The 72,089-nt window shown below is 39.3% G+C and overlaps 2 protein-coding genes, 1 non-coding gene and 2 pseudogenes across 3 annotated transcripts; 2 read left to right on the forward strand and 3 right to left on the reverse strand.

Moving 5' to 3' along the window:
• Nucleotides 1–14,219: 14,219 nt before the first annotated feature.
• Nucleotides 14,220–15,931, forward strand: LOC101617400 (annotated as a pseudogene).
• Nucleotides 15,932–23,308: 7,377 nt separating this feature from the next.
• LOC101617113 lies at nucleotides 23,309–24,276 on the reverse strand (annotated as a pseudogene).
• Nucleotides 24,277–46,287: 22,011 nt separating this feature from the next.
• LOC101616818 (rho GTPase-activating protein 11A-like) lies at nucleotides 46,288–47,719 on the reverse strand (the record flags this gene model as incomplete). Its single annotated transcript, XM_045157002.1, has 1 exon — nucleotides 46,288–47,719. A coding segment is annotated over one exon (1,398 nt), but the record flags the coding sequence as incomplete, so codon positions are not given.
• An 11,529-nt stretch (nucleotides 47,720–59,248) lies between these two features.
• On the reverse strand, nucleotides 59,249–59,352 carry LOC123463150. Its single transcript, XR_006638757.1, has one exon. It is a non-coding gene; the product is annotated as a U6 spliceosomal RNA (small nuclear RNA).
• A 4,137-nt stretch (nucleotides 59,353–63,489) lies between these two features.
• Nucleotides 63,490–64,425, forward strand: LOC123462921 (olfactory receptor 4F3/4F16/4F29-like). The gene has a single exon (XM_045157248.1). It carries the CDS (start codon nucleotides 63,490–63,492, stop codon nucleotides 64,423–64,425), a length of 936 nt encoding a protein of 311 aa, XP_045013183.1.
• The last annotated feature ends 7,664 nt before the right edge of the window (nucleotides 64,426–72,089 follow it).

Raw genomic sequence — 72,089 nt, forward strand, 5'->3', positions numbered from 1 at the left:
TCCCTGGACAGTTGCTCTGTTTGCTGGAGCTGGGCGCTGATGGTTGCGGAGGGGTAGCTGCTGATGCTTCTGTAGTTCTCTGGCTGGTCTACATATCTACCTAGTGATCTGCTCCTCCGTTGTTCACTGTTGCTCTCTCTTCACATTTCTTGAGTTTGTGGAGAGCTCTGGTGTGAGTAGAAAATCCCCTCACCTGGCTTTTCCTGTGGCTCAATCTGACCCTGGTGGCTTTCTCGCAAGCTGCCACAGCTGCCACTGCCATGGTTGGCAGACCTTGCAGAGCTGCTTCTGTTGGCCTGTGCGGGCTCTGGATACTCTGGATCTCTCCTACTTCTCCACTGCTGTTTCAATTTCCTATACACCTCACTTTTTAGTAAAAGTGTGTATTTTGCTGAGTTTTTGCTTGGCTTTTTCCCCCCAGGCTGCTTTGGCCTGATACCTATGCTGCCAACTTAACTGGAAAGCCCTACAATAAAATTTCTTTTATGTTGTTTTCCATCTAGCAAAGTTTATAAAAATGGCTTACAAAGTTTTGGTACTTTATCTTTTTATTACCTGAAGACTAAAACTTATGGTTAAATTAATTAATTGTTTGATATAACACCTGATTTACTGCTTACAATTTAAGTTTTTAAAAAAATATTGCTCCATCTTTATATGTCTTCTTATTGAGAAAAGTCTACTTGTTTGATAAAAGACATTCTAATAAACAAAAAATGGGCCTAATTATACAAAATATTAAAAATAACAATAATGGGGCTGGAGAGATGGCTTGGCGGTTAAGTGCTTGCCTGTTAAGCCTTAGGACCCCGGTTCAGGGCTCGATTCCCCAGGACCCATGTTGGCCAGATGCCCCAGGGGCACATGTGTCTGAAGTGCCTTTGCAGAGGCTAGAGGCCCTAGTGTGCCCATTCTCTATCTATCTATCTGCCTCTTTCTCTCTCTGTCTGTCTGTCACTCTCAAATAAATAAAAAAAAATTATTAAAAAAATAACAACAATGATAATAAAAACCTCATGCTGTATAGACAATGCAGATAGTTCTAGTTCATTTGGCCAACTGGCGAAAGCAAGCACTGTAGGTCTTCAGCTCCAATCTTTTGCTCATTTCTTATTGTTGGAATTTCATATTCATTTCTTCTTGTTGGATGACTAAACCAGATGATGGTAAAGATGGTAAGCCAACATTTACTCAGCCAGGCTTTGTTCAGCCTCCAGAGCAGACAAATTTTCAGCTGGTTTTCTCTTTGCCATCTTGTGGTTTAGGGTTTTCTAGGCGTCTGTGTTGGTGGCAGCTGACTTTGGGTGTCATATCCTTGATTTTCCTTGTCCTCTTCATTGCCATCTTCTTGGCTGTCTTTGGCGAGGAGGACCCCTGAAATGAATACTGCATAATCATTGTCTATAACCCCCATACATATTCTGTCTCACTGGTTCATTGCTGCCCTGCACCCTGGTTGTTGGCACCCTCCATCACTGCTCCCTGTAGAGGAGGTGGTCCACAAGCTTAGGGCCTCTTCCTGTAGTAAGGAGGGAACCCTGCCCAGTGTTGTTGGGCCTGGCCTTTAGAAGCACTCTCCACCCATCCTTCTTTTCCCCACTCTCACTATTCTAGTAATTTTTCTGGTAAGTGTATGAGGTATATCATAGTGAAGGTCTGCTGCATATTTACTGCCTTGACCTGGAACTCCACCAGGACCTGTAGCATTTGCTGCCTCCGCACCCTTTTCTCCTCATCAACGTCAAACTCCAGTCTGCATCTCCTACACCTCAAAGGTACTTTCTGGGGTTAGTCTTCTTTATGGCAGTCTGGTGTACAAAATACATTTCATTGGTGTCATTCCTGTTGATGAAACCATATCCACTCCTTACAATGAACTATTTTACTATTCCCACAACCTTCCTTATGATGACTTTTTGTCCCTGCTGGCAGGCACCACTGGGGTGAGGCTGTCCAGCCATCACTGCCCATGGTAAAGGGCTTGGTGTGGGTGGTGCTGAGAAGGGGTTGGGTCTGGTTGCAATGCTGCTGGGGCAGCTGCGGCTCCCCTGGGGTGTGTTGGTAACTAGGCCTGCAGTGGTGCGGGGGCTCCTTAGGGCTCTTTGGGGACTCTCTGCTCCTGCTACCGATCAAATTCTATAATGTTTTACTATACCCATCTTCTTATCATCTATTTTCATTTAAATGATTTCTTGATAACCTTTATTATTTAAAAGAGCAGATGATTGTATGATACGGCTGACATTACTTATGCTGGGTGTTGGAAAATAATTGTTCATTTCCCCCCTTTCACTAATTTTGTCCTCATTTTTTCAATTTGCATATCATCTTTTATCCTTAGAAGTCTGTCATGTGGGTGCACATAGAGCAAGTGGATATTGAAAGTAATCATATTGCCATAGGAGTTATTTTCACCTTTCCATATTCAGTGGACTCAGAAACATATAGTAAGAATGAAAAGCAAGAAAATGTTTGTAAAGAATTTAAGCAACACTTGCACTTGCCATGAAAAAGAACACAGTAAGTAATGATTCTTGCTTGTTAGGCAAGCACATGTAACTTCAGGAATAGAGACTTACCAATTTTTAAGAAAATACACTTATTACATGCAATAAACTAATATTCCTTGAAAGTTTTCTATAATATCATTCTTTACACCAAACTTAGTTTCTTGTCAATATGAAAATTTCCAGAATAAATTTCCAAAACCTTATTCCATATCTTGTAGAATAATTTATATAGATGATATAAAATTAAGATTTTATGTTTAGGAGAAAGATCTTTTAAAGTTGACTATGCATATTTATACATAAAGTTGAACAATAAAAAACATACCTCTGGGCTGGAGAGATGGCTTAGCAGTTAAGTCACTTGCCTGAGAAGCCTAAGGACCCAGTTTAGATTCTTCAGGTCCCATGTAAGTCAGATGCACATGGTGGTGCAGGTGTCTAGATGTCATTTGAAGTGGCTAGAGGCCCTGGGATGCCAATTCTCTCCTCTGTCTCCCTCCTTCCCTCTGCTCTTTGTCTCTAATAAATAAATAGATGAAGATAAATCACAAATTCATATATATATATATATATATATATATATATATATATACATACATAGCTGCAAATTAGTTTGGTAATTGTTACTGAAATTTTGGTGAACTGGTAATGCTATATATGAGTACACACCCATATTAGCAGAAACCAGGGATTAAGGATAAATTTTTAAATTTGTCAGACATATTTGTATCTTTTTCTACTATCTGTTGATATTGTGAACTTGTCCTAAACATATTTGTTTTTCCAATTACAATTACTTTCCTGTATATGTAACACACTAAATTTTAAAAGCATGTGTGAGGGCTGGAGAGATGGTTTAGCAGTTAAGGCACTTGCCTGTGAAATCTAAGGACACACGTTCCACTCACCAGATCCCTTGTAAGCCAGATGCACAAAGGTGAGGCAAGAACAATGTCTCACATGCCCACTAGGTGGTGCAAGTGTCTGGAGTTCGATTGTAGTGGCTCTCTCAAAAAAAAAAAAAAAAAAAACAAACAAAAAAAAAAACCACCCAAAAAACAAAAAACAACAACTAAAAAGCATGTGTGAAAATGTCTAAGAAAATCTACACATAAAGATATTAGGCATTATTAGTATTCAGAGTATGTTAACAAATAATAGTATTTTCCCAATTTTGCTAGTGTATCTTGAAATAAGATTATTTTCAAAATAAAATATATATGCATACTTACATAATCACTATTAATTAAAATGATGCAATTTATATGTCATCCAAATTGAAATTCACTCAATGAATGAGTATACAGATGTAAGGATGTATTACACATGATGACTGCTTTCAAAGAATGTGAAAAAACTGTTTCATCCTTACCTTCACCTGAATAGAAGGTTTGTTACTATTTTAGAAGACCAGGAGGGATAAAAACTTCTACTGAAGCATGTTTGAAATTGTTTCCTTTAATGTAGTGGCAATTTTCACAGAAAGTGATCATGTCTACTTTAGAATTAATACAATTGAAAAATTAGGGAACAAAAACAAATTGAATTATTTTTAGGAGTACTAAAGTATTTGTTTCCCTCTAGATATAATGCCTTTTCATAAAGATTGCTTTTTGATAAAAGCACTAAACTCTGTAATATTCTTTGTATTTCTATTTGGCAATCATTTAAGTATACAGTAGGACTAAGACAATTTAGTAGATTTCTTGAGATAAATATTGATGAGGTAACACAAGTATCTATGTATCCTGTGATGTTGTTCTTTATTGTTGTTGTTTATTTTGTTTGTTTGTTTTTTGAGGCAAGGCCAACAAATTGACCTTTTTTGTGCATGTAAAAGAAAGAGAGAGAGAGAGAGAGAGAGAGAGAGAGAGAGAGAGAGAGAGAACACACCAGGCTGTCCAGAAACTGCAATAGAACTCCAGACACTTGAATCCCCTTATGCACATGTGTACCTGAGGTGGTTTGGTTGAGATGTCCCCATAAACTTAGGTGTTCTAAATGCTAGGTTCCCAGCTGATAGAGATTTGAGAATTGATGCCTCCTGGAGGCAGTGTATTGTTGGGGGCAGGCTTATAGTTATTAATATCCACTTTCCCCCTTGCCAGTGTTTGGCACACTCTTCTGTTCCTGTTGTCCACCTGATGTTGGCCAGCTGGTGATGTCCACCCTCAGCTCATGCCACTGTTTTCTTCTGCCATTATGGAGCTTCCCCTTGAGTCTGTAAGCCAAAATAAACCCCCTTTCCCATAAGCTGCTCTTGTTCGGATGAAACCTGACTGCAACAGTGTAGTTGCTACTAAAGAGTGGGATTGATGGTAGACACCTGCCTGTGTGGCTTTTGGCCTTTTAGAGCTGATTTCTGAGAAGAATATGGAAGGATTTGAATCTTGGCCTAAGAGATGCCTTGCAGTGCTATAAATACAGCTTGCTAGACTATTGTGGTCAGAATTGAAGGACTGAAATGCAGTAAGAACTATGGACTGAAATTTGGCTTGTGAGAGTGAGAAAGAGTTTTTCCTGGGCTAAGCTAGAAGCAGGTTGTGTCACAGATTTGCTGTTATGTATGTGTTCTGATAATTCATGCAGTGTTGCTTTGTGTAGAAACAGGCTGATGTGAGCAGAAGGATATGGCACAGAAATGACTTTTTTGGGCTGAAACTTCTGCCTGTTCAGCTGTAATTAAATGAAAGATAACAACCTTTGAGATTGGACTAGCTGACCTACACTGGGGTGACAGGAAGAATGTAGATTCTTTTGGAAAGGCCTGAGTGCTCAGTGAGTGTCCTGTTCTTCAAATTCTGCTTTATTCTCCTCTGGCCTAACAAATTGGCACCTTCCCAGGTATTGTGGAGTATGAAAAATGTAGGAAAGAGAGGGTCATTGAATTTGTGACATTGTCTTGTGTTTTGGAAATGGCCATGGGAATGTGAAACATGTTTGCTGGATGCCTGCATAGATACCTGATGGAGCTATGAGGATGAACTATGGGTTGCAGTGGAGATGCCAGGACCACGAGATGGCTGATAAGAAATGCTGCAAGCCCCAGTTCAGGTGTCCCAATAAACTTTGGTGTTCTAAATGGTAGGTTCCCAGCTGATGGAGATTTGGGGATTGATGCCTCCTGGAGGCAGTGTATTGTTCAGGGCAGGCTTATAGTTATTAATAGCCACTTTCCCCTTGCCAGTGTTTGGCATACTCTTCCATTCCTGTTGTCCACCTGATGTTGGCCAGCAGATGATGTCCATCCTCTGCTATTTCTTTGTTATCTAGTTTTCATCAATGAAATGTTTCTTTATATTGCTAAGTAGTAAATAGTCAGTTGTATTTATACAATACAAAATTCTATTCACTCATCTACTAGGTGACATTTGAGTTATTCCTAGTTTCAAAATATTACTAACAGAATAAAGGTATTATATTATTTGTATGAATGAATACTTTTAAACTTAAAGATTGTTTCAAGAATATAGTGTAACTTGGCACATATCTGTACATTCAAACACAGTAGCACTATGACATTTTGGTACAAGTTTATTTAAACATTAATTTATCATATATTAATCAATCATGACTGTTATCTACTTTTATCAATTATTTAGAGTTTGATTGTTTTATTACACTTTTCTCTGTGAGCCTATTTATTTTTGTATTTCTACATGTTTATTCCTGTATTTTAAAGCTATGATATTAGGGACATGCTAATTACATCATTCTAATTATTTGACCCTCTTATGTGAAGTAAACTTTCTCTGCAGTAACATGATATTTCTGAAGCTTACTTTTCATTCTATTAAAATATTCATTACTTTTGAGTTTACGACATACACATTTATCATATTTTCTTTAATTTTCTTATTTAAAACTAAAGAAAGTACCCTCAAGTGTGCCTTTCAGTAACTTTGTTGAACATAAGTTGAAGCCACGTGTGGTGGTGCATGCCTTTAATCCCAGTACTAGGGAGGCAGAGGTAGGAGAATTGCCATGAGTTTGAGGACACCCTAAGACTACATAGTGAACAGAAGGTGAACATGGGCTAAAGTGAGACCTTATCTCAATTAAAAAAAAAAAAACTGGAACATTGTTGATTAAAATGTAAGGAAACATTCTGTGCTCACTATTCTGTCCCATCAGTTTGCATGACTGCTTTATGGCAGTAATGTGCATTTTTATTACTACAGATTTACAGTATATTAGAAAGACAGGTAATATTATACCTACAGGTAATATTATACTTCCAGTTTTTGTTTTGATTCTTCAGGTTGCTTTGACTATACAGGGTATTTGTAGTTCCATTTGAATACTAGGATTCTTTTTCTCATTCTGTGACAAAAGAATAATAGAAATTCAGCAGGAATTGAATTTGTACATTTCTTTGAAAAAATATGGACATTTAAGCAAAATTGTGGCCTACAACTGATAAATGCTGGATATATTTTCAATTATTTCTTTCTTCCACTATTTTTTGCAATGATCATTCACCTCCTCAGTTAAATTTACTACTAAGCATTTGACACTTTGTAGCCATTAGAATTGTACTCTACATAGTGGTGTCTTCCATTAGGACATAATCTGCAGAGGCAGCTTACTTTTCTCTCAACTGGGATGCCTTTCAGGCCTTTCTCTTGCCCAAGTATTTTGCTGCTAGTACTTTTGGATAGTACTCTAATTTCCCCTACACCCTGGCATCATTCTACTGAAGGATGTCCTCAGTACACTTATCGGTAATCACTGCTGGTCATGATTGCACCAGTCAGTATCTGTTATGAGAGGCAATATCTCATACTATGTTTTCCTACCTGTGCATATGTATCTATATCTCTATCTATCTATCTATCTATCTATCTATTCAATATTAAAGTTTTTATTTTTTATTAAGTAGAAGCTTACTTGTATGGATGCATCATATGTTAGTTAGTACCATCATTTTCCTCCTCCCTGCCACTGAGGACTCTCCTCTGGGGGTTGCTAGTATTCACCCTGGGGTTGTGGGTTATGAGATGTGAGAGCATCAGTCAGTCATTGGGGGGGGGGGCAGTGCCTCCTGACATTCCCTTCCACTCTGAGGAGAATGAGGTCAGCATAAGTTCAATGGGATAAGCATTATGTATTAAGAGAGATTATGATGGGTGTAGACTCTTTTTTTTCTCAAGGCTGGTGGGAGCTTCTTTTTGGATTCCATGACCTTGGTCTCCATAGGATTCTGACTTGGTTCCCATTTCCAAGTAAGGGTTCCTTTCCACTGAGTGGCTCAGTCAGCCAATCAGAGTTACTCACCTAGGCTGGGTGCACAGGCATGTCCACCTTGTCAGGCTGGTTGTGTTTATATAGCAGTGTCCCCTGTAGCTACAAGGTTGTTGGCCACTTACCCCCAGCAGCTCATGTAGCACTTTCCAGCAGTGTAATGGCAGACCATCTGGGAACATCTTCCTTCCAGATTCCGGCTGGATCTCTCAATGTTCTGTGTCAGCAGCATGTTGTGTATTGAGCAATAGGGTATTACCTTCTACCTCAGGTGGGTAATCAAGTGCTTTAACAGAAACAAGTCTTATTTTGGGGACCTTGTAGGTTTCTCTGATCAACAGCTCAATGTGGATTGTAACCTGTTTCTGGTACTAAGAGTTGCAGGTCAGAGACAAATGTTTTAGGGTTAGGCTTTATCCCACCCTCTCCAGGGCCCTTCTTACCAGACAATCCCTGCATCCTCCTGTTGAAGGTTGTATTATTTAATCTGCTATCCTGGAGAAAGTTTTCTATGGGAAAAATTCATTTTGGATTTTTCTTTGTGTGTATATCCCCCACCCTCCCATTCCCCTTCCTAGAAAAACTCTCATCCCTATTTTGTGACCCTTGAGCTGTCTGTCAGGTATATCTGCAACTCAGGGTGTTCCAGGTTAGGAACCACAGATAAGGGAGAACCTGCACTGTTCATCTTTCTGTGTTTGTGTGAGTTACTTAGTAAGATCTGTTCCAAGTCTATCCATTTTCCTACAAATTTCATTGTATCATGTTACCTTACTGCTCAGTAGAATTCCCTTGTGTATATGAACCACATCTGCAGTATCTAGTCATTAAATGATGGGCATCTGGGTTGATTCCAGTTTTTAGCTATTGTGAATTGAAAATTAGCATGCTAATTCTCTCCCTGTTTCTGGGTCTCTCTCTCTCTCTAAAAATGAAAAATGGAGAGGGCTGGAGACATTGCTTAGTGGTTAAGGTGCTTGACTGTGAACCCTAAGGACTCAGCTGAAAATCCCCAGAACCCATGCAAGCCAGATGCATGTGGATTTCATTTGCAGTAGCTGTAGTCCTTAGTGCACCCATTCTCTCTCTCCCTCTCTCTCTCTCTCTCTCTCTCATAAATAAATAAATGGAAATTAAAGAAAAAAATTTAAATGGAGAGACTAAGGTTAGAGGAAGAATTGTTAATATGATAAAGGCTATACATAACAAGCCTATATTCAAGATAATGCTGAATAGAGAAAAACTCTAAACATTCCCACCAAGATCTAGAACAAATGGGACCTCATGAAACTAAAAAGTGTTTTGACAGCTAAAGAAATTGTCAACCAATTAAAGAGGCACCCTATAGAACAGGAGAAAATCTTTACCAGCTATACATCTGACAGGAAGTTAATATCTAAAATATACAAAAAAATAAAATATATCTTAGTTTCAGCTGGAGCCCTTTTGAGGCTGAAACTAAGAAAAATTGGCGAAACAAGCAAGGGTGCTGTTTTCCTGATGAACCAGATACCAGCACAAGGGGGAAGGAGATCAATACAGAGGAAAATCAACTCCTACCAAATCAGAAAGCCAGAGACCCAGAGGCCCCCAACACCTCATCACTGAAGCAGACCAAAAATGAACCCAACATGGCTCAGGGAAATTTTGTGGAAGAGGGAGTGGAAAGAATGCCAGAACCACATGTTGGGTCATTATATGCAAAGACATTTATCTTACCCATAACTATAGGCTAACTCCACAATGCACAACCCATATACCTCAACAAGGAGGGGCCATGGGAAGGGGGTAGGTCACAGATGAGCCTAATAATGGTGCCATACTGACTGTATTTACTGAATACAAAATTAATTAATAAAAAAATAAGTATACAAAGAACTCAAAAACTTAAGCAATAAAAAGGTAAACAACCCAATCAAAAATGGGCCATGGGCTGGGTGTGGTGGCACACACCTTGAATCCCAGCACAGAGGTAGGATGCTGTGAGTACCAAGGGCACCCTGAAACTACATAGTGACTTCCAGGTCAGCCTGAACTACAGCAAGACCCTATGTCAAAAAAACAAAAATAAATTAAAAAAAGGCCATGACACTTAATGGGTAACTTGCAAAAGAATAAATACAAATGGCCAACAAATAATTTTTAGTGTTCAACATTTTTAGCCATCAAGAAAATGCAAAATGAAATTACTTTGAGATTCCATCTCACTCTAGTCAGAATGGCTATGATAAAACGAAATCTAATTATGACAAATGCTGGTGTTTTGGGATAGAGAAACCTTTACTCACTATTGGGAATGCCAATGAGGAATGAGGGTCAGCATGCTAGGGGTTTCTTACAGAAGGTCAGGAGCAAATCAGAGAAGATATATTCACCACATTCTCTCATCAGAGTGAAGGGTTATTAAAGCACTAAGAAACTGAGGCAAGCTGGCCCTGACGAAGGCTTGGGAGCAAGGGAAAACTTATTTTTACTGTAATCACTTCCCCAGGCTTTGGGCTCAATAGAGAACATGTGTTACACCAAAAATCATTGTCCCAAGACCACTAAAACAAGCCTGTAACCTAGAGACAGACAAGTTTGACCTTAGATCTGGCCAGACCACCAAGAAAAACAAATCAGAAGGGGAAACAGCCTGGTTTCTAGTTTGTCTCCATCGTCTACATTTTGCTGACTGTTTACTCTCCCTGATTGTATAAAAACCCAGTTCAGCTGTGTCTGATCCACTGAAGCCTCAAACACAGGAGAGGATTTTGCACTCCTTCTCTGGTCTTTAATAAAGAGCAGTCTATTGCCATAGAGGTTTGGTTTTGTTTTCATTTCACATCGCCAGAGTTGGTTCTGGTCCCAATTCAGGTCCAACACAGAGGACACCAGGAATACCGCTATCTTTCAGAGCCACTGGCAAGTTTAGGGTGGCACATGCTGAGGTGGCATAATTCGGCCAGGAGCCTGGGCCTGGGGTGGTCACCTTAAATTCTAAACCAAATCTGAAGCCATCCAGTGACAGATTCCTTCAGTAATACTGCATTAATTCTATTTCTAAGAAACACATTTTTTAAGGTTTCCCTCCCACCATCCCACACCCACCCCATACTTGGGATTAAACCCAAGGCCCTGTGCATGCTAGGCAAGTGTTCTACTAGTGAGCTTATCACTCATCACCCAGCCCTCTTTTTTGTTTTGATGGTTTTACACCTCTGAATGCAAGCCATTTGATTTGATAAAGAAGTACTTGGTAGTAGACAGCATTTTTTATTTTTTTGTCTTGTGTAAAATAGCAGCACATTTCACAGTTCATTGGTTCTGGTCCTGAGGTGGAAATTGGGGAAAGGAAATTTAGAAGCCCAAATTATGTCCTGTACTACAGAGATCTTTGTATTGCTTATGTGTTGTCTTGTACTCACTTCTTTTTTGTTTTTTTTTCTTTTTTTAAGCATTGTTAGTATATTTATTTTTTTCTCAATTTTTATTAACATTTTCCATGATTATAAGAAGTATCCCATGGTAATACCCTCCTCCCCCCAACTTTCCCCTTTGATATTCCATTCTCCATCATATCGCCTCCCCCTCTCAATCAGTCTCTCTTTTATTTTGATGTCATGATCTTTTCCTCCTCTTATGATGGTCTTGTGTAGGTAGTGTCAGGCACTATGAGGTCATGGATATCCAGGCCATTTTATGTCTGGAGGGATCATGTTGTACAGAGTCCTACCCTTCCTTTGGCTCTTACATTCTTTCCGCCACCTCTTCTGCATTAGACCCTGAGCCTAGGAAGGTGTGATTGAGATGCTACTCAGTACTCCAGTCACATCTTTCCAGCACTATGATACCTTCTGAGTCATCCCAAAGTCACTGCCATCTGAAAAGAGAAGATTCTCTACCCAAAGTGAGAGGAGCATTAATATAAAGGTCTAAATATTAAGAGAAGTGCTTACTGGGCAGTTTGATAAGCATAGTATATACATTTTTCCAGACATCAGCAGATGTTACACCACTAAGGCTCATGACTACTCCTGTTTTAAGTTTTCAGTATCAGGGATGTGTTTCCCCACATGGAGCAGGCCTACAGTCCAATTGGAGGGCAGTTGGTTTCCACCATGACAGACGTGCCACTATTGCACCCGTTGGCCCATTTGGGCTGGCTGGCTAATTATAAGGCTTGCAGTGTCCACTGTTGAGTATCTTCACTGGTGGTATCTCTTTCTTCCATTGAACTACATGTAGAATGGCTTCTTCCAGCTTTCTGTCAGCTGGTCTACATGTAGGAGGTTATCAGCTCAGTTCCAGCAGGATTTATCAGTGGCCTTGCAGTCCAAGTATGTGAAGTCTTCAGCATTAGGGTCTTACCATCTATTCCTGGTGGGAAACCAAGGGCCTCGGCAATGGCCTATACTGTTTGGGGGCATCAGGGACCTCCCTGGCCAACAACTCACTGGAGGTATCCAATCCTTGGCACTGAAAAATTTCTAACAACAATCTATGGCTCCCTGAGTGTCCCATTGTCCGAAATGAGATCACTCTTTTCCTTTTCAAAGTAGGGCATCACTCTAGCCTAGGCTGAGCTGGAATTCTCTATGTAGTCTCAGGCTGGCCTGGAGTTTATGGTAATCCTCCTATCTCAGCTTCCTGAGTGCTGGGATTAAAGATATGCAATGCACAGCCATGCATAGGCTTTAGTATTGGTTATGTCCTGTACTGAAGTCTTTTGTGCTGACACTGTAGTTTTGGACTGTTTCAAGGCCATGATCTATATTGTAGTTCCTACTATAAACTATTTTGCATTTTCTTTTCATCTCCATAGCACAGCTGTAGGCATCTGTCTACTAACTAATGATGTTGATGTTTCTGTAAAACTTTCCCATTTCATACTCAAGGTCTCTGGCAGCAGGCCAGTGCTTTGAGCTCTGAGACTTTACAATAATAAGACTCATACAAGATATTATATATAACCTCTGTACCACCAAGAATCAGGGTCCGGGCTTTGGAAGAGATTCCCCTGAGCCCACGCTAATGTGAAAATTAACTGATTCTCCACTCAGTCTCTGATGCCAGTTTTGTGAGTTTCACTTTCCCGTATCAGCCCAGCACTCTGTCAAGCATCTCTGAATGAACTGCTGTATGTAGGAGCCATGGAGGAACTGAAGTCCCTTGGAAGCAGTGGGTCTTCCTGGAGGTGGCTATTGCAGGACAAGGGATACAGTTGGGCAATACCCAGATACCCTTCCTGACTTTTTCCTCTGCCTTACAGCTACCAGTGCACCAAGTCTCGACACTCTCACCCTCACTCCTACAAAGGGTGTTCTGCAGAAGAGGAAAGCCAGCCAATAGGGAAAGCAGCAAGAACATCCAGGCTGGGCCACAAATTCAGGTGTGGTGTGATCAGCAGCTGTGACTCTGCTCAGCCCACTCCCCATTCTCCCCACCTGAGTCACTAAGTGGGTGGTGCTTCATTTAGACACTGCTGCTCACAGCTGCTGTCTTCTTCCACAAGTGCTTATTTGTCCATCACATGTACAGTTGGCTCAACGCAGCTGGCTTAGTCTGTGCTCATTGATTCCAGGCTTGTGGTTGTATTTGGAACTGTGCACAGTTCTCCCACTAGCCTGAAAGAAGCAGTCCTTGAACTGTGCTTTTCTTACCAGAATGCCAAAGCATAAGGAAGTAATACCAAGTGTCCACTGTCATCTTTGCTGACCATCCATTGGCCCAAGCTTAACAGGGGAGCATACTTGTTACCATGCACAGGCCCAGGGCTACAGAGAGAGGACTTGGGACCAATCACTTAATAAGCATATGTTATCTTGCTCATCACTGTGACAAAATACATGGCAGAAACAATCTATGGAAGAAAAGATTCCAAAGGGGTCAGTCCATAGTTGTTTGGCCCCCACACACTTGGTAGCAGAAGAGTGTGATAGAGGAGTGTTTCACCTCACAGTGACAAGAACAGAAAACTGGACAGCAGAAAGGAGCCAGGGTGAAACATAGCCCCAGGGAGATATTTCTATGACCTTTCTCCAAAGGCTCCATTTCCTACTTTTCACCCGGTCCTGCCATCAAGTTATAAAGCCATCAAGGAATGAATCACTGATTAGGTCAGAGCCCTCAAGATCTAGTCATCTCTGGAAATGTCATCTCAGACACACCTACGAGTGTACTGTGATCTAGGTATGTTTTCATGTTTTTATTTATTTATTTGCAAGCAGGGCCTCCAGCCACTGCAAAGGAAATCGAGACACAGGCACCACTTTTTGCACCTGGCTTTACATGGGTAATGTGGAACAGAAACCAGGCGGTTATGCTTTCCAAGAAAGCATCCAGCCCCTAATCTAGGCATTTCTTAACATAATAAACAATTACAATTAATATCACAGCGGATGGCACACTTAATAGTGTGTTCTGACAGCTCCAATGACCAACCATTCCCCAAATCCCTCTCAGGCCTTCCTACTGTCTACAGGGATGATTAAGTTATGTTGCCAATTTGATCAGATGAGGAAAAAGACTCGCCTATGGGGTGTGTCTGAGGTGGTTTACAAGAAGGATTGTGAGGAAGGAAGTCCCTCCTCCACAGTGCGCGGCTCTTCCAGTGGTGGACTATATATAAAGAGGCCCCCAGAGAGCACAGGCCCTTCCATCTGGCTTCCTTGGCTCGCAGGTACAGTCATCTATCCTGTTCCAGCTGTTCGTGTGGGAGTGCAGTTTCCAAAGCCTTCTGACTGCACTGAAGACCAGAGGCTGTGCGGGAATCCATCAGCCCTTCAGCGCCATACTGGGACTACTGAGGCATCCAGCCTTGTGCATTGAGCCCACGCTGGGTTCAAGGGAACAGACAGTGCCTGTTGCTCTGCCCAGCTCACGTCCTTCAGATAATGCCAAACCGAGTCTGTCAGAAGCCGGGGCCTCTGCAGCCTCCACAGCTGCTGTCTTGGAGACCTTGCAGGCGCAGGTGAGCTGCTTCGTGTGCCTAGACCATCTGAAGGAGCCAGTGGTCATCGAATGTGGGTGTAACTTCTGCAAAGCTTGCATCACTGACTGGTAGAAGGATCTGGAGGGTCAGTTCCCCCGTCCTGTCTGAAGGACGACATCCCACTACCGCAGCCTCAGGCCTGATAGGCAGCTAGGCAACTTGGTGGAAGCTGCCCAGCCGCTCGGAGGAGTCAAGCGCAAGAGCAGGAGGAGAGCCGCCGCTGCTCCCAACACCTCGAGGCCTCGGCCCTCTCTGCCGTGAAGACCCGGCGGCTGTAAGTGTGGGATGTGCGGCTCCCCACGCGAGGCTGGACGTAGCCGCCGGGAGCCTTGGGGAAACTGCGGAAGCGCCTGGTGCCCCTGGAGCAGGAGCTAAAGGACGCCCGGCTGCAGATCCTCTGCGGAGAGGAAGCCAGGAGCTGCCGAGGCGAGTGCACAGCCGGCGACAGCGGGCCGCAGCGGGGTTCGGGGAGCTCCTGCGTCCGAGCGGGGCGTCCCGGCGCAGGCGCGTGCTTGCGGCCGGGCTTGGAAGCGCTAGGGGCCCGAGCACGCTGGACGGACGAGAGAAGGCAATGGCCGTGGAAGTGGCTTCCGAGTCCATAGAGCCGGAGAAGACCTTCCGCGGTTTTCCCCGGCAGTCCTTCGTCTTAAGGAAAATCCTTAAACAGCTGAGTATGGCTGCAGCCCTGAACCCCGAGGCTGCTCATCTTAACCCGGTGGCGTCAGGGGATCGCAAGAGCATCAGGTTTGTGGCCACCAGATGTCAGATCGTCCCCGACACGCCGCGGCGCTTCACCTTCTGCCCTTGCTCCTGGCTACTGAAAGCTTCAGCTCAGGGTGACACTACTGGGAGGTGGAAGTGGGTGATAAGACCCCCTGGGAACCGTGTGAGCCTAAAGGATGAGCTGGCTCCACTCCCTGAGCATGGCTTCTGGCGGCTGCAGCTTTGGAAGGGCGACAGCTACGCAGCCAGCGCTCTACCTTTCACCTCTTTGGACATCAAGGTGAGGCCCACGCGCATGGGTGTGTTCCTGGACTATGAGGCTGGCACACTGTCTGTTTACAACGTCACAGAGCGCTCACACATCTACACCTTCACCGACACTTTTACCGAGAAACTTTGGCCCCTCTTCTACCCAGGCATCCGGGCAGGTCGCAGGAATGCCGCATCACTTACCATCAGGCCCCCAACAGACTGGGAGTGACAGGATTGACTGGAGTAAGGCAGGGAGAAGAGTGGTGGGATTTCCTGATATAGTCTTCCAAATACACAGTAGCATTAGTGTTCATGACTGACCCGCATAAGACCTGCCAGCGTCTGAATACCTACTTATGACATGTTTGGCCAGGGGTCCCTAGAGACTCCCAAACCAACACTGGCTATGCTAATGCTTTTGGCCATCCCCAGAACCTTATCGCTGAAGAAACCACATACTTTGGTTGTAAGACAGAGATAACAAGCTGCAGCTGAGCTGGAAAATGCCTGTCTGCTTGCTAGTGTTCACAGTGCCAGGAGGTACTATGGAGGCTGCTGGAGGAGAAGAGCCATCAACAGGCTTACCTCGCTTTGGAATCTGCATGCTCAATATCAACCTACCAGGCAAGATATACCCACTGGTATAATAGTGGCATGACTCTTTTGGGAATAACTAACCACTATAAGATTGGATTCTCCATTGCAGAGAACTCATGCCTAGCACTTTAAACCTGATCAAAAGTCTATGGCTAGGAAGGTCACAGACACTAGGGGAAAATCTACCACTGTTTTGCTAAATTGATATGCTGTCACACTGCCTTCTAAATATTTGTGTTGTACTGAGAAGATGGCTTAGTGGTTAAAGGCTCTTGTTTGCAATGTCTAACAGCCTGAGTTCAATTCCCCAGTATGTAGGTAAAGCCAGATGCACAAAATGGTGAATACATCTGGAGTTCATTTTCAGCAACAAGAGGTCCTGGAGTACCCATTCATATTCATTCTCTTCCTCCCTCCCCCTCTCTCTTCAGCAAATAAATAAAAATATTTTTAAATGAATGCTTATGTTTATACTCCTATATTAGTGTTTCATTCTGCCATGGTCAGAGAAGCTTCTTTTGGTTGTAAGCACAGTAAACACAGAGAGTCATACCTGGTTATAACTGAAACTCTAAAAAAATATTTTATTTATTTATTTATTTATTTATTTGCGTTAGAGAGAGGCAAATAGAGAGAAAGAGAGATTGGGTACACCAGTGCCTTTAGCCACTGCAAATGAACTCCAGATGCATGCACCCCCTTGTGCATCTGGCTTATGTGGGTCCTGCAGAATTGAACTGGGATCCTTAGGCTTTGCAGGCAAATGCCTTAACTGCTAAGTCATTTTACCAGCCCATAGCTGAAAATTTTAATTCTACCTTAACATGTTCTGTCATATTGTTATTGCACTTGTTTTTTTTTCTTTATTTTATTTTAGAGAGAGTGATAGAGAGAGAGAAAATTGGCACACCAGAGCCTTAGCCACTGCAATCAAACTGTAGATGCTTTTGCCACCTAGTGGGCATGTGCAAGCTCGTATTTGCCTCATCTTTATGCATCTGGCTAATGTGGGAACTGGAGAGTAGAACATAGGACTTTAGGCTTCACGGCAAATGCCTTAACCACCAAGCCATCTCTCCCGCCCTTGCACTTGCTTTTAATTCATTCATTATGCAACTCAATTGTCCATCATATTTATTACTCATTATTTGTAGCTCCACTAGAACAGAAATTGACAATGATATGAATGTATTTTTATATTTTGTATAATCGTGTGTGTCATGTCCTTAGAATTATACCAGTTAGTAGGCACTCTGTGATTGGTGCATGAGGAAAATAAGAAAAGTGACAAGAGTCCCTAGAGTTCTTGTTTTCATGCCTGGATAGGTGGGAAAGTGTTGAAATATGATTATTCATGCTGTTTCAGTGACCTATGAGGCACCCATAAGGAGATATCAGAAGATATTTTCTTATCAGTTACTATATTTTTATGACAGCATATTATAAAATGATACCATTTCAAATCAGGAGGAAAATGGAAAATATTCACTAAAAACACTAGGAAATGAATAAACAAAGATTAGAATTTTAGTCTATTTCCAGTGTTACTTACCAAAATGACTCTTTGGTATATACGTACATACATTTTCATAGGTTGTCATTATGTGTTTGAATGAAAATGAACTTTCTATAAATAAAAGTATAATAGTCTCAATTTAAATTCTCTATAGTGTTAGCCTCACAAACATAACTTGAACATTACAAAATATCATTAGGAAAATGAAAATAAAAATTGGGGGAAATATTTTTAAAAATATATAAGAATAACAAAATTAATGTCTTAACATATGTCATTTAAGCTAACATGTTATTTTACTTGTAGAGTGAGACACCTCAGCAAAGGATACTAATTTATATTTCAAATAAGAGAAGACTAAAAATAAACATGATCATATTTTCACCTACCCTTTCCACTAATGGCTGTGTCCCAAGTCTTTAAATTGGAGAAAGCGCTTCAGATTTCTGGAGGTTTTCATCAGTTTTTGCTCTGAGCACTCTGGCTTCTGCCTATAGGACTGAATATAAGATCCAAACCTGACCCACTGAAGAGATAAAAGCAATGCCAACTCAGATCTTTGCAATAGGTTTTGGTACAGCAGGAAAAAGAACATTTCCTTTCTTTGAGGTTTCAATGCTGGGGTGATTTAAACTTGGAGTCATTTATAGCCTCTCTTCTCTGTCTACATCATTTACTTTTAATTTTTATTAAAAACCACTAGAGCTGGAGAGATGGCTTAGCAGTTAAGGCATTGCCTGTAAAGCCTAAGTACCCAGGTTGGACTCCCCAGTACCCACTTAAACCAGATGCACAAGGTGGCATATGTGTCTGGAGTACGTTTGCAGTGGCTAGAGGCCCTGGCATGCCTATTCTTTCCTCTACCTGCCTCTTTCTCTCAAAATTAATTAAAAAATATTTTTAAAAAGACATAGGTTAACATGTTGGATCAGAAATATGGACTATATCCATTTGCTCTCTACAAAAAAGTCCCTGTTAATTTTCTACTTGGATAACCTGTTCATTGACAATAGTGGAGGATTAAAGTCCCCAACTGTTATTATATTGGGATTTATTTCTGATTTATTGTCTACTAGGTTTTGTTTTATAAATCTAGTGTACCTGTGTTTGGTGCATATAAGCTTATGATTTTAATGTCCTCTTGTTGGATTGTTCCCTTTGTAAGTAAGAAGTAGCCCTGTTTATCGTTCTTGGTTATTTTTGGTTTAAAGTTTATTTTGCCAGATAGTACCGTAGGCACACTTGTTGTCTCCCTTTTCCATTTGCTTGAAAAATCATTTCCTATCCTTTCACCCTAAGGTGGTACCTATCTTTAATGATAAGGTGAATTTTCTTTAATACACTTATAGAAAAGCACTATACAGATAAACATCCCATGGCATAGGCAAATCGCACTAAATTACGTATTTAGAGCACAATTGTTGAAATTGAAACTTCACTAAATTTCTTAACATGCAATCTAAATATCACAACTTTATATATAAAAATAACTTGACAAAATCACTGAAATTGAAAATCAGACCTATGAAAATTATTACTAATTTTGGCATCTCTTTCTTACCCCCCACTACAGATCATGGTTTCCTACATGCCACAGGACACTTTAGAGAGCCAAAACTGCAATTCTTAGGTCATATTATTGATTTGATGATGTCTATAAGTGATACTAGGGTCAGAGCATCATAAAGGAAAAGTTTTCACAAACTTCCCAGGTTTCTGTCATCCCACTCACTTACTTCCTAGACTCGACTTTCTTTAATTTAACCTCCACGTTGATGTACATCCCACTACAATCATTAAAGCTAGTTTTCTGTTTGTCTTCCAGAGTCACATTCAGTACTGTAAATTTATTTTGGATTATGTTGTGCCAGAAACGTCAATTCATGAAAGTCCTCCCCAGAAACGCCAGGTTTTGGTACAAAGAGTTTGCTTGTTTTGCCAAAATGGGATATAAATATATCCAAATAATACAAACAATTGTCTCATGGCTCTTGTGGTGGTTTGAGTCAGGTGTCCCCCATAAACTTAGGTATTCTGAATGCTAGGTTCCAAGATGATGGAGATTTGGGAATTAATACCTCCTGGAGGTGGTGTATTGTTGGCAGGCTTATGGGTAAGTTTCCCCCTGCCACTGTTTGGCGTACTCTCCTATTTCTGTTGTCCATCTGATGTTGGCAAGGAGGTGATATCCACCCTCTGTTCACGCTATCAGTTTCCCCTGCCATCATGGAGCTTTCTCTGGAACATGTAAACCGAAATAAATCTTTTTCCCCACAAGCTGCTTTTGCTCGTGTGTTTTCTGCCAGCAATGTGAACCTGACTCCAATAGCTCTCATGTAAGATATGAAAATGGAAAGAATTTCAACCTGTATGGTAGGTGGCTGCTGACAAGTCACATTGAAATTTTACATTACAGAAAATCTCTAGTGTATTTACAGAGAGACTCTAGCTAAGAGGTAAATTAAAAGGTCAGGCATGGGAGAGCCTGGACTAAGGAAGCAAGATGAAAAGAAAAATGCATGTGATATTGAAAATAATTGACAGGGAATTAGGGGATATAGTTGTGTGGGACAATGCTTGTGTCAAGACCTGGGTCCAACTCCTAGAACTGTTTATAAGCAAAGCAAAATAATAACAACAGTAACAAACCAAAGTGAAGCCAACTAAATAAGAAAACAAACTGGATCTAGGTAATATTTGCACATCAGCACTACAGAAAGATGGGTGGATGTGGAAAATCATATTAAACTGAAGTGACACAAACCCAAAAAAACAAAACCACATGCTCTCTGTGGTCTGTGGGTCTTAGGTTCTCATAAGTGTGTATGTATGGGAACAAATGTGGACAAACTCTGTAAAGGTAGAAATATAAACTAAAGCAAACAAACAGAACAGAATGGGGAAGACATTGGTGAAAAGTGGAATGGGGGAGGAGGGTTTGGAGGATAGGAGAGGGGATGGGAATCAACAAAAACAAATTGTATTTGAAAATACCAGAATGAATAACACCTAAATCTTTGTATGCCAACTTAAAAAAAAATGATGACTTCACCAAATTTGGGGCATACAGAAGAGCCAGGCTTGCACAGAAAAGGTGACTGTGAAATTATAATAGAAATTATAGATGAAATTTGTCTTGCAATATTCTTGTCTGAAAGAAGCTGGCATTGGTTTCTTGAGAGGGCATTTGAGAGACATGTAACACTCAGGATAAAGATTTAAAATATGTAGTAACGAGAGTCACAAAAGTGAATTGACATTTACTACTTCATCTGTTTTTAAGTTCAAGATAATATGGTGTGGTTAACTAAGGCTTAGTGGCAGATCTGTGAACAGTATCAGTTAAAAGTACTACCTTTAACCTTTCAGCATTGACCTTCCCCTGTTTTTCTCATAGTCTGTTGTTGCTAAGGGTCAATTGGGAGCTTTTGGTTGACAAGTACATTTCCTACTGGCTGTGTAACCTACACTCAGAAATAAGGTGTTCAAGTGACAACTGTACCTGATTACCAGGTAACACAGTGAGTGCTCTCTCTAAATGCTTTTCAGTATTTAGGAATACCATATTTTTAAAATAATTATATACCTTGTTATATGGTATATACAGTAGACTTCTATACTATGTCCTTTTATTTCTAGATTTATTCTGTTCTGTAATACATTTCACATTCTAATTTCTACACTCAGTTTTTATATTGATCTTTTTATGTTAATTATAACAGGATATTCTCTTTTATCTCCTCACTCCAGCTCCCATTACTCTGGAGACCTTCCTTAGTGGGGTTATAATATTCACTGTAGGGTCATGAAGGCCTCAGACAGTCCCTGTGAGGTAGCCGGGGTCCATGCCTTAGGATATTCTAACCCACTCTGTGGCTCTTACAATCTTTCCGCCCCTCTCTTCTGACATGTTATATGAGCCATAGTAGGTCTGTTGGCAGTCTAATTTAGTGCTGAGCTCTCTTTAGCCTCTGAATTTCTGTTTTGAAAGGTTTTTATTAATCACTGTGTTTGTCACCATCAACCTGGGACTGGTTTTCAGGTTAGCAGTAAGAGCAGTGTTCGTGTCGTCACTTCCCTTGTAATTTCTCCTTCCTGGGCTGTGGCAGATTACACTTAGTCTTTTTTTTTTTTTTTTTTAGTTGTAAACTGAGTTCAAAAAATAAATTTATTTTGAATTTTATTTATAAATCATCTTATCTTTTGCATTTCAAAGTATTTATACCATTCACAATGACTCACAATTCACATAAGATAATTTGCCACTAATAATGACTACTTAGAAAAATGGAATAAGGTAAGTTTTATGTACATGAGTTACATGATTCTTGCATCATCTAGTCTCTATTTTTATTTATTACTAATATTAAAAATTGCATCTTTTATTTATATAATTGACCTCAAAGTAATATTTTTGGGAAGTATATTTGAAAACTTTAGAACTAAAAGTAAAAATACATGAATGAACAAATTTAGATGTTAAAAGCTTTCAGTTCTCAAATTTAGCCAAATATCTTCATTTTTGTTATTCCTGAAAATGTACTAACATTGAGGAATTCATAGAGCATGAATACAGACAAATATGTGAATTAGGAAAGCTATATCCTTGACAAACAATATCAAAGAGAAATATCCAACATTTGATGTGTAAGAAAAGTATGTCCAGAATATAAGATTTCGGTGACCTGTAACATGGATGTAATAGACACAGCATTCAATAAAAACCTCAATAAGGGCAGCAGTTAAGTGTGCTTCCTGTGCAAGCATGAGTGGGCCTGAGGCTGGCAGGATTAGTATTTCTAGATCCAAAGTAATACAACTGGTGTGGCATGTGTGCCTGTAGCCTCAGTCCCACTGAGGAGCAGGCACCATGGTGGAAGGCCTGCAAGCTCTAGGATAGTTCAAAAGAGACTTGAGCTCAAAAACAATACCAGGTGGAAGAGCAGTGGTGCAGGACAGGGATGTTTCATAGAGGCAGCCACTGTCTAGCTACCCAGCTGTGGACCTATGGGGCTTTGTAAGGGCACATACAGATCCACATTCACATACCACACACCACACAAACACAAGTACACACACACTCACACAGACATAAGCCTAAAAATGCCCCAAACCAAACTGTAACCCCCCACAATATCCCTAGGCTGAATTCACTCCTTAATAATTTTAGAATACTAGAGTTCTCAAACTAGACCTGACAAGATCCAAATAAGAATATCTGCAGAGGCACTTCACAGGGCATACTGAACATACTAGGTTGAAAAGACTTTGAAATCCTTTACACAAAGAATGATTCACTGGCATGGTGGACCATGCCTTCAATCCCAGTGCTTGGGAGGAAGCGGTAGGAGGGTCGCCATGAGTTCCAGGCCACCCTGAGAATACAGAGTGAATTCCAGGTCAGCCTGCCCTAGAGTGAGACACTACCTCAAAACCAAAAGACAACAGAAAAGAAAAAAAAAGATGCATTTCCATTTTCAAGACTAGTCTATATTAATCTGACTCTCTTGGAGTGGGCATGAAAGAATTTTTCCCCAAACCTAAACCCTTAACGAAGACTCTCTTCATTGCCATCTTCATTTCCTTATTTCTAAGTGTATAGATGACAGGATTCAACCAAGGAGTAATAATGGCATCAAAGAGAGCTAAAAATTTATCTATGGGTAAGGTAGGGAATGGCCACACATAAACAATGATGCAAGGACCAAAGAAAAGTACCACCACAGTGATGTGAGCTGAGAGAGTGGAGAGGGCCTTGGATGAGCCAGCTGAGGAGTGTTGATGAACTGTGACCAGAATGAAGATGTAAGACACCATCAAGATGAAAAAGGTGCCCATGGAGATGAAGCCACTGTTGGCAGTGACCATGAATTCTAACCTCTCTGTGTCCGTACATGCAAGTTTGATGAACCGAGGAAGGTCGCAATAAAAGCTATCCATTTGGTTGGGTCCACAGAATGGTAAACTGACAACAAAAGCCAGCTGGGCTACAGAATGGATGAGGCCAATGGTCCAAGCGAGAGCCAACAGAGAAGTGCACATCTTTAGGCTTTCATGATGCTCAGGTAGTGCAGGGGCTTACAGATGGCAATGTAACGGTCATAGGCCATGACTATGAGCAGCACCATCTCTGTGCCTCCCACAGTGTGAATGAAGAACATCTGAGTGATGCACCCTTTCAAGGAGATGACTTTACGCTTTCTGAAGAGGTCATAAATCATCTTTGGAGTAGCAATGCTGGACACACCTGTATCAATAAAGGAGAGATTGGCCAGCAGGAAATACATGGGAGAATGTAAGTGATGGTCTGAGATGACTGTGAACACAATGAGAAGATTTCCCAGCATGCTTGCTATGTAAAATACTGTGAAAAACAGAAAAAGAAGAATCTGAATTTCCCAAGAACTGGTGAGTCCAAGCAACAAAAATTCAGATACCACCGAGCAATTTCCTCCATCCATCAACGTCATGTGCAGGTTTGATCATGAAGCTCCTGCTACTTGCAGAACACAAGGGGAAGAAAAACTTAATTTTTAAGCAAAAGGGATGTTCTGTCTAGTAAACAATGACCCAAATATCACAAAATCAGTACAACTTGGTTTTGCATAGTACTCATGGAGTTTGGGGAAGAACTTTTCCATGCTGACATATTTGAGACTACTTGTTTATTTCATGTTATTTCAAATCTAGTTTGGCTGTTAGTGTATTTAATAAGAAAGGGAGAATCTAAACAAAGTAAGCTAAGGAGAGGCAGATGAGGAAGCACAGATACACACTTAGTACTACATGGGCAAATTTGTCATTAGATGGAAGCATACTAGAATAAATTTATTGTTTTTGTTTGTTGTATATAACTATCTTAGTACATATTGGAATTGCATATATGTGTTATTATTGATGCCATCTTCACTGTATCCTCACTTAGTGTAGCTTCCCATTTTTTTTTTTTTAATAAGATCTAGTCTATCAGAATAGGCCTCAATTCTTGTGGCCTCATTTAATAACCTTACATTCATAAAGGCTATTTATTTATTTATTTTTTATTTTATTTTATTTTTTTTTCTTTTTCGAGGTAGGGTCTCACTCTGGCTCAGGCTGACCTGGAATTCGCCATGGAGTCTCAGGGTGGCCTTGAACTCTCGGTGATCCTCCTACCTCTGCCTCCCGAGTGCTGGGATTAAAGGCATGCGCCACCACGCCCGGCTTTTTTCTTTTTCTTTTTTTTTTTTTTTTTTTTTGCTATTTATTTTTTTTTAACAAAGGCTATTTTCAACTACGGTCACCTCAGGAAACATCAGGGAATAGAGCTTTAGCACACTTAGTGATGGGGGTGGGGCCTAGGCTGGTGACTCAGTCTGTAAAGTATTTTCTTTGTAAACATGAGGACCTTATTTCAACACCCAGAACCCATTTAAAAATGTTAGGCATTGCCGGGTGTGGTGGCACATGCCTTTAATCCTAGCACTCGGGAGGCAGAGGTAGGAGGATTGCCAGGAGTTCGAGGCCACCCTGAGACTCCATAGTGAATTCCAGGTCAGCCTGGGCTATAGTGAGAACCTACCTTGAAAAACAAGAAAACTAAACATGCAACAACAACAACAAAAAGTTAGTCATTGCAGTTTGATTGTAATTCCAGCACTGGGGATTGCCTTGGATTTTAATTATGTCATCAATCAAAAAGACAAGTTTGAAAATTTATACTTAAGTTGGCATTTTTCATGATCCCTTTGTTAACATGAGCTCTTTTTATCTGTTTGAGTTCTTTTCATGGTTACTATTCTCTTTCTAGTTACACATTGCTATATTATTTTAAAAATTAGTTTTAAAGGGTTGGAGAGATGTCTCAGTGGGAAAGATCACTTCCTCTGCAAGTATGAGGTTCTGAGTTCGATTCCCTAGCACCCATGTGAGGACATGGCCATACACATCTGTAACCCCACTCCTGTGGAGAGCAGAGACCCAAGAATTGCTACGGCTTTCAAAAATGGCAAACTCTGTGAGAGACTATCTCAAGAAAACATGCTGCTGAACTAGAGAGGACACACACACAATAAGATTCCAAGTATCTCCCTTACCAACATGTTCCATTCTCTTAATACTTTTTTTTTTTTTTAACACTATCTAAGGTGAGTCTTAGAATCCTTCCTCCATTCTGTGGTCTCTTCTTCACTTACATGAAGACAACTCCTTTCATCTTTCAGGAAATACTTCTGTTTTACATATTATGCCTCCCAAGTCTTTTGTCCCTATTTTATTCCTGTCATATCATAATCCTTATCTTATGCACTCAAGTTATCCAGTGAAGGGGCTGGGATATGGCTCAGAGGGTAAAGGCACTTGCTTGCAAAGCCAAGTTCAATTCCTAACACACCCAAGTAAGCTAGATACAAAAAGTGTCTCAGGCATCTGGTGCTTTTTTGCGGTGGCAAGAGGCCCTGGCACGTTCAAACACAAACACATGTGAAAATAGATAGTAATAATAATAAAGATATCCAGTGGACCTTATCCTCCATCTCTGATTTGAATTTTATGGATACTGATCCTTTATTTAAATTCAGCTACAGAATGTTTTCACTCTTAAAAAATTGTCTGAATAAAGAGTGTGTCTATTCTCACAAATTGTACCTAAAAGTCTTAATGTTCTGACCTATTACATACATGCATTAACTCACACGTGCAAATAAATAAAATGTTTTAAAGTGCTTTATTAACTATATTCTTGAGCATGTATGCCAAAATTTATAAATTAATATGCTTCCTCCTAAAAATGTATAGAATAAAATTCTTCTATGTTATTGTTCCAAAATAATCAGTGAAGACGGATCTTGTTTCACAGAGTATAAAATAAGGTCTGAATGACGTTAAAAGAATGGTTTGATTTTATAAGGCTATGTATTAAATTCAAGCCACATTCTTGAAATTGTGATTTAAAAGTATATGAAGGAAATGACAACCTTTTAATAGTTACAATCTCTCCATGAAAGATTGTGGGTGATTTTATCTCCTCTCTACTTTTATAAATTTTGTGTTGGCACATGTTTTTCTCTTTGAAAAAGAATCTTCAAGCACAAGCAGCTTCCAGGGTTTTTGTATTATAATACTTTGTTAATCACCAATAATATAAAGTCTAAGAAAATTCTTAAGGGACCACAAAGAGGAAGAATATGTTACTATCCAAATACTCTCCCAAAGATAATAGGTGGCAAAGCAGGTCTTGGTATCTATCATCATCTCCAGCTCCTCTACTGTCCCTTGTCATAGTGCCATCTACTCTTTCACTGTCTTCATACCTTCCTTGGGCTGCAAAGGACCTCCATCATATCATTTTCTCAGATATAATCTCCTGTAAGCTTCTATCCTTAAGAATTATTATCCTTCTTAGACAAGTTTCAAATAAAGCATTTCCATACTGAGGCAGTTCAAGATAAACTCCTATGAAGAACTCCATGCAGTTACTTGGGTTTATATAAATTCAGTCCTCATCATATTTTATTTCTTTTGTCCATGTTCCTGTGTTATGCTTCCTGTTGTCTCTCCACTTTCATCCTACTCTCATGGCAAACCAGAGAAAGTTATATGTTACCATTCCTGTTTTGAAACTTCACTCATACTTAGATCTGTGTTATGTATGACAAAGATTTTTATGAGAATTTGAGGTCTAGTACAGGCCACCATCTTCCTGATCTGCATTGTGTCCAAAAAATAAACACCAAGGAAAATCGATAAATCTTCTTAGCATCCTACAAATGATTATTCACATTCAAACACAAAAATGCTAATTTTGTTTTTAAAGAAAAATATGGGGAACCTAAAATATGTATTATCTGAGTTAGACAACAAAATCTATTCTCTTCAAAAGCCTTCTAATGATTTGGAGATGAATGAGGAGCTTCAATTATATGAGGTTTGTAATTTCTAAAGAGAAAAATAGAATGGATTTAGTTTAAATGATATTGAAAACTAAGTGACAGAAACCAGGAACCTTATAAGACCCATAAACTGAAAGTATAAGTTGGAAACTTATCTACCATGAAAAATCAGAAGGAAATATAGTATAGGGAAGAAGGAATATGGAATAGAAACCATAAAAACAAGCAGTTACCTCCTCCTGGAAGTTTCTTGTGAACAACATTCTACCTTCAATGAACAGCCAGATTGCAGTATTTTCCAGAAAATCTCCCCAGTTACATGGATAATATTTGCAGCTGCTTATTTGATACTCTTCTTCCTGCCTCTTGCGGAGTACACATGTCATATACATGCCAAATAAGAATTAAACTATGTCCTAAATTAAAGGGAAATAATTTATGATCAATAATTGGATCAGGTCCTCTACCCATATATAGGTCACAGTATCTTCTCTGCCAAACTCAGTCATTTACTGGTGAACATTTTACCCAGTAGTACTTGAAGCAGGAGCATTTCTCTAGATTCAAAGGAGGAGCATTTCACATTCTGTCTGAGGCCAGTGCCTTTTCCAAACCAAAAGCCTTATGTTGTTTTTCTCAAGTCAAAATGCTTCTAATTAGCAAACTTGTATGGCCCACTGAGTCCAGATGACTTTTCACCAAGGGAATAAAAAGGACAAAAGAACAGGAAAAGAAATGCAGTTTATAGATGGATGGTGTTCAGAAATACTTTTGCTTCAGAATGAGACAATAGAGGCAACTATGAGAAACCCAAAAGCCTAGGAAAAAGCCTGGGAAATAGAACTCAAAGGAGAATTTAGTTTTTATTCTAGAACTAACTAGTGAAGACTCAGCAAAGAGGGATCATAGTACACAAGCCATCACTCACTTTGCAATTTTGAATTTCTAGATGTTTTTTCAGTCCCACAAGGCTTCAAACTCCAGACCATAGACTACAGGGGTTTCCACTGGAGATCCAGTTAGCATATAAGGTACTCATTACTGGAGAAGAATCGTCATGTCACAAATGTGTTTTTGTTTTGTTTTGTTTTGGTGTGGGTGCATGCATGTTCACAGTACATGTTGTGGCAGTCAGAGGACAATTTTCATGTATTGGTCCTCACTTTCCATGTCATTTGTGAAGCAGATCTCTCATTACTTTTATATGTTTATTTTTATTCATTTTATTTATTTGAGAGAGAGACAGAAGCAGATAGAGACTGAGAGAGAGAGAGAGGGAGGGAGTATATGGGTGTGCCAGGACCTTCAGCCTCTGTAAATGAGCACTAGATGCATGTGCCACCTTGTGCACCTGGCTTTATGTGGAAATTGAACCTGTTTCCTTTGGCTTCACTGTTCTCTGGCAAATACCTTAACTGCTAAGCCATCTCTTCAGCCCATAAAGTTTTTAAACAAACAAATTTCTTTGACCATATTTTAGAAGAATTCATTCATTCTTATAATTTTTTTTCCCTACAGTGCTATGCTCTTTTACTGTTTCTATAATTACCATCATTCTTCAGGTATTATTACCCCATGTTAAGTGCTATAAAGAACAGCAGTCGGACTCCAATATAGTACAACATATTCCTTTAACCTAATCTGGTAAAAAAAAAAAAATGCAAGGATTGGTTTCCATTGCACAGCATTTAGCCAACAGTTAATTAATATTTTAATAATGTATATTGGTCAACTTGAATGGCTAGTATCACAAAGATGAAAGATAACAAAGGCTGGTGTCATGTGAAGTAAAGGGAACTCATACAGTTTGGATGGGAATGCAAATTAGTATAGTCACTTTGCAGAACACTGTGGAGGTTCCTTAGACATTACTATGTAATTTAATTATCTTATTCTGCATATACATGATGTTAGCATGTCAAAAAGATTCATTCTTGCATGCCCATGTTGTTTGCTGTATTATTCATAGCAGCTACAATATGGATTTAATGTAGATGCACATCAATGGTTATATGGATGCATAGGAAATTAAAATGTAGAATATATACACAATGAAGTATTTATCCATGAAGAGGAATGAAAAATTGCCATTTTTACTAAAAATAGTGGTAGTGTAGGATATTGTGTTCGGTGAAATCTACCATACAGAGAAAAATTAGTACCATATAATCATCCACATGTCAATGCTGAAAGAAGGAAGTCATTCAGAATGTAGCATAGGGCTTGTTAGAGGCTAGTGAGTGTAAGGTGGAGTGAGGAGATATAGTGTTTAATAACAAATACCACATGTCATTAGATAGGCACTACCTCCCCAAGACCGTCACAAAAATGAACTCATCAAGATTTCTACAGGAATGATGGGAGAGGATAAGAAGTCATCCTACAGCAAGATAGAAGAGAGACTAGTTGGAAAGAAGAAGGGAGTCAGTGAGGGAGATTTGGGAATGGTGGGAAGGGATTATGATCATGGGATATTGTTTATGTTTATGGAAATTGTCAAAAGGTTTTAAAAGACATTATGATGATGATCTTGAGGAAAAGAATAAAATTACAGACATGAGTAAGAATGTGGAGAAAAGATAGTATTGGGAGGGGATTATAATCAATTACATTATCTTCTTGTATGAAAATTGTCTAAAAATTTTTTAAATGAAAACTAATGGGTTCTATGGAGAGACCTGGCTGTAATCCAGAAGAGAGCCAGTCCCCAGACAATTAGCCCATCTAGTGATAGAAGGTGCTACATGAGCTACTGGGGGAAAGTGGTCAACATCTGTCCAAGCAAGTCATAAAGTCTAAGTGACTCTGAAGCAAACAACCTGACGTGATGCTCACACAAGTGCAGTAGTGGCACACAGCCATGGTGGGTAACCAGCTGCTCTTGAATTGGTTAACAGATCTACTCAGTGGAAAGGAAACTATATCTGGGAGTGGAAAACAAGTCCGAATCATATCCAGATAATGATTCTGCTTTCCATTGTCAAGCTCCCACTAATCTTGACAGTTCATACCCTTTAAATTGTCTCTAAATTAATAATGGGTATCCCATTTAACTGGTGATGACTTCACTCTCTGTTCACGAATCTGCTTCTCTTTTTCAGAAGGGAGCTGGACCTGAGGTGATAAACAACCTAGTGCACTCCACGCGGGCCCCAGCTGAAACCACAGAGGAATAGGGGAAATGAGCAAGAGTGCTGCTTTCTTAGTGAATCTGAGATAAGCACAAGGGTGAAGGAGATAGACACTGAGGACACTCAACTCAAAGCAGAGATCCAGAGGCTCCAGAGTGCCCATCACTAAAGTAGTCTTAAAATGCTCCCAGCATGGCTCAGGGAATTTTATGGAAGAGGGGGTAGAAAGACTGTTAGAGCCACAAGTTGGGACATTTTGCACAAAGACATTGCCTCTCCCCTTTCATAATGCATGACCCACAATCGCCATGGGGTTGACCTTCATCCCCAAAGAGGAAGACCTCTTTAGAGAATGTGCCAGGAGGAGGGAAAGGATGGTACCAACATGTGTTGTTTGCATACTAAATACGTCCATCTTTAATAAAAATTAAAAAATGAATACAAAAAAACTAATATATACACCTGCTATGTAACAATAATATAAAGGAAACACATAATAAATGGGAGAGTAAGTAAATTAAAAAAAAAAACTAATGGGTTCTAATATAATATAATCCACATGTTATGTATAATATTATATACAATACATATTATAACATTTAATCTAAATACACCACACACATACTACATAATATGTATTTTTTTGTAAGCAAAACATTTTTTAGTTTTTGGTTTTTCAAGGTAGGGGTCTAACTTTAAACCAGACTGACCTGGAATTCACTATGGAGTCTCATGGTGGCCTCAAACTCACAGAGATCCTCCAATCTCTGCCTTCTGAGTGCTGGGATTAAAGGCGTGCACCACCACACCAGGCATAGCAAAACATTTTAATAAGGAGAGAGCCATACTTTACATTTACCCAAACTTTTTCACATCTGACTTCATAGAAGTCTTCTGAATCCTTATACCTGCTACGTCATTTGATAAATGTGCTTTGGGACTTAGGTTAAGATGGCGGCATAGGTACCATGCCAAAAAGACCAAAAATAAAAAGAAGAAACTCAGCAAAATACACACTTTTACTAAAAAGTGAGGTGTATAGGAAATTGAAAAGACAGTGGAGAAGTAGAAGAGATCGAAGAGATCCAGAGTATCCAGAGCCCACACAGGCCAGCAAAAGTGGCCCTAGAAGATCTGCCAACCATGGTGGTGGAGCACCAGAAAGTGGCCAGACTCGGCTTGAGCCATAGGAAAAGCCAAGTGAGGGGAAATTCCACTCACACCGGAGCTCTCTGCAACTCAAGAAACATGAAGGGAGAGCAGCAGTGAACAACAGAGGAGCAGATCACAAGGTAGAAGAACACGTGGAACAATGAGAGAACTAGAGCAGCTGTAGCTCCCTCCCCTCCCCCACTGCCTGTGCCGAGCTCCAGAGAACAGAGCAGTGGTCCAGGGACCCAGCCATGGCAACTTGAGCCAACAGCAGGACCCAAGCAAGAGCAGAGTCTGGCAGCAACATCAGAGGCTCTGGCACCGGCAACAGCGGCCCCAGGAGGGGCGGACGAAGTAGCGACAGCAGTGCATATCCAGCAGCAACAGCAGCTTCAGAGGCAGCAGCAGTGGCTCCAGCAGTGGTAGCGACAGCAGCAGCAGAGGCAGGAGCAGTGGTGGATCCAGCAGCAGCAGCTTCAGCAGCAGTGGCGACAGAACCAGCAGTGGCAGCTTTAGCAGCAGCGGTGACAGATCCAGCAGTGGCAGTAGTGGTACCAGCAGCAGGGGTGCTGTTCTGCAGGGCCACAGTTGTCAGCTATGGTTTGCCCCACAGGAAAAGCCAGTGCCCAGTTCCAGAAATCAGAACAGCAGCCCAACGACACAGCCAGCAACTTGACTGAGACCAAAATCATCTAAGGTAACCGGGATTGCACCAGGGAAGGGTCTCACTTGGTCGCAAGCTGACTTGGATCCCTCAACAGACTAGAAATCTTAACCTCTTTGTTCATAGAGGATCTGGTCGTTATAATAACAACTCTTGCATACATACTCGGGGCTGTTTTTGATTGAATGTGTACAGTGTTTAGTTAAATTTTAGAATCTACCTGTATTTTATTCCACTCAGCCTGCTTGAATACTCCTATAGCAGGGAAACTCAACCCCTAAGAACATCTTTGTAGATACTCTGAGAGTCTTAAGAGCCACACCTAACACCTTAAGGTCCTACCCTGAAAATATATTACATCAAATCAATTGATACAGCTAAGAATACACAGCTAGCTAGAAAATCAAAGCATTAACATAATCAAATATGCAAAAATATATACATTATAACACAAGAAACACTAAAAAGCAAGACAATATAAATCCACCTAACAGTATTAATGCATCAGAAATGACCTCCAGTGAGAAAGAGTTAAAGGAAATGGCTGAAAAAGATTTCAAAAGAATGATTGTAAATATGTTCAAAGAAGTCAAAGAAAAAAATCAAAGGAATCAAAGAAGAAATCAAAGAGGAAATCAAGAAGACACAGGACAGCAATTTAATGATATAAAGAAGGTAATACAAGACATAAATAAGGAAATAGAAATAACAAAGAAAAACCAATAAGAACTACTAGCAATAAAGAATACAGTTAATGAAATAAAAACCTCTGTAGAAAATCTCACCAGTAGAATGGATGAAGGAGAGGACAGAATATCTAAGCTAGAAAACCAGGTGGCAGATCTAATATAGTCCAGCAAAGAGAAAGAAAAACTTATAGAAAAGTATTACTGGGAATTTCAAGATATTCGGGACACTATGAAAAGATCAAATATAAAAGTTCAGGGCATAGTAGAAGGAGAAGAATTCCACTCCAAAGGCACAGTAGGTGTCTTCAACAAAATCACAGAAGAAAACTTCCCCCAAACTGGGAAAGAGGTGCCAATGCAGATACAGGAAGCCTTTAGAACACCAGCCAAACAAAACCTGGAAAGAACCTCTCCTTGCCATATCTTAATCAAACAATAAACACACAAACCAAAGAAAAAATATTGAAAGCAGTTAGACAGAAAAATCAAGTTACCTACAAAGGCAAACCCAACAGGATTACAGCAGATTATTCAACACAAACTTTAAAAGCCAGAAGAGCTTGGAGTGATATAGTCCAAGTTCTGAAAGATAACGACTGTCAACCAAGGTTAATTTATCCTGCAAAGCTATCCATTCAAATAGACGGAGAAATAAAGATATTCCATGAATAAAGCAGGTTAAAGGAGTATTTAAATATAAAACCAGCTCTACCAGAAAATACTTGATAGAATCCTCCATGCTGAAGAAAAGGAAAAGCACACATATAAGGAACCTGGAAAAAACAAGCAATACTCAAACACTAGTTAACACAAGAGAGCAATGGTAGAACCAGAACCACACACACAAAAAAATGGCAAACATAAATACACACCTTTCAATAATATCTCTTAATATCAATGGCCTCAATGCCCCAACCAAAAGACATAGGTTTTCAGACGGGGTTAAAAAGCAGGATCCTACAATTTGTTGTCTCCCAGAAACTCACCTTTCTACAAAGGGTAGACATTATCTTAGGGTGAAAGGTTTGAAAATGGTGTTTCAAGAAAATGGGCCTAGAAAACAAGCAGGGATTGCTATCCTAATATCTGACAAGGTAGACTTTAATTCAACATTAGTCAAGAAAGTTAAGGAAGGTCACTTTACATTGATTAAGGGCACACTCCAACAGGAGGACATTACAATCCTAAACATATATGCACCTAACATGGGGGGTCCCAAATTCATCAAACAAACACTATTAGAACTAAGGTCACAGATAATACCAAACACAGTGGTGGTGGGTGACTTTAATACCCCACTCTCATCAATTGACAGGTCATCCCCAGAAAAAATAAACAGAGAGGCATCTGGACTAAATGAGGTCATAGAAGGAATGGACCTAACAGATATATACAGGACATTTCATCCAAAGGCTGTAGAATATACATTCTTTTCAGTAGCACATGGAACATTCTCTAAAATAGACCATATATTGGTACACAAAGCAAATCTTAACAAATTCAGGAAAATTGAAATAATTCCTTGCATTTTATCTGACCACAATGGTATTAAACTACAAATCAGTAGCAAGAAAGGCTATAGAGCATACACAAAATCATGGAAACTATACAACACACTACTAAATGATGAATGGGTCAAGGAAGAAATCAAGAAGGAAATCAAAAAATTTATAGAGTGAAATGATAATGAGAACGCAACATACCAAAATCTCTGGGACACATTGAAGGCAGTTCTAAGAGGTAAATTTATAGCCTTAAGTGCCTATATTAAGAAATTAGACATTTTGCAAGTAAACAACCTAATGCTTCACCTTAAAGCCTTGGAAAAAGAAGAACAAGGCAAACCAAAAATTAGTAGACGGGATGAAATAATAAAGATTACGGTAGAAATAATGAAATAGATATAAAAAGTCAAAGAATTAATGAAACAAAGTGTTGGTTCTTTGAAAGGATAAAGAGGATCGAAAAACCCTTAGCACACCTCAGCACTGAAGCAGACCAAAAATGAACCCAACATGGCTCAGGGAAATTTTGCAGAAGAGGGGGCGGAAGAATGTCAGAGTCACATGTTGGGTCATGATTTGCAGAGACATTTAGCATACCAATAACTGGGGACTAACTCCACAATGCACGACCCATTTACATCAACAAGGAGGGTCTAATAGGAGGGGGTAGATCATAGATGAGCCTAAACAATGGTACCAAACTGCCTGTATTTGATGAAAAGAAAACTAATAAATCAAAGGAAAAAAAAAAAAAGAAAAACCCTTAGCAAATCTGACCAAAAGAAACAGAGAAGAGACACAAATTAATAATATCAGAAATAAAAAAGAGATAACAACACAACAGATTCCAGAGAAATTCCAAAAATCATAGGGACATACTATAAAAGCATATACTCCACAAAGTATGAAAATCTGAAAGAAATGGATGATTTCCTTGATTTGTATGACCTACCTAAATTAAATCAAGATGAGATTAATCACTTAAATAGACCTATAACAAGCATGGAGATCAGAACAGTCATCAAAAATCTCCCAACAACAAAAAAAAGCCCAGGCCCAGATGGTTTTACTGCTGAATTTTACCAGACCTTTAAGGAAGAGCTAACACCATTGCTTCTTAAGATTTTCCAGGAAATAGAAACAGAAGGAATTCTACAAAACCCCTTCTATGGACCCATCATCACCCTGATACCAAAACCAGGCAAAGATAGAAAAAAAAAAAAAAAAGAAAGAAAGAAAATTACAGACCAATCCCCTCATGAACATAGATGCAAAAATTCTCAACAAAATATTGGCAAACAGAATACAAGAATATATCAAAAATGTCATTCACCCTGACCAAGTATGCTTTGTCCTAGAAATTCAGGGATGGCTCAATTTATGCAAATCTATAAATGTAATACATTATATAAATTGGTTAAAGGACAAAAATCACATGATCTTCTCATTAGACGCAGAGAAAGCTTCGACAAAATCCAACATTCCTTCATGATAAAAGTCCTACAGAGACTGGGAATAGAAGGAACATATCTCAATATAATAAAAGCTATTTATGACAAGCCTACCTATTTATGACAAGCCTACAGCCAACATATTACTAAATGGGGAAAAACTGGAAGCTTTTCCACTAAAATCAGGAACAAGACAAGGGTGTCCACTGTCCCCACTTTTATTTAATATAGTTTTGGAAGTCTTAGCCATAGCAATAAGACAAGAGACACACATAAAAGGAATACAAACTGGAATGGAAGAGATCAAGTTATCATTATTTTCAGATGACATGATTCTAAACATAAAGGACTCTAAAACCTCTACTAGCAAAGTGTTAGAGCTGATCAAAACCTACAGCCATGTAGCAGGATACAAAATAAATACACAGAAATCAGTAGCCTTCATATATGCTAACAACAAACACACAGAGGATGAAATCAGAAAATCACTCCCATTCACAATTGCATCAAAAAAAAAAAAAAAGTACCTTGGAATAAACCTAACCAAGGAAGTAAAGAATCTCTACAATGAGAACTTTAAAACACTTAAGACAGAAATTGCAGAAGACACTAGAAAGTGGAGAAACATCCCTTGTTCCTGGATTGGAAGAATCAATATTGTGAAAATGGCAATCTTACCTAAAGCAATCTACACATTTAATGCAATCCCTATCAAAATTACAAAGGCATTCTTCATGGAAATAGAAAAAACAATCCAAAAATTCATTTGGAATCACAAAAAAAACTTGAATATCTAAAATAATACTGAGCAACAAAAATAAGAATGGTGGTATCACCATACCTGATTTCAACCTATATTACAGAGCCATATTAACAAAAACAGGGTGGTACTGGCACAAAAAGAGACATGTAGATCAGTGGAACAGAATAGAGGACCCAGATGTAAGTCCAGGTAGCTATAGCCACCTGATATTTGATAAAAATGCCAAAAATACTCATTGGAGAAGACAGCCTCTACAGCAAATGGTGTTGGGAAAACTGGATATATATCTGCAGAAGGATGAAAATAGATTCTTCTCTCTTGCCATGCACAAGAATTAAGTCCAAATGGATTAAAGACCTTAACATCAGACCTGAAACTCTGAAACTGCTAGAGGATAAAGTAGGGGAAACCCTTCAACATATTGGTCTTGGCAAAGACTTTCTGAACACAACCCCAGTTGCTCAGGCAATAAAATCACAGATTAATCACTGGGATCTCACAAAATTACACAGATTTTATACTGCAAAGGACACAGAGAAAAGAGCAAAGAGGCAACCTACAGAATGGGAAAAAATATTTGCCAGCTATATATCTGATAGAGGATTAATATCTAGGATACACAAAGAACTCAAAAAGTTAAATAATAAGGAATCAAACAAGCCAATCAAAAAATGGACTATGGAGCTAAATAGAGCATTATCAAAGGAAAAAAAAATGTCCTACATCACTAGTCATCAGGGAAATGCAGATCAAAACTACATTGAGATTCCATCTCTCTCCTGTCAGATTCGCTTCCATCATGAAAGAAGTGATCATAAAGTTGGTGGGGATGTGGAAAAACAGGAACCCTTCTACACTGCTGGTGGGAATGCATTGTGGTCCAGCCATTGTGGAAATCAGTGTGGAGGTTTCTAAAACAGCTGAAGATTGATCTACCTATGACCCAGTTATAGCACTCCTAGACACATATCCAAAGGACTCATCTCATTTCCTTAGAAGTACATACTCAACAATGTTTATTGCCACTCAATTTATAGTACCTGAGAAATGGAACCATCCTAGATGTCCCTCAACTGATGAGTGGATAATGAAGATGTGGCACATTTAACAATGGAGTTCTACTCAGCAGTAAATAAAGATGAAGTTATGAAATTTGCAGAGAAATGGATGGATCTGGGAAGGACTATACTAAGTGAGATAATCCAGGCCCAGAAAGCAGAAAGCCAAGCGCCACATGTTCTCCCTCACATGTGGATCTTAGCTACAGATGATTGTGCTTCTGCATGAGAAGGATAAAACTCAGTAGCAGAGGCCTGTAAGTTAAAAAGGAGACATAAAGGGAAGAGAAAGGAAGGGAGGAGGGTACTTAATAGGTTGGTATTGTATATATGTAAGTACAATGATTGAGATGGGGAGGTAATATGATGGAAAATGGTATTTCAAAGGGTAAATTGCGGGGGGGGGGGTTGCGGAGGGAGCATATTACCATGGAATATTTTTTATAATCATGGAAAATGTTAATAAAAATTGTGAGAAGTAAAATAAATAAATAAATAAATAAATAAATAAAAAAGTAAATGTGCTTTGTCTGATACATCTAGACTACATGTAGCCTCAAGTGTGTTGGAAATGAGGAATGAAAATGGGAGGGATAGTATTTTAAAAGATCCTTAACAGTGGAGACAGTCCATATTCTATATTGAGATTTTTTCAGTCAATTTTGTATTTATCTGCCTTTTCTTTCTCTACCAGATAACCAGAGCCCAAGCTGATTCTACAGCGGTAGCCTTGGGCACCATGGCATCTGTGGTTATGGAGAATGATGAAGTCATCAAAGACTTTAATGACATGAAAGTAAGGAAATTTCTGTACAAAGAGAGCAAAATAAATATATAAATAAAATAAGAAAGTAATTCTGTTGTGTTTAAGTGATTGCTAAATAAATAATAGCAGAGCAGGAAAGGCAGCCTTGGCAGGAGACCTTGGTGTGAAGCTCCTACCTTTGAAAGATTGCTTACATGCCTTGCACCATGTGACATATAAAACAGTCTAAGAAAAACACCTGATATTCATCATATTTGGGACTCCAGAAAGTACACATCAAAAACAAGATGAGGACTGGAGAGATGGCTCAGCAGTTAGGGCAGTTGCCTGCAAAGCCTAATGACCCAGGTTCAATTCCCCAGTACCCATGTAAAGCCACATGCACAAATTGTCTCATATTCAATTCCCCAGGACCCACGTTAGCCAGATGCACAAGGGGGCACATGCATCTGGAGTTCGTTCTCAGTGGCTGGAGGCCCTGGTGTACCCATTCTGTCTCTCTCTCTCTCTCCTTCTTTCTGCCTTTGTTGCTCTCAAATAAATAAATAAATAAAAATAAGCCAGGTGTGGTGGCCCACGCCTTTAGTTCCAGCACTCGGGAGGCAGAGGTAGGAGGATCGCCATGAGTTCAAGGCCACCCTGAGATGACAGAGTTAATTCCAAGTCAGCCTGGACCAGAGTGAGTCCCTACCTTGAAAAACCAAAAAAAAAAAAAAAAAAAAAAAAAAAAATTAAGTTTTTTTATTGACAACTTCCATAATTATAGACAATAAACCATGGTAATTTCCCCCTCACTTCCCCTTTGCAACTCCACTCTCAATCATACCCCTCCCCTCTCAATCAGTCTCTCTTATTTTGATGTCATTATCTTTTCCTACTATTATGGTGGTCTTGTGTAGGTAGTGTAAGGCACTGCGAGGTCATGCATATCCAGGCCATTTTGTGTCTGGAGGAACACATTGTAAACAGTCCTAGCCTTCCTTTGGCTCTTACATTATTTTCACCACTCCTTCCACAATAGACCCTGAGCCTTGGAAGGTGTGATAGAGATGTTTTAGTGCTGAGCATTCCTCTGTCAGTTCTTCTTAGCACTATGGTGCATTCTGAGTCATTCTAAGGTCGTTGCCATCTGAAAAGAGAAGCTTCTCTAATCAAAAGTGAGAGGACATTAATATGTGGGAATGAACATAAAGAGAAGTGCTTACTGGACAGTTTGGTGAGCATAGTATATACATTCAGCCATACAGCAGCAGACATTACACCCCTAGAGCTCATGACTTCCCCTGTCATAGGTTTTCAGTATCAGGCATGTATTCCCTCCCTTGGGTGGGCCTCCAGTCAATTAGAAAGCAGTTGGTTGCCCCATAACAGACATCCCGCTATTGTACCTGTTGTCTCATTTGGCCTGGCTGGCCAAATTTAAGTCTTGAAGTATTCACTGTTATTTTCACTGGTGATTTCTCTCTCTTTCATGGAACTGCATACAGAGTAGCTTATTTCAGCTTTCTGTCAGCTGGTCTATACAGAGATTTTCAGCTCAGCTCCAGCAAGATTTTTCAGTGACCTTGCATCCCAAGTATGTGTAGTCTTCAGCAATATCTAGGACCCTTCTAATGTAATGAACAAAGCAGATACTAATTTCAGCAGCCAATTATCAGTGACTGCCACTGCCTGTATTTATGTAGATCCCAAGAAATGCCTTTCCATGTAATTTTAACCAAAATTTCTGGTTATTTGTCTCTTGCAATGAACATGACTATCTCATATGTCACAGTCAGCCCATAAACGTAAGGCTGACTGTGACATATGAGATAGTCATTCTTCTACTTTCATGTCATATATATGTGACATGAAATATATCATGTATGTTTGAATCTAGGTTTCACATATGAAATAGAGTTGTATCTTTGAAAAGGTAAACAAGATAAATAATATAAATGAAGTGGCCATTGCTGTTATGAGCTCACAGCAACTGTCATTACCTGTGATCAAAACCTGACAAGATACCTGAAAGAGAGAGAAGAGCCAAATCAATAAAATTAGAGATAAATAGGGACATCATGATAGATACTACAACAGATACTACTGTAATTCAGAGAATCTTTAGGGAATATTCTGAAAATTTATATTCCAATATATTTGAAAATTTATAAGAATGACTATATTTTTAGAAATATATAACTGACTAAAATTGCACCCAGAGGATGCATACAACCTAAGTAGATATATGATAAATAATGAGATGACACATTAAAAATGGATGTCCCAACCAAGAAAGACACAGCCCCAATGGATTCACTGAGTATTCTATCAGAACATCAATGAAGAACTAACACCAGTGCTTTTCAAAGTATTTTATATAATAGAAAGGGAAGAAACATGTCCAAGCCAATCAAAGTATTGTCCTTATGCCAGAACCAGATAAAGGACACAACAAAAGTAAAACTAGAAAAAGTTCTTTATGAAAAGAGACGAGAAAATTTTCATTAAAATACTTGTCAATTGAATTAAACAACACACTAAAAATCTTATACACAGGATCAGGGGACATTGCAAAAGAAGGGACAGAACAAATGCAAGAGACTAAGGATGGGGAGGAATGCTTTGAAACACTACCTTCAGGATGTGAAGTGCCATTGAATTCATGCACTCATAGCAACTTTCATTACCTGTGATCAAACACCTGGCAAAATCAAGAGGGGAGAAAGGAAGGAAGGGTGTAAGAGAAAATACAGGCTATCATGGTTGGGGAAGCATTCAAGCAGGAGTGTTAGGCAGCAGATCATGTTGTATCCACAGTCAGAAAGTGGAGAGCAAGGAATGCTAGTGTGGTGGTTTGAGTGGGAAATGTTCCCCATAGTCTCATGTGTTTGTGACTAAGTCTCATACTAAGTCCTCAGGTGGTGGCTTTGGGAGATGGAGCTTTGATGGAGGAGCTGTGTCACTGGCAGTAGGCCTTGTGATTTTATAATCCAGATCCACTTGCAAATGCCCGCTAGACCTTCCTTGCTGCTTCCTTTGTGCTGATGTGACAAGTGTGATACTTGGTTGTTGAGGAATATGGAAGGAATCTTTACAATGCTGTGGGCAAAGCTTAATGGGCCATTCTAGTGAAAATTTAAAAGGCCAAAATGCATAGAGAACCATGGAATACCAAGGCTCAGTTTATGAAGTTTTAGAGGTACAAAAGGATTTTGTTAGGGTTATGGTTAGAAGCAGTTCATGAGGTATTTTGACAAGGAAGATAGCTGCATTCTGTCCGAGTCTTGAGAACTTGAGCAACGTTCAGTTTAAAAGTAATGGACTTGGTTTTTCCATCTAGACCCAAACGGCAATGGTACCATAAAATTCTACTCCCTAAAAGGCAGAACAAATGGCGGAACCTTCACCAGGCCCTTAGAGGGAACACCTGAGACACAAGACACTGGAGAGGGTATGATGAAGACCAACCGTAATCTTCTACAGCTTCCCTCCCTCCCTCTCCCCCCTTCTCTCTTTCTCTTTCTCTCTCTTCTCTGTAATTCTTGTATATTAGTTATCTTTTTCTTCTAGTGGGCACTGACCTATAACTCCCAGTACCAGCATGTGGCTATTATCCACAATGAGCTTTTGATCAGAGAGACCTACAAGCTTTCCTAAATGAAAGACAGATTTCTGTCCCAGTACTTGATGACCCACAACAGGTTAGTGGCAAGACCCTACTGCTGAAGACACTGTATGTGGTTAACAGGTGAAATGGAATGGCATGGCTGGAAGCTGGGAGAGAGTTAGTCCCCAGACAATCAGTGCATCTAGTGCCAGAAGGTGCTACATGGGTGACTGGAGGAAAATAACCAATATCTGTTCAAGAATCTAACCTACTTAGCAGCAAATAACCTGTTGTGATGCCCACACAAGTTAATAGTGGCACACAGCCATGGTGAAGAACCAACTGCTCTTGATTTGCCTAACTGATCCCCTCAGCGGTATGAGACCCATAGCTGGAACTGGGAAACAAGTCAGAACCATATCCAAACATAAGTCCATTCTCCATTATCAAGTTACCATTAATCGTGGGCTAAAAGAGGGCCTACAACTATTAAACTCTCTATAAAAAAGTAAGGGTTATCTCATTAGTCCTGTTGCTAACTTACTCTCCATTGGAGAATCTGCTTCTCTTTTTCAGATAGATGTAGATCCTAAGGAGAGAGCCACCCCATCATACTTCAAAAGGGCCCTGGCTAAAACTAAGAAAAATTGGTGAAACAAGCAAGGGTGCTGTTTTCCTGGTGAACCAGATACCAGCACAAGGGTGAAGGAGATCAACACAGAGAAAGATCAACTGCTAACAAATCAGAGAGCCAGAGACCCAGAGGCCCCCAACACTTCATCACTGAAGCAGACCAAAAATGAACCCAGCATGGCTCAGGGAAATTTTGTGGAAGAGGGGGCAAAAAGAATGTCAGAGCCACTTGTTGGGTCATGATATGCAGAGACATTTATCCTACCCATAACTGAGCGCTAACTCCACAATGCATGATCCATATACCTCAACAAGAAGGGGCTAAGGGGAGGGGGTAAGTCATGGATGAGCCTAATATTGGTACCAAACTGACTGTATTCACTGAGTACAAAACTAATTAATTAAAAAAAAATGTTCCACATCCCTAGTCATCAGGGAAATGCAGATTAAAAGTACATTGAGATTCCATCTCACTCCTGTCAGATTGGCCACCATCATGAAAACAAATGATCATAAATGCTGGTGAGGATGTGGAAAAAGAGGAACCCTTCTACACTGCTGGTGGGAATGCAATCTGGTCCAGCCATTGTGGAAATCGGTGTGGAGGTTCCTAAAAGAGCTAAAGATTGATCTACCATATGACCCAGCTATAGCACTCCTAGGCATGTATTCTAAGGATTCATATCATTTCCTTAGAAATATGTTGCTCAACCATGTTTATTGCCTCTCAATTCATAATAGCTGGGAAATGGAACCAGTCTAGATGTCCCTCAACTGATGAGTGGATAATGAAGATATGGCACATTTATAGAATAGAGTTCTATTCAGCAGTAAAGAAAAGTGAAGTTATGAAATTTGCAGGAAAATGGATGGGTCTGGAAAGGATTATACTAAGTAAGGTAACCCAGGCCCAGAAAGCTAAGCACAGCATGTTCTCTCTTATATGTGGATCTCATATGTGGAACACAACATGGCTCAGGAAAATTTTGTGGAAGAGGGGATGGAAAGAATGTCAGGGCCACTTGTTGGGTCATGATATGCAGAGACATTTATCCAACCCATAACTGAGGGCTAACTCCACAATGCAAGGAGGGGCTAAGGGGAGGGGGTAAGTCATGGATGAGCCTAATAATGGTACCAAACTGACTGTATTTGCTGGATCCAAAACTAATTAATAAAAATAAATAAATAAAATTAAAAAACAATAAAAAAATAAATAAAAGTAATGGAATTGGCTTGAAGAGATTGCTTAGTGGTTAAGGAATTTGCCTGAAAAGCCTAAGGTCCCAGGTTTGGTTACACAGTTCTCACATAAACCAAATGCACAAGGTGATACATGTGTTGGAGTTTGCAGTGGCTAGTGGTCCTGGCATGCCCATTCCCTCTGCCTTTTTCTGTCTTTCTTAAGAAACAAACAAAACAAACAAATAGACAAAGAATCTTTAGAAAAGTAATGGACTGGTATTTTTATTGGTGGAAGATACAAAACAGAAACATATAAAAGTCGTAAAATTAGGCACAGAACAAAAATGTGGACTGGTTTTAGGCCACTCGGCTGCAATTGTTGAAGATATTAGTGCCACTGAGAATGGGACAGCTCCTCTGCATTAGAGAGGGCTTTTTGTTTTTTGAAAAGAGGGGGTGTGAGTTTCTTCCTCATCTATGTCAAGCTTCATCCTCCTTGGATTAGAACATTTGACAGCCCACCTTGTACTGATTTTGGAAGCATTGCAAACACAGGAAAGAGAGGGTCATGGGATTCCAATAGTGTTCTGGAGGTGTCTGCTAGGTGATATGAGACAGGGTTGAATTTCCTACATGGAGGTAATGGGGGATCATGACATGGAGCTGTGAAGATGAACTGTGGGTTGTGGTGGAAACCCCAGATGTTAGAGATGCCAAGAATATGGGAAAGCTGCAAAAGAAAGGTGGCTCTTGAAAGTCAGAATTGCCTTTGGCACCCAGAGGATTTCATCATGTGTCCCAGGTGCTGGACATAGAGCTGCATGAATTGATAATTGCCCTGCTGATTTTCTATCTTTTACTGGTCCAATCTTTCCTTGTTCTGCCCACTTCTTTCTTTTTGCAATGGGAATGTTTAGTCTATGCCATGATATGTTGGAAGTATGTGACTTGTATTTTAATTGTATAGGGCTCACAATTGAGAGACTACCTTGGTTCTCAAGTGAGAGTTTTGACTTTTTTTTTTTTAATTTTCCAAAAGTTATCTTTAATGTGTATGCTAAATAAATAATAATTAAGCACAAGATAAAACTGCTTGATTCTTTATCCAAGTAAAATACAGAGGTACATCCACAATTCAAACTCCACAATCAAGCACCTTGATCAAATTTTCCAAGTTTATTATTCTTCCTTAAAAATTTCATTTCCAAGATACAAATCGATTCAGATGTATTTGTACAAGATTACCTTTAAAAACAGTATGTCTTAAAACTAATCAGTTACATCTATATCACAATATACAAGCACAGCTTCGTCATTAACCATTGCTCTTCTCTTCATTCAAGTGAAAACAGTGTAACAGATACTAACTAAACTCCTCTGCCCCATATAGGAATGAAGATTTAGGATACCATCAAGGCAAATTAATTCCTAGGACTATCATAAAGGTGACAAATATAAGATTTGCAGGGCTAGCCCCTTCCATTGGAGAGCTCTATAAAGAAAACTCATCTGACTGGAGGAATAACAGGCACAACTACCTAACTCGTCCTATCACACATACAAAACAACAAAATCATGCTATCTTAAAAAATCATGTTTTATAAATCCAGTCAATAATTTCTTTTAAAAGATAAGTATAACCTTTGCTTTAAGAGATCACAGTAAAGTTAGGTTTAAATACTATAATTAAGCAAAAAGCAGTCATATGTGCAAATATGAAAATTCAAGTTGCTCCAGCATAAAATTGTTTCAGAGAAAATCTGCTGCTTAACAATCACTCTAAGCTACCAACTAACATGTCATTATCCTGCAAGTCACATCACTTGCAGCTAATTTCAATTACATTAATGACAAGTATTACATTAGAATTTTTTTTTTTTTCCTTTTGGGTTTTGAGGCAGGGTTTCACTCTAGCCCAGGCTGACCGGGAACTGTATAGCCCAGGTAGGCCTTGAATTTACGGTCTCCCTCTGAAAAACAAATGTCCTAGTTAACCTCAGCCTCCCAAGTTCTGGGATTAAAGTGCCACCAAGCCCAGCTACATTTGGTAATTACAAGTCTACAGGCTTACTTGATGGTAGCAGTTGAGTCTTTCCTATAGGATTTTTTGGAGAACCTTTGTACCAAACCCTTTCTTTATCTGATGGTTTCCTAAGAACCTTATTTTTTATCCTGGGAGGAATGCCTGTATTATTATTGACCACAGCTTTCACTATGTCATGATTAGTCAGATCATCCAAGGGAACCTTAATCCGGCCATCACATTTGCCATCCTCTTTACAAATTCTAGTGGACCCAAGAAAGCCCTGCACAGCATCTGGGTGCCTCTTCATTTTCAAGAAAGATTTAGAAGTTAGGTCCATGTTTGATTTTGAAATTGCATCATGCAACTGACTACACAATGTAGACTGTTCAAGACCTGACTGAGTGCACGGCACAGAGGAATCTTTTGATGTGCTTTCTACACATGAGGGAAGAGAACTATCACAGCTCACTGATTTAACCAAAGAAGCATCACTAAGGTCCAACTTCTGCCTTCCAGGTGGTCTGTTGTAATCCAACAAAGAGTTAATTCTTCTGACAGACTGACGGACAGGAGTACGCTGGAATTTAAGAGGTGACTTCACTTTTGTTCTATTTGGTTCATTTAAAGAAAGCTTATTAAACCACTGTATGTGATCTGAAACCTTTCTGTGTTCCGTCATTTGTAAGTTTTCACGAACTGTTTTATTGCATTCGTCCACCAGGGACTGCTGCTTAGCAAGTCTCACAGCCCTAGGTTTTGAAGTGATTCTTACAGTGCATGCACTCTGCTGTGAGGAAGAGGCCCCAGCCTTGGTCTCCTGAGGGCCTGCACTTTTCACCACATCCTCTGCAATCATGCTCTCATTCTCTTTTGACTGAGTATTTACTTCATCTTCTAGAGACTGCTGTCCCTTAGCTTGTTTAGTCCTGGGGACTGCTTGCTGGCAGAGGTCATCTTTTGGTATAACCAAATGAACATCTTTTTCAGGTTCCACCTTTATCTGACTTGAGTAACATCTTACAGGTGCTTCTCTACCAATGTTTTGACTTTGATGTGGTAACAAGTCTCCCTCTGGAAAACAAATGTCATCTTTACCATCATTTTCATAATTTTCCTTTGATTCTCTCACAGTCAAATTGTTAGTTTTAAATAGCTTTTTCTCTGAGTCATTTTTTATATAGCATGTTTCACTCATTTTTTCTTCCTCCATAATAGTTACTGACGACTGCCTGTGATTTATCAATGCATGAAGATTATTTCCAGACTCAGAAAATGCCTTCTGAATCTTGACCAAGGTCTCGGAAGTCACATTACTTTCATCCCCACTAAGGGAACTTCCCATTGCAATACTATCAGGCTGGCCATGTGCAGTGGAAGGGGTGAGTTCACCGGACATTGCTGGAGACTTTTCAACAGTAATATGCACAATTGAATTTTATTTGGGTATAAAGAAAAAGATTATGAAATATGCCTAAAGCTGGATGGAAATGAAAAAATTATATTGAGTGAGGCAACAGGTTCAGAAAGACAAATCCCACATGTAATAATATCTTATAATGCAGATCCTAGCTTTAAATTTCCAAACTCATGTGTGCACCTTACAGTATCTGCAGATACAAGGATGTTCAAAAAGGACTAAGGGAAAGAGGAAGATCTTGAGGGGAGGATATAGCGGAGCACACGTGATTTGAAACACAGAAGTGGTATTGCTGGAACATATGTAGTATTTCTAAATCTTTGTGAGGAGCCTCCTCACTGATTTACATATTAGCTGTAGCAGCTTTCGTGTCCACTAACAGTGAATAAGAATTCCCTTTCCCCACATCCTTTCTAGCATTTTTTGTCATTTAAAAGATAGCCATTCTAACTACTGTGAGATAAAATCTCAATATAGTTTTCATATTTATTGCCCTGATAGCTAAGAATGTTGAGCACTTTAATTTTTTTTTTATTTACTTATTTGAGAGCGACAGACACAGAGAGAAAGACAGATAGAGGGAGAGAGAGAGAATGGGCGCGCCGGGGCTTCCAGCCTCTGCAAACGAACTCCAGACGCGTGCGCCCCCTTGTGCATCTGGCTAACGTGGGACCTGGGGAACTGAGCCTTGAACTGGGATCCTTAGGCTTCACAAGCAAGCGCTTAAGCGCTAAGCCATCTCTCCAGCCCTGTTGAGCACTGTTTTAAAAAAGGTCTTGTATTTCTTTTGAGTACTCTCTATTATTTCAAATATTCAGACTCATAGCCCACTGATTGATTGTGATATTTGTTTTCTTGGGTTTGGTATTTTAAATTATTTATTTATTTTGAAATTTTTGTACATGTACATAATGTATTTTGATTTTATTTCCCCCTTCCCATTAACATCATTCTTCTTCCCCATTAATCTTCATCTTACTTGACTGCCCTTTAGAAAACCCATTGAGTTAAGTTAGTGTTGCTTGCATGATCATGAATAGAAAGATATTTTTTAATAATTTTTTTTTTAGGGCTGGAGAGATGGATGAGTGGTTAAGTGCTTGCCTGTGAAGCTTAAGGACCTTGGTTTGAGGCTCAATTCCCCAGGACCCACATTATCCAGATGCACAAGGGGCACACATCTGGAATTCGTTTGCAGTGGTTGGAAGCCCTGGTGTGCCCATGCTCTTCTCTCTGTCTCTTTCTCTTTCTGTCTGTTGCTCTCAAATAAATAAATAAAAAATAGACAAAAAATATTTTTTTAAACTTTATATGAGAGTGAGAGAGAGAGGCATACAGAAAGAGAGTAAATATGGGTGAGTCAGGGCCTCCTGTCACTGCAAATAAACTCCAGATACATGTGCCACTTTGTGCTTCTGGCTCTATGTGGGTACCAGGGAATTGAATTTGGGCCATCAGACTTTGTATTGCCAGCAGGTTATTCTATATTCTCTCTTCCCCATTCCCATTTCAATTGGCATGGTCCTCAACGGGGTCATCAGTATTCACTGTGTAGTCATGAATGCATAAGTCAGTCTGTGGGGAAGGGGCAATGCCTCAGAAGACACCTTCTATACTGTGGCTCTTCCATTCTTCCATGCCATCTTTATCAACGTTTTCTGAGACTTGGAGGCATGTTATAATCCTTCTTGAGTGTTAAGCTCTCAGCAGACTCTGATTTTGTTTTGATGAGTTTTGAGTCTCCTCGGTGTCTACTTCCATCTCCCTGGAGGAGTTTCTCAGGCTAGCAAGTGAGTGCAAAACTCATAATTCATCAATCTATTTCTTTGTAATGTTTTCTGTGCTCTGGCAGATGTGATGGAGATAACTTGTCTCGTGCTATGTAATTGGTTTTCTTTTCTTGTCATATTGGTGGGTCTTGGGTCTCTACTGTATTTGCTGCCATCTGTGAAAAGCAGATTCTCTAAGAGTGAAAGCAGTATGTATCAAAGGGGCAAAATGTAGATACTTAGATGCTTTTTGATAGGCACCTTTATAGAAAGAACAGTGGAGGCTTCATGAGAAATAATTTTTGTATCTATAGTAGTTTGGATCAGAAGCTATGGCTTTTTAACACTAGAAATACATCATTCTTAGCCCTTCTTGCTTTTAGTTTCTATTAAAAATTTGCTGTTATTCTGATGGGCTTGCCTTTTATGTGATGAGATGTTTTTCTTTTGTGACTTTTACTACTCTTTCTTTTTTTGGAGCATTTAGTCTTGATTATCCAATGTAGGAAATTTCTTTATGGTACTGTCTATTTGGTGTGCTATATGGCACTTGTACCTGGTCACACATCTTTTCCCCTAGATTTGGGAAATTTTCTTTTATAAATTTATTAGAAATATTTTCTATGTCATCTGCTAGAGTTTTTCTCCTTCTCTATGCTCATAATTTGTATTGCATACATGGTGCCTTTGGTCTTTTTTAGGAGTCTGATATTTATCTCATTTTCTGTTCATATGTATTTTTGAACATCTCATTTGTTATGTCTGACTGATCTGTTTATTTTTCCCTTGTCTTTAATCCCTGATATTTTTTCCTCCATATTGTCCATTCTTTTTTAAAAAAATTAAATATTTTATTTTTATTTATTTATGAGAAAGAAAAAGAGGGAAGGAGAGAGAGAGAGAGAGAGAGAGAGAGAGAGAGAGAGAGAGAGAGAATGTTTATGCCAGGGCCTTTAACCACTGCAAATAAACTCCAAACACATGTGCCACCTTGTGCATCTGGCTTATATGAGTCCTGGAAAATTGAACCTGGGTCTCTTGGCTTTGTAGGCAAATGCCTTAACCACTAAGCAATCTTGCCAGCCCTTCATTTTCAATTCTATAGAAGGTTTCTCATGGAGCTTTTTATTTGATTTATTACAATTCTTTATTTCCAATATCATTCCAATTTAATTTTCCTTCAGCGTTTTTACCTCTTTATTGAATTTCATTTTCACATCCTGGTTTGACTTCTTCATTTAATTTGTTTTTTTTTTGTGGGTTTTTCGGTATTATATTCAGGTATTGATTTATGTACTTTTTAAGTTATTTGTACATATTTGTCATCTTACTTTTTATTCTTCATCTGGAATTTCCTCTATGTAGCTCTCATGGGGAACCATTTCTGTGGGATTAGACAGTCTTGGCTTGGAACATATTGCCTTGGTTTTTCATGTTACTCTTTGCATTGAGACTTGCTCCTCTGGAGATAGTGAATTGTTCAAGTCATTCTGGCACACCTGTTTTAAGTGAGTGCTTTGATCAGTGTTTGTTGTTTCTTTGTCTTAGCTTGTCTTTGATAGGATTGGTGGTCCATGAAGTTCAGTTGTGGAAGCAGTCGGTGCTGGTCTTGGTTGGTGTGTGTTGTAGTCAGGTTCATATTTCTAGAAGAAATCACCCAAACAAGAGAAGCTTGGGGGAAGAAGAGTTTATTTCAGCTTACAGACTTGAGGGGAAGCTCCATTATAGCAGTGGGAAACAATGGCATGAGCAGAGGGTGGCCATCACCCCCTGACTCACATAAGGTAGGCAACAGGAACAGGAGAGTGTGCCAAACACTGGCAAGGGGACACTGGCTATAATATCCATAAGCCAATCCCCAACAATACACTGCCTCCAGGAGGCATTAATTCCCAAATCTTCATCAGCTGGAAAGCTAACATTCAGGACACCTAAGTTTATTGACGACACCTGAATCAAACCACCACATTCCTCCCCTGGCCTCCATAAACTGTTAACTATCCATGGTGCAAAATGCAATGCATTCAGTCCAACTTTAAAAGTTCCCACATTTTTTATGAATTCTAATGATGTTAAAATATCCCATAATCCAAGGTCTCTTAACTAAGCCATAATACCAAAAAAAAAAAAAAAAAAAAATCCCTCCCCAAACCATAATGGCACAGAGTAAACATTCACACTGCAAAAGATGGCATTGAGCATAGCAAAGAAATATTCAAGCAATATAAGATTTAAAACAGGGCAAACATCAAACTTTGTAGTTCCAAGTCCAATAACTCTAGCCAGTGAGAAGTCTTAGTCCAATAATTCTAACCAGCAACAAGTCTCTGGAGTTCCAATTATGTCCTTCCAGCTAGTCCTGGAAAACTTTATCTGTGGCAAACAGCTTTCCTTAGCAGCCATCTTGTGGTTCCAGCATCTTCGCTGGGTCTCCACTGCAACCCACAATTCATCCTCACAGCTCCATTGATTCTTCATGCAGGCAATCCCGAAAATCTGCTACACACTGCCCATGGTCATTTCCAAAACACAAGACCATGCTGCAAACTCAGTGACCCTTTCCTGCATTTCTTAAACTCCATAATACCACATGGGATGCCAGTTTGTTAATCCAAGGGGACATAAAATAGATTTTGAAGAACAGGACACTCGAGCATTCAGGCCCCTTTAAAAGACTGAATTCTTTCTGTTGTCTCAATGCAGTTCAGATGGCAAAATTCTCAATTGTTGTAATCTCCCAATTGCAGCTGAACAGGCAGCATTTCACCAAATATTTCACTTTTTCTGTGCCATATCCCTCTGCTCACACCAGTTTGTTTCTACATGAAGCAAGTCTGCACAACTTCTCAGGACACAGGCATAACAGCAAGCCTCACACAAACTGCATCTAGCCCAGTCCAGACAAAGCTCCTTTTCACTCTCATAGGCCAAACCTCACATTCCATAGTTTGTACTACATTCAGATCTTGCGACTCTGACCAGAATATTCTATCAAGCTGTATTTACAGCACCGCAAGGCATCTCTTAGGCCAAGGTTTCAAATCTTCCCACATCTCTCTTGAAAATCAGCTCCAAAAGGCCATAGCCACACAGTCAGGTATCTAGCAGCAGATGATACCCTACATGATACTAACATCACTGTTGCAGGCAGGTCCACATTACTGATGGAAATCACCCAACCAAGAGCAGCTTGGTGGCAAAACGATTTTATTTTGGCTGACAGACTCAAGGGGAGGCTCCATGTTGGGAGGGGAAAACTATGGCATGAGCAGAGAGTGCACATAATTTCCTGGCCAACCTGAGATGGACAACATGAACAGGAGAGGGGCCAAACATTGGCAAGGGGAAACTGGCTATAATACCCATAAGTCCACCCCTAGTAATACACTCCCTCCAGGAGGCATTAATTCCCAAATCTCCATCAGCTGGAAACCTAGCATTCAGAACACCTAAGTTTATGGGGGACACCTGAATCAAACCACCACAGGGTGTGTTAGGTGGACTTAGTTTGGGTGAGGTAGCATGTGCAGCCTCTGATCTTCCTGGGCCAGTTATTCACATTATGTATGTGGCATGGATGTGGGAGCCTAAACTCACATGTCTAAAGGTAATGGCTGGCAACTTGGTGAAGGGTGTGCTGATAGGCCAACTGTGTCCAGACTCACACCTGTGACACAATTGGAGGGCAATTCAAGGGAGCAGAAGGATGTGTGGGGCTGGATGGTATGTAGCCTCAGAATGGACAGGGGAGGGTGTGGGGAAATAGATGGCATACATGGATTAACATGCAGTGGCCATAGTAGCATGCACTTCTAAGTTTTAAAGTATATTTTGCTGATTTTTGAACTCTGAGAGATAACTAGGATTCAGGTGACTCCTATTTTTGTGAAAGGAGTGGTGGTAATCACTAAAGATGGAGAAAATGGAGCTGGGCATGCTGGTGTACGCCTTTAATCCTAGCATTTGGGAGGCAGAGGTAGGGGGATTGCTGTGAATTCAAGGCCAGCCTGAGATTACATAGTGAAGTCCAGGTCAGCCTTGGTTACAGAAAAACCCTACCTTGAAAAAAAAAAAAAAATGGAGAAAGTGGAGGAGTAGGTAGGAAGGTAGTAGCTAGAGCTTATTTAAGATATTTTTAGACATTTTCATGGAAACTTAAGTAGACATTCAACATGCAATTTATGTAAAGGCAGACCATAGCCCTAGTTTGGCATATAGTATGGGACTAGACAAGATAAACTAGAGAATGACTATAGGTAGTAAATAAATGAGGTTAAAGATATAAGCCCTGTTACATGTGAACACAATATAGTCAGAAAGATAAAGAGAACACTTGTGTAGTGTCTGGGAAGCCAAATGAAGACCTTATATATAAGGGTGTGGTATTAATTCATTTAAAAGCAGATGACTAAGCATTGTTATTTGATTTAGGCATGAAGGGCACTTCAGATATTGAAAGATAAGTTTTAATGAAGCTAATAGGGACACTTCTTTATTGGAGTGGATTTGATATGAAAACAGGAGGTGAAAGAGCAGAGGCAACATTTTTAAGGAATTTCACTGCAAAGGACTTCAGGGGAATAGGAAGTCGCATAAAGAGATTTTACTAAAAGAGGAGGTATAACACATGTTGAATGTTGAGGGGACTAATGCTATAGAGATGTAAATGTGGATGCTACATGAGAAAAAATACTGGAGCAAGTCTTTAGCGCACATGAGAGATAATGGATTCAATGGTTAAGATGAAGTTTGTTTAGATCTTCATTGTTGATGTGGCTTAGAAAAGATGAGGAAATATTACTATAATCTACACCTGGTATTTGGTATCTCTTTTCAGAAGATGAGACAGCTAATTGTCTTGGTTGTAGGTGTTTCATAACATTTAGGTTTTGACTTGTAAAAGGTATTGTGTAATACTGAACCTTTTTCAGTTCATGGACACTATCAAATGTGTTATGAAAAGAAGAGAAAGGATTTTTAAAATTCTTTGTGTGCCTATGTGTGTGGGGGCAGGGGACAGCCTTGGGTCTTGTTCTTTCTGTGCTAGCTGCCCTCTTTTGAGACAGGGTCTCTCATTGGTCAGGAGCTTGCCAAGTTTAGACTGGTTATCCAAAGAGCCCAGATATCTACCTGTGTTGAGTCCCTTGTGCTGGGATTAGAACTGTGCTCTACCATACTCATCTTTCATATGTGGGTTCTGGGGCCTCCTGATTGCAAGGCCAGAACTTTATTCACTGAGCCTTCAACCAGAAATATTACTATCCTGAGTTCATTCTTTATTAGCTAAGTTTTTTGCTTTAGCACACAGGCTGAAACTATGTATTGTAATACTTCTGTAAGATTCAACAAGTTAGTGCACCAAAATTAATTTTGGAAACAATTTTATGTTTGCATTTAAAATGGTTTTCAGAATTATACCTTATAAAATTATTTTAATATTTATTTATTTGAGAAGGAGGTAGACAAAGAGAGAGAGAATGGGTACACTAGGGTCTCTAGCCACTGCAAACAAACTCCAGATGCATGTGCCACCTTGTGCATCTGGCTTTATGTGATTACTGGAGAATCTAAGCACCTTAATAGCTAAGCCATCTCTCCAACCCCCATAAAAGTCTAAGTTTAAAAATAGTTTTGCATATTTTTTTCAAATTGCTAAGATGAAAGTATCTTTCAAATTGTTAAGATGGAAGATACATTAGCAGAAAAATTAAAATGAATAAAACCAAAATTCAGTCTTGATATATAATATGTCTTTAGCTCCCAGTGAAAGAAATTCAAATAGCAGCATGACATGAAGTTGTTTTCATCTTGTATGCTTGCTCCATCAGACTCTGCTTACCAGTGAAAACAGCCTGATGCAGTTTCCTGGCCTCTCTCATTTAGTCAGGGAAGTAATGTGAGGCTGTTGAATTATGTGAGATATGTTGATCTCTCACTCTAATGACATTATGCTAATGAGACTTGATGAATAAGGAAGAATATGTTTGCTAGATGTTTTGTTAAGGCACATGTATATCAGATGATAAAAGCTGAATCATATAAATGTTTAGGAGCCTCCTTCATAAATGTCATCCTTAAGTGGTCTGGGACATCCTGAATAGCTCTTCTAAAGTTTCTCTACTTTGCATTTCTTTTAAGTGGCTGTAAGGGATTTGACTTTGGGGGTGCAGCATAATTTATTTTTATTTATTTGAGAGAAAAAGAGAGAGAAAGAGGGGGTGGGGAGAGAGAGAGAAAATGAGCATGTCAGGGCCTTCAGCTGCTATAAATGAACTCCAGATGCATGCACCACCTTGTGCATCTGGCTTGGGTCCTCTGATTTTATAAGTAAGTGCCTTAACCACTAATCTCTCTCTCCAACCTATAATTTTTAAATTTTCTATTAACTGATAATTATTTTATAATTATTTGGTTTTATTTATTTATTTGAGAGAGATAGAAAGAGAGAGAAAGGGCATGCCAGGGCCTCTAGCTGCTGCAAATGAACTCCAGATGCATGTACCACCTTGTGTATCTCTGGCTTAGGTGGGTCCTGGGGAATCAAACCTGGTTCCTTTGGCTTTTAGCTAACCTCTAAGCCATCTCTCCAGCCCCTGACAGATATTTTTGATGTTTCTTCTAAGCTTTATTTACCGGAATGAACTTTTGTACAGCTAAATACACATACAAATCTATTGTTATAATACATTATAGAAAAAGAAAGACATTAAAATACATTATTACTTCTTAAAATATGGTAAAATTTAAAACAGTGAGCGTTTTTGAGTTTATTGAGTGGTTATAGTTTGTTTTTGAGCAAATAGTTAGCTATCTTTAGGGATTTATTGTAACAGTTAATATTTATAAAAATACAAAGATAACAAAAAATTCCATTTTTGTTTCATTCTTTCTCACTAGTATTTTAAAGTGATATCTGAAATCTTTTGATTCTACTGTGCAAATCAATTAGACCTCTAGAGAAAAAGTCCCTGAGCCACAAGCACATTTTAAGGTATCATGTGTTTGCAATATCTTTTGGTCACTGGCCTCTGGAGGTATATATAATTGGCTTTATGTCTTTCCATATTGGGATATTATGTGATGCTTTATGTTGGAGGACACAAGAAAATCTGAGTCTGTGACAATTCTGTTCTTTTTATACAGGTAAAATGGATGGATGGAGTACATTTAACAATGAGAAGAGTGACTTATTTGTAGACATGATTCTGTTGCTGGCATTGCTATAACTATGACTGCAACCTCAACCTACTTGAGTGAGCTAAAGCAGAATATCCAGGACAATGACTTGGACAGCATAAGAGAATACATGTAGATTGCTTATTAGTTCATTGACATGCTAGAAATTTTGAGCTGTGAGTTAGAACCACATTATATTTAGGAAAATGCAAAAAAATTGGGAAAATGTCAAGTAGATTTATTTTGAAAGCAAGCAACTTTTACCACTGAACAATCTCTCCAACCCAGTTTTGCAATATTTTGGATTCCACATATTTCGTTACTAATCATGGTGGTCTCTGATGATTGTATGAATGATCACATCCTCTAATACTTGATAAATAAGAAAAGTTAATTGATACTTAAAAATAAAAAGCAAAAAGGTAATGTTTTCTGTCCACTGACTTTTCAAAAGGAATAGGCATAAATTAATTATTTTCTCTAAACTAGAAGCAAGTATATCAGAAATCAGTTAGATTTATTTGTATTAATTTTATTTATGAACTTTAAGTACAACACAAAAGAGCTGAAGAGTTTTGAAAAATAGAAAACTTTCTGGAGTTGATGAGACTCTGAATAATGCAAAAGTATTGACAATGCTTTTAGGCTGGGCATGATGGTGCTTGCAACAGCCCCAGTCCTTGAGAGACAGAGGCTGGAGGATTGTTGTTAGTCTGAGGCCTGCCTGGTTCCATACTTCAAAGTCAACAAACCAACCAAATTTTCAGATATTTGGTTTATTAAGTCTTGTTAATATAAAGCTATGAGGTCCATTTGTTTTATTTATATACATATTTACTTGAAAAATATACAGACTTATTATTTTAAAAATATTTTTAATCTACTTATTTGTACAGAGAGCATGAACAGGAGTACTAGAGCTTCTTGTTGCTGCAAACAGTCATTTTGTGCATCTGTCATTATGTGAGTACTGGGGAGTTGAACTCAGGCTGTTAGGCTTTGCAAGGAAGTGCCTGAAGTACTGAGCAATCTCTCCAATCCCCAGGATTATTTATATTTCCCAGTATAATTAGTAGAAGAGATTTTATGCAAATTTGAAAAGTGAAAATAATAAATTAAAAAAAATTTTGTTTTTGTTTTTTATTTATTTATTTGAGAGTGACAGACAGAGAGAGAAAGAGGTAGAGAGATAGAGAGAAAATGGGCACACCAGGTTCTTCAGCCGCTGCAAAGGACCTCCAGATGTGTGTGCCCCTTGTGCATTTGGCTAACGTGGGTCCTGGGGAATCAAGCCTCGAACCAAGGTCCTTAGGCTTGACAGGCAAGCGCTTAGCCACTAAGCCATCTCTCCAGCCCTATGAAACTTTTAATAGAGGAAGATCATGTACTTGCAATATTTTAGACTGAGGATGAAATACAGATGGCTGATAGTCTACACAAGCATTTTGTCCTATTGAGCCATTGAACATGATGGCGCTATACTGGGAAACTTATTACAAAACACTTTCTATATCTATAAGGATTATATCTCTTGGACTTTGTTTTCAGGATTCACTAGTTCTACATAGATCAAGAAAAAGGAGACACATTGGGTCTTTTTCCTTTGGGGTGTTTCATTCAATGAATATAAATAATGTGCTTAAGGAATCTTGCTTTAAAGCACAGCTAATCTATAAGAGAAGATGATGCCAAACTCTATCCTTTAGTAATGTTCCCCAAGGATATTTATGGCTCTTTGGTACATACTTTTTAGCTCAATCTAGAAATCTCTATCTAACATTTCCTCTGGACTGAGATTTTTATCGTGACTCTGTAAACATATAATCACTCAAATTTAATTATATACTATACTGTATTACCTGGCACTTGCATTCCATAGTTTCATCTTGTAGTGCCTTAAATTTACTTTATTTATTAATTATTTATTTTTGAGGCATGGTCTTGTTGTAACCCCAGATGATCTAGAGTTCATTATATAGCTCGGGCTAGTCTTGAACTCACAGTGATACTACTGCTCCACATCCCAAGAGTTGGGATTACAGGCACAACCATGTCTAGTTAACCTCACTCTAATGGATATTGGAGATTAGAGATTGAAAAGACAGGCAAATTCTTAGCTGATACCAGTGCGCTGACGATATCTTCCAACAGCATTAGAACTTAAGATGCACCTAAAAATTTCATAAATAAAACCATTTTTGTATGTTTAAAAGTATAAAATTTAAAAAAAGTATAAAATAGAAAATGTGTTTAGAAACTCATCACTATGTACTGAGTGCAATGAATATATGTCAACAAAATTTATATGCAATGGATATGCCAATATAATTATTATAAACATATAATAATAAACATACCTGAAGATATAATGCTATTATTTCTTATAGCTATACAGTTTTTGAAGAATGGTTCTAAAATACAGTGCAAATCATACCTCATAAATTCTTTTATTTAAAGTAAATTATGTTTCTTCTTTTTTTCTCACAATTATACACACACTTTTTACATTTCATAGTCTTTGTTGTATTTTCTGTTAATCTCTTTTATTTCCTTTTTCTCTTCTTACATTTTATTAATGTGTTCAGATTTCAAAAATATGGAATGCATCACAAATTTGCATGTCATCCTGGACAGGGGCCATGCCTATTTTCCCTGCATCATTCTAGTTTTAGTTATGTGCTGCTGAAGTGAGCATTGTTCTTCACTTTTATAAACCCACAGTCTCCATTTTCTGTCTCTTAGGAACTCTGCCCAATCTCTGCCTGTCTCTTTAATTGTATAATCATATATAAGTTCATGTAGTTTTTAAATCATTACAGCACATCTTTTCTTTGTTTTTCCACCATGTACGCATGAGTCTTGTGGCACACTGCATAGAGGACAGATACAGCCTTAGCTCCATGGTAGCTGTACTCTTACTGAGAGAAAGAGCTCATGAACTGCATTTGTAGTGAGGCTAAGCAATCTTTGTCTTCCTAGACAGAAAGTGCTTTTGATTTACAGTTGGAAGTGTAGATTTTTATCATTAAACACTATAAATATTGTATTTTGAATAGGAGACAGTTATATACTGAAAAATGTTTCATTAGAAGTGATAATACATCTAAAATATGTTTTAGATGTGGAATTTTGATGCTGTCTTCATGCTGATACTTATTTTTAAATATTTTATTTAATTTTAATTTTTATTTATTTGAGAGAGAGAGGAGGCAGAGGGAGGGAGGGAAACCAAAAGAGAGAGAGAGAAGAGAGAATGGGTGCATCAGGGCTTCTAGCCACTGCAAATGAACTCCAGACACATGTGCTATCCTGTGCATCTGTCTTTTGTGGGTACTAGGAATTGAACCTGGGTCCTTTGGCTTTGCAGGGAAGTACCTTAAGTGCTAAGCCATCTCTCCAGCCCCTGATACTTATTTTTATTCATTCTTTTATTTTATGAGTTCAGCTCCATCCTAGGCAAATAAAAAATAAACTAATATTAACTTTAATGTACACTTATATATGTCATAGCTGCATGCTAAATACATGATTATAATATAATTACGTTATCCTTAAAAGTTAACCCAAGTTGATATTTTAAAGTTTGTTTTAAAGATAAACAAACTTAAATTCTGACGTTCAGAATTTAAGACCTTGCCCAGTACAACTCATTAGTGGCTCAACTACAGTAACAACTTTTTTGAATCAAAAGCCCACATTTTGTTTATCACATTATATTGTTTCTGTCGATAAAAATAACCTACATAAAATATGATAAATCATTTCTTCAAGGCTGAAAAAGGGCCTTCTATAACCTTGTTTCTTTCAGAGACAAAGCTTCCAGGTCATTTGCAATGTATTCTATGGCACTGTTTCTCACCCAACCTTCATGCTTCATGGGTTGATACTTTGTGGAGACATTTGAGTTTTGTCACAGGGTAAAATTTATAAACACCTACATTTTCTGTATTTAACATGACACAAACTGGCAACTGACCCGCATCCCTGTGTACCACGGTTTCATTATTTCATAGAATGCAGATATGAATATGGTATACTTTCTGTCTTTAAGTAGCTTACCTTTATTTGGTGAAGTTAATATTGTAACCACCTCAGTAAGTTTTAGAGATAGTAAAATAAATAATAATAGTATGAAACAGTACTTCATAGTTTTCATCAACATATAACAAATCTTGAAGTTAAATAGTTTGCAGTGGAGTGGAGTAGAATGGGCTTTCTTGTCAAAATAAGGTTTCAGTGTTAGTTCTGTATGCGAGAGTTGACAAAATGTAGGTAATTCTGTGCGCAAGAACCAGGTGTATATGATTCTTGAAACAGGGATCAAAACATAATTTGGGATTGAATTGTTTTCATGTTGAGTGATCTTATCTCTCATGAGGAACATTCTTTGACTCACTCTGGGGGAACATGGAAGGGTATTAAATTAGAGGCAACATGCCACAGAACATAACAATACTACATCACTGCCCCCTGTTCCCTGTATAGTCACCATTTCAAAATATATGGACAAAGTAGGTGGTTTTCCACCTCCAGTTTTTTAAGATGTAATTAAAAAAATAACAAGTCTTGGGTCTGGAAAATGGCTCAGCAATTAGGGTGCTTGCCTGCGAATCCTAAGACTTGAGTTTGATTCTCCAGTACCTATGTAAAGCCAGATGCACAAAGTGGCACATATGTCTGGAATTCATTTCCAGTGGCTGGAGGGCCTGGCATGTCCATTCTCACTCTGTCTTTTGCTGTCTTTCTATGCTTTCAAATAAATTTAAAAAATGCTTTTTATTAAAATATTACATACAACTATGGTATACAGTGTGATGTTTTGGCTTAAGTGTGGATTGTGAAGTACTTAAATCAAAGAAATTAACCTGTACACCTTCATTCTTATCTTATCTGCTGTGAAAACACTGAAGATCTATTCTCTTAGTAACCTATTAGCCTGCAACACAGCATTTTTAACTACTTTGCCATGCTGCATAATAGATTTCCATAAACATCCTAACAGTGTATTTGTATCTTTGTACCAATATCTTTCCTCTCTACTTGCCACTGCACCTCATTTTTGCATGGTGCAAAATTATATTTTCTGTTTGTATGGGCATGACTTCTTCAGATTCCATATATATTGAAGGTATTTCAGTATTTGCCTTTCATTAGTACAATGACCTCTAGGATCATTCAAGTTATTATACAACTCCAGAGTCCCTTTAAAAAAGTTATTTATTTATTTGAACCACACATGCTTGCACCATCAAGTGCACATGTATGACCTTTTACTTGCATCACCATGTGCATCTGGCTTATGTGAGATCTGGAAAGAGAACAAACATGGGTCCTTAGGCTTTCCAGGCAAGTGCCTTAACTGCTAAGCTGGCTCTCCAGTTCTCTGATTTTATATATATATAATTTACATTTTATTTGCAAGCAGAGGAAGAGAGAGAAAGAATAAGAATGGGTGCACTAGGGTCTAGACCATGTAAACAAACTCCAGATGCATGCACCATTTTGTACATCTAGATGTATGTGGGTATAAAGGAACTGAACTCAGACCATCAGGCTTTGTAAGCAAGTGACTTTAACCATTGAGAAATCTCTCTAGCCCCACATATGGTAATTTTTAAAAACATTTTTATTTACTTGCAAGGACAGAGAGAGAGAGAGAGAGAGAGAGGCCAGGGATTCTTGCAATTACAAATAATCTCCAGAAGCATGCTCCATTTTGTGTATCTGGGAATTGAACATGAGCCATCAGGTTTTGCAAGCAATTGCCTTTAATCACTAAGCCATCTCCATCCCCTACATATGATAATTAAAATTTATTTTTATTTATTTGCAAGGAGAGAGAGAGAGAGAGAGAGAGAGAGAATGGGTATAATAGGGCCTCCAAGCACTGCAACTAAACTCCAGCCATGAGCCACTTTGTGCATCTGGTTTTATGAGGGTAATGGGGAATTGAACTAAGATCATGAGGGTTTGCAGGGAAGTGCCTTAACCACTGACCAATCTCTCCAGCCCCACATACAGTAATTTTTAAGTGAACTTTCCTGTTTCTTTCCTTCTCTGTCTTCCCTCCCTCCTTCCTTTCCTTTCTTCCTACCTTTTTTCTTCCCTTCTTCCTTCCCCACTCCTTCCCTCCCTCCCTCCTTTCCTTCCTTCTTCTTTCCTTCCATCCATCCTTCTGTTTGCAGGGCTCAGTATCAAACCCTGGGACCAAGGCCTTGGTACTCTTCCACTGCTGAACTACATACCAAGCCTCTATTTATTATTATTTTTTTGTGGAACCCACATAATTTTTCTTCTAATGAATGCCTAAATTTATATGCCCATCAATAGTGTACATGTTTTTGTTTGTTTGTTTAAAACCACTCCAAATTTGCAATATTTTGACTTTTTGATAAAAGCAACTCTAACACATTTGAGGTGATATTTCCTTATGACGTTAAATACACTTCCCTGATAAGAACACAGTGTTCAACCCTTATTCATATGTCTGTTGACCTTTAGTTTTGTTTTAATGGTAAAGTAATAACTTTAATAACTTTGAATTGACTCCGTTTAGTCTATTAACACAATTAGAAACATATGTATTAACATGTTTGTATGTGTGTGTGAATGGACATACTAGGACCTCTTCTTGCTGGAAATGAACTTCAGACCTATGTCTCATGTTGTGTCTAACTTTACATGGATGCTGGGAAATTGAACCTTGTATGGAAGACTTTGCAAGCAAGTGTTGCTTTTTACCCTGTGCCATTCCCCCAACCCCTGATTAACACAATTATCATAATTTACATCTGCTCCTCTTCTTTTCTGACAGCACTGTTAACAAACCCAATGGAAGGAAGGAATCAGTCTGTGGTGTCAGAGTTTGTGTTCCTGGGACTCACCAACTCCTGGAGTATCCAACTGCTCCTCTTTGTCTTCTCCTCCATGTTTTATGTGGCAAGCATGGCAGGAAACTCCCTCATCGTGTTCACGGTGGCTTCTGACCCTCACCTGCACTCTCCCATGTACTTTCTGTTGGCCAACCTCTCCTTCATTGACTTAGGTGTATCTTCTGTCACTTCTCCCAAGATGATTTATGATCTGTTCAGGAAGCGCAAAGTCATCTCCTTTAGGGGCTGTGTCACTCAAATATTCTTCATACATGTCATTGGTGGTGTGGAGATGGTGCTGCTCATAGCCATGGCCTATGACAGGTATGTGGCCATCTGTAAGCCTCTCCATTACCTGACCATCATGAGCCCAAGAATGTGCATCTTTTTCTTAGTGTCTTCCTGGGTGGTTGGCCTGATGCATTCTGGGGTTCAATTAGCCTTTGTGGTAAATTTGCCTTTCTGTGGCCCTAATGTGTTGGACAGTTTCTACTGTGACCTACCAAGGTTTATCGAACTTTCCTGCACAGACACTCATCGATTGGAGTTCATGGTAACAGCCAACAGTGGATTCATCTCTGTGGGCTCCTTCTTCATCCTGATCATCTCCTACATTGTCATCGTAGTCACTGTTCAGAAGCACTCAAGTGGTTCCTCCAAAGCTCTGTCCACACTGTCAGCTCATGTCACTGTGGTAGTCCTGTTCTTTGGTCCTTTGATATTTGTTTATACATGGCCATATCCCTCCATACACCTGGATAAGTTTCTGGCCATATTTGATGCCGTCCTCACTCCTTTTCTGAATCCCATGATCTACACCTTCAGGAATCAAGAAATGAAAGTGGCAATGAGGAAAGTGTGCAGACAGCTACTGAGATACAGGACTATATCCTAAGTGGTTGCATCATGAACAGTGTTCATTGAACATAGGAGTTTATTGTAGATAAACTCTGAAAAAAAATGCCTTTTCCTACTTAGGTTAGTTTTTCTGTACTCATATTTAGGTGATTTTGTCTTCTATGTAGGAGACTAGAACAATTCTTTTCTTTTAATTTTTTTTGTTTATTTATTTGAGAGAGACAGAGAGGGACAGCAAGAGGCAGATAGAGAGAGGGAGAGAGAATGGGCACGCCAGGGCCTCCAGCCACTGCAAACGAACTCCAGACGCATGCGCCCCCTTGTGCTTCTGGCTAACATGGGTCCTGGGGAGTCAAGCCTCGAACCAGGGTCCTTAGGCTTCACAGGCAAGCACTTAACCGCTAAGCCATCTTTCCAGCCCACACCTGGAATTCTTATATTTGATCTTTTCATAGTGTCCCCTATATCTTGAAATTCCCATTCATTCCTTGCTATTAGCTTGTCTTTCTCTTTGTTGGACTGTATTAGATCTGCCACCTGGTCTTCTAGTTTAGGTATGTGTTCTCTCCTTCATCTATTCTACTGGTGAGACTTTCCACAGAGTTTTTTATTTCATTGACTGTATTCTTCACAGCCAGGATTTCAGCCTGGCTTTTCTTCAGTATTTCTATTTCCTTACTCATGTCTTGTAATGACCTCTTTATTTCATTAAGCTGGTTTCCTATGTTCTCTGTCAGAAGTTTGTTTTCTTCTTTAATTCCTTTGTTTTCTTCTTTTATTTCCTTCATATCTTCTCTGATTTCTTTGAGCATAGATACCATAATTTTCTTGAAATCTTTGTCAGGCATTTCATTTAAAATAGGATCATTGGTGATCATTTCTGATGGATTTATAGTTTTGGATGGGACTGTATTGTCTTGATTCTTTGAGTTTCTTTTATTATATTGTAGCGACTTTTGCATCCTGAATTGATTTGATGCTTAGGTTTTCTACTTATCTGCAGTGTTTCCTGACATGGAATACACTTCTATATACCCTCAGGATATGAGTTCAAGGTGCTAGGTGTAGCTCTTGTCCCCCAGTCAAGCCACAGAAGTAATCTTAGGTGTTAAGTTTGCTTGCTAAGCAAGTATTCTGTTGTACTGGGTGGAATAATTTACTGGCAAATTCTAAACTTCAACCAAGTAACATATGCAACCAATAAAAAACCAGCACAAAGTATGCAATTGTGGGGATTAAAACAAACAGTTATATAAAGTCAAAATCCTTAAGGTTGTTTGTTGTTCTATGTCTTTAATCTTGTTAGCTGGGAGGTAGAAATTTCTGTTCTGAATTGGGTACCAGGTCAACCTGGATCTGGATCAGATTCTGTCCCCAATAATGACAGAAGCAAAAACAAACAAACAAACAAACAAAAAAAAAAAACCAAGGCCCTATATATATATATATATATATATATTAAAGCACCAAAGGCAATAAAATTCAACCCCCAAATACAGGTTATTTTAAAATAGTAAAGCCAACCAAGAATTTATACCCCGTAACCTGCCCTGACAAGGAAAGAGAGATTAGCTCTTGCAGGGCTGTGTACCTGTTTTTTATGTTTTTTTTTTAAAAATTTGTTTGTTTGTTTGTGTGTGTGTGTGTGTGTGTGTGAGAGAGAGAGAGAGAGAGAGAGAGAGAGAGAGAGAGAGTCAGCCTTGTTACCTTTTGGGGTGGTTTCTAGTCTTAACAATGCTGAGTGCCCACCTTGATCCCTCTTTGATGTGCTGTGCAGCTGTACCTCTGATCCGCTCTGCTGGCTGTGCTACCACTGGGGACTGAATGCTGGTGGTTTGGGGTCCTGATGGTGGGGGATGGGAGAGTTCAGACTTCTGGAGTTGCTCACACTTTCAGTAGCTCTTCAGTTGATCTCAGCTGTCTTTCCTTCAGATTTCTTAACTTTGCAAGGATGATGAAGTTGAAAAATCTGTTGCTTAGTCTCTGCTGCTGCTGCTGCTGCCTGCTTCCTGGCGCACCTGGTGGGACTGCCCCAGTCAGATTGCGGGCAGTGTTCCCTCCCCCACATCCCCCCCCCCCCCGTACTGTGGGACTGCACTGGGCATGCAGATCATGGCATTGATTGCCTCAGTGGGACCCTGGCCTTTTTCCTCCTTTCTGGTGGGTCTTGGTCTCTTCCCCCTTCTCCACTGTGTCTAAGAATAACCTATATGCCTTCACTTTTCAGAAGAAGAGTGTATTTTGCTGGGGTTTTGCTTAAATCCCTCCCCAGGCTGGTCTGGCACAGCTCCTAAGCCTCCATCTTACCCAGAAGTCCCTGCTAATTATTTTTTGAATGTCAAAATAAACTGAGTCTTTCAGGTCAGAGGAAAAGTTGCTAAGGTGCAACTTTATTTGGTCATCAGGAATCTGGGTTCATGCAGACACCAGAAGGCTCCACCAGGCTGACCAAGTTCAACCTGAACAATGAGAAGTGCATGTTCAAGCCCCCCCTCCTACTTATTTGCTCACCACCATCCCGCAAACCCCCACTCCACTGCCCCCTCAGTAGCGGTCCTGGAAGCTTGTTTCTGGGTGTGGGGCACTAGTGTCTGGCATCCCAGAGGCCTTCTGGTGCCTGCTTGGACAGGTCTCAGCTCTTGTCTGGGCTTGCGTGAGTAAATGGGGAGGGTGGAGTGACTACTGCGGAGGCCTTGCAGCCCAGCCCATATGCCTAGGAGTGCTTGAGGGGCACCAGAGGAAAGGTCAGTGCCACATCTACCCTTTCCCCCAAGATTAGTCCCCTGGATCTGTCTACAAAAAAGGTTGGTGATGACATTGCCAAGGCAATGGGTGATTGGAAAGATCTGGGAATTACAGTGAAACAATCATTCAGAACAGATAGACTTGGATTGACGTCGACCAAGAGACAGAAAGAAGAAGAAAAACATTAAACACAGTGGCAATATTTCTTTTGATGAGATTGTCAAAACTGCCTGTCAGGTGCATCACTGGTCTTTGGACAGAGAACATTTTGGAACTATTAAAGAGATCCTCGGGCACTGTACAGTCTGTGGGGTGCAATATGGATGGCTGCCACATGCATGATATCATAGATGACATCAACAGTGGTATTAGCAACCAACTTGACTAGTGGCATAGCCTTCCAGATGTGATTTCAGCCACTTGGGGTTGCCACACATCAATGCTGTCCAATGCAATGCAGACAACAGCTGTGATTAGCTACAGAAGCAGCTGTGCTGCTTTTCTGCTGCAGCTCCTATTGGCTAATATGGCTCTGCAGACATGTCTTCCACATGTCTCTCAAGATACTCCTCCCTCCCCATAGCACTATGAGGCTAGGGTTGATACGAGCCCACTGTTTTTCATATCTTGGGTTCCTTCAGCCTCTCTCCTTAGTTCTTATAGCCCTGCCCAAACACTTTTATATAATCTCCTCAATTTATTCTCTTACTTATTTGAATGTGATATGTATTCTTGCCTGTGTCTTGACTATTTCCTCTCTACTTCTATAAGTCAGTGATAAGAAAGTGTATCCATATGCATTTGCTAAGTTAAATAAATGTAAATGTAAAGTATAAGATGCAGGCAGGGGGCATATATTAAGGGACAAGGTTCAAGAAAGTGTCTGGCTTTTTTGTGATATTCTAATTTTATAAATGGGAATTAATATACTCTGTAATTAGGAATTATTCTTTTTTTTTTAAAGTCATGTTTCTTTCTTTTCTTTTCTTTTTTTTTTTAAATTTTTTATTTATTTATTTGAGAGCGACAGACACAGAGAGAAAGACAGATAGAGGGATAGAGAGAGAATGGGCACACCAGGGCTTCCAGCCTCTGCAAACAAACTCCAGACGTGTGCGCCCCCTTGTGCATCTGGCTAACGTGGGACCTGGGGAATCGAGCCTCGAACCGGAGTCCTTAGGCTTCACAGGCAAGCGCTTAACCACTAAGCCATCTCTCCAGCCCTGTAATTAGGAATTATTTTAAAAACAAAACATATTTGTCCATGATCTCTACTCTTATCAAATAATTCTGATTTTGAGTACTCATTTGCTCATATTGAAATTAGAATTTTATTAGCTCTCATATATTAGATAAAATTTTCCATCTAAAATGAAGCAAATGATGACATTATTTGAATTTTGTCTGTTTCAGACTGCTCTGGGGATTCAGAACACCATACCCATGAGTTACCTGATCAGAAGCTTGATTCATAAATCAAATGTATATTGGTTTATTGAAGCTTTTGAAAGGATTTGTGTATTATAGACACGAGTGTCTTTAGGGGTGACTTAAAGAAGTTAGATGCATCTTTATTATTTCATTGCTAAGTAGTGAATCTCCTGTAAAGCTTTTTCACCCTTAAAGGCAGTGTTAAGAATTCAGTTATGTGTCCAATAAAGAAAAGAAGAAAACAGTAGATGAAAGCATTAAAGAGCAAAAGGTTGAAAGTACTTTATAACAAACTCAAGTTAATCAGAATAAGAAGTGACTGAGATACCACCAAACAGGTAGGAACTCTCATTGTTCAAATTTTGAGAACACATATCACACACATTTAAAAAAAAACTACTTCTAATTGGTTTACAGAGATTTAGGTGTTATTTATTCTGGCATTTTCAGTACAATTTGATGTTTGTTTTTTTTTTAATATTTTTTATTCATTATTTATTTATTTATTTGAAAGTGACAGACAGAGAGAAAGACAGATAGAGGGAGAGAGAGAGAATGGGCGAGCCAGGACTTCCAGCCACTGCAAACGAACTCCAGACGCGTGCGCCCCCTTGTGCATCTGGCTAACGTGGGACCTGGGGAACCGAGCCTCGAACCTGGGTCCTTAGTCTTCACAGGCAAGCGCTTAACCGCTAAGCCATCTCTCCAGCCCTGATGTTTGTTTTTATTTTTATTTTTTGAAAGAGAGAGAGAGAGAGAGAGAGAGAGAGAATAAGCGAGCCAGGTCCTTTCAGCCACTGTGAACCAACTCCAGATGTGTGTGCCGCCTTATGGGCATGCCTGATATTGCACACATGCATCACTTGCATCTGGCTATGTGGGAGCTGGAGGATTTGAACAGGAGTCCTAAGGCTTTGCAGGCAAACACCTTAACCACCTAGCAATCTTTCCAGCCTGATTGTTTTTTAAATACCTGTCCTCCCTCCTATTCTCCCTCTCTATCTTTCCCCAAATATTAAACAGAAGTGGCAAAGTGGACTTCTTTGTGTTGTTCCTGGTTTTAGTACTTCAGTTTTTCTCCATTTAATGTAGCCAGTGGGATTGTCACATACAACCTTTATTATTTTGAAGTATGTTCCATCTATTCCAACTTTTCTCTTTCATCAAGAAGACATGTTGGACTTTGTCAAATGTCAAGAAGTAATAAAAATCAGGGCAGAAGTTATTGAAATAGACACTTAAAGAAGAATGCATGGAAATAATCAAAATGAAAGTTAGTTCTTTGGTAAATCCTTAGCCAAAGTAACAAAAAGAGAACCAAATTAACAAAATTAGAGAAAAGAAATCTTACAACAGACCCCAAAGAAATCCAAAACATCATTAGAGAATATTTTGCAAACATTCATAAAGATGAAAATCATCAATAAATGGACAAATTTCTGAACACATATAACCTCCCAAAGTTAAAAACAAAAGGCATGAATAACTTAGACCCATTATAAGCAATAAGATTGAAATGGTAGCTAAAACCCTCACCACAAAGAAACAGCCTATATCAGATAGATTCACCACATGATTCTGAATTTTAAGGACTATCTGATATGAACTCTTCTTGATGTCTATTAGTTTGAGATTGGCTGTTTTTCTAAAGCCTTGAGGGGGATTGTGAGGTTATGATCTCTCTAACTTCTTGATATGGTAGCACAGAGCTATAAACTTTTCTCTTCGGAGTGCCTTGGCTGCATTCCAGAGTACTTAATAAGTTATATTATCATTTTGGTTTGTTCCTAAGAAGTTTGAAATTACCTTCCCTATTTATTTAAAAATAAATTCAAATGCAATTCAAAAGTGTGTGCAGCCAGATGTGGTGGCACACGCCTTTAATCCCAGCACTCAGGAGGCAGAAGTAGGGGGATCACTGTGAGTTTGAGGCCACCTTGAGACTACAGAGTGAGTTCCAGGTCTGTCTGGGCTAGAGTGAGACCCTACCTCATAAAACAAGGCAAAAAATGGGTGCAGTTTCTGTATTTTCTCTTTTTTTTTTTTTGATATCTACTTTTATTCCATTGTGATCTGATATGACATAGGGTTTTACCTCTTATTTTGGTATTTGTTGAGGGATTTTTTTTTTTAATTATTTATTTATTTATTTGAGAGCGACAGAGACAGAGAGAAAGACAGATAGAGGGAGAGAGAGAGAATGGGCGCGCCAGGGCTTCCAGCCTCTGCAAACGAACTCCAGACGCGTGCGCCCCCTCGTGCATCTGGCTAACGTGGGACCTGGGGAATCGAGCCTCGAACCGGGATTCTTAGGCTTCACAGGCAAGCACTTAACCGCTAAGCCATCTCTCCAGCCCAAGGGATTTTTTTTGTGGCCAATTATGTGACCAGTTTTGGAGAAGACTCCATGTGCTGCTGAGAAGACAGTGTTTTATGCTGAGTGGAATACTGTCTATTAGGTTCGGTTGATCTACTGTGTAGTTCAGCTCTAAGGTTTCTTTTCACCATTCAGTCTGGAAGTCCTAAGTGTGACAACGGGGTATCGAAAGTCTCTCACTACTGTTGTGTTTGAACCTGTGTATTCTTTTATGTCCTTTATTGTTTTATGAATCCCCAATATTATATTTGGTATGTAAATATTTACAACTGTAATATCTTTGAAGGACTCAGGAAGCCATAATAAGCCTCAGAATCATCAATAAGCCTAAGGTTTTGCTTCCCAGCAAGGTCAGTTTCCTGATAAGGGGGAATAGACTGTATGCACCATGCTTTCCTGTGGTCATAGATAAGTTTGCTTACAATAAGTTTGCTTAACGTTCCTCAAACACACATAGCCAATCACAATAAAGGTTACCTAGTCTGCTTGGAATCCCCCTATCTCCCTGCCCACCAGCTTTGCCCACCAGTATCCTAAGCCTATCAGAAAAATACAAGTGCAGTTACTGCTTAAATCAACCAATCATGTAACCATTCTCCTACCTCTCCCTACTTCTTTGTTCAAATCTCTATAAGAAACCTACGTCCCTGCTGCTCAGGGCTCTTGTACGGATCCACTGCCTTGGTGAAGTCAAGAGTCTGAGCTTAAGCCCAAAATAAAGCTCTTTGCTGTTGCATAACGTGTCAGACTCTCGGTGGTCTTTGGGGACTCTGAGATCTGCGCATAACAATCTTCTTGATGAATTGTTCCCTTGCATTACAGTTTGCAATAGTAGAAACACAGGTTTGCCAGATTAAGCCTGTCAGTGGGTTGTTAGTTGAGAGAGGTTTGTACCACATTTCTAGTGTATTCTTTGGGCTGATTAGCCCCACACCGTAGGCTGGATAACAAGCTGGCCCCCTGAGGTTATAGAATTAAAGTTCCCCCCACACAGGCTTTGGATGGGGGTGCTGGAGGCAATGGCCTTGCTGTACTTTCACAGGCAGAGCAACTGTGGCCAGAGGCTCTGCACATGTGCTCTCCATGTTCTCCAGGTTGGGAAGGGTCCTGTGTCTGTTTAGCCAGGGAAATTTCTTTCTTAGTTTCAA

The sequence above is a fragment of the Jaculus jaculus genome, chromosome 8 (genome assembly GCF_020740685.1).
Source record: "Jaculus jaculus isolate mJacJac1 chromosome 8, mJacJac1.mat.Y.cur, whole genome shotgun sequence".
Lineage (NCBI taxonomy): Eukaryota > Metazoa > Chordata > Mammalia > Rodentia > Dipodidae > Jaculus > Jaculus jaculus.

What these genes read in the sequence shown, in the direction of transcription:
- LOC123462921 (XM_045157248.1), top strand. Translation starts at nt 63,490, where the DNA reads ATGGAAGGAAGGAATCAGTCTGTGGTGTCAGAGTTTGTGTTCCTGGGA.